The 72089-nt window shown below is 40.7% G+C and overlaps 1 protein-coding gene across 1 annotated transcript; it reads right to left on the reverse strand.

Moving 5' to 3' along the window:
- Positions 1-9367: 9367 nt before the first annotated feature.
- On the reverse strand, positions 9368-48778 carry LOC126456832 (general odorant-binding protein 83a-like). Its single transcript, XM_050092637.1, has 8 exons — positions 48643-48778; positions 33164-33239; positions 23121-23173; positions 17816-17851; positions 13353-13455; positions 10373-10437; positions 9937-9984; positions 9368-9604 (listed from the first exon to the last, which is right to left on the reverse strand). Exons 1-7 carry the CDS (start codon positions 48712-48714, stop codon positions 9967-9969), a joined length of 423 nt encoding a protein of 140 aa, XP_049948594.1. The 5' UTR covers positions 48715-48778; the 3' UTR covers positions 9368-9604; positions 9937-9966.
- Positions 48779-72089: the final 23311 nt, after the last annotated feature.

Genomic DNA, 72089 nt, shown 5'->3' on the forward strand with positions numbered 1-72089 from the left:
CCCTGACCATGTCACCCGCTCCGGTCATCCTATTACAAATCTTATAGGTCGAGCAACCACAGGTAAAGGACTTCTAGATACTGTGAAGGACACACAAACAATTTAGAATCAGGGAAAAGGGGCAGTCGATAACGAGTGTGGAAAACAGCCTTGACATTTTTTGCATTGAGAATAAAGGGACAGTATTAGATATTTTAGAACAGAGACACATTCTTAGGACTGTTGTGGAGTTCCCCTTACAGATATTGAACAGCCAGACGGAGCTAAGACATTGGGGTCTGTTATTGACTCTCAACTACTAATAGTCTCCCCACTACTGATAAGGTCCACGTGTGTTTCCATCCATCCTGGACAAATAATTGTTCCTGTCACATAGATACAGTTCTCCTATATTCTTTCTCTATTCCCAACCACCTCTCATTTCCCCTCCCCAACCCCTCCTCATCTATGGAGGTTCGGTTAGTTTTGAAAGATTAGTTTTAAGAGGGCTTTGGTCCATGAATTTGCCTTTGTCAGCTATGCTCTGCTTTCACTAAGATCCATCATCTGGTCTCTATATTCTCCAAATTAATTTTGACTGTTTTAAAAAAAATGATAGGGTTTGTTTTTTTACGTTAACTTCGTCTACCATTGCCTAGCACCATTTCAGATATTTTGTTTTCATATTTTTATACTTCTTATATTTTTATATATAATGTTTTAATTTTTTTGTTCGTTTAATATACTTTGCCCTCAAGGACTAGGACTTCAGTCAGGTTCTGCTATCTTGTGGATGGAACCAGGTAGTTCAGTTTCGTTAGCTGTAAGTAATTTTAAGTGTATCTTACTTATCATAAGTGTAGTTGTTCATATTTTCTGTCTCTTGTATTGGATTGATATTTAACACTGAGATCTATTTTGTTACTGTGATTTCCGAGATCCCGTCTGTGTGTTTTTTTTTTTTTAATTTTGTTTCTACCTCTAGATTTTGCGATTTTCATCCAGCGATGGGTTGGTGCGTGCTTGGCTGCACAGTATTCAGTGTGGGGGTAGCGCTGCAAAGTGCAGTTCTATTTGACGCCTGCCAATATATTTTAGTGTGGTGACGACGCCCAAGGTTTGTGTGTCTTTTAATTCTTTGTTTCCTCCGCGGATTTTGACCATGGTTGATTTCCCCTCTTTTATACTCGACTGCCACCGCGTTCGTAGGTTTCAACCTATCAAACGTGGATTGTCTTTTACTGTCTAGGCTCGTGTTTTGACACAACTTTGGAGATGTTTTACTGATCATGCACGGTTCGGATCCAACGCCCAACTGCCGTGTCATCCATGGTTTTACCGAGGAGTGACATTTTTTTATGCGCACTTGCACATTAGAAGTCGTCGCACATGTAGAATTAGTTTTGTGAGTAACTCTCTTTACTGTCTACTTTTCTCAGTAGGTTATGTTGACGATTAGAGCTTTTACTTGTGCAGTTTCATTCTATATGCATGTATGACCCGAAGATATATCTCTAGCGTATGAAACCGCTCGTCATACAGGCAAAAAGACAATAATCAGCTATCGAGGATTCGGATATTCATTCAGTTTAATGTAGACTATTCTACCATCTCTGATCGTAAATTGTCTGGTTGTCCCTCACGTTATATACTACCTAATATGTTCCAAAACGCTGTACGTAAAAAACGGAATTCTTCCGGAACTGATACTTCGAGTTCTAATGGTGACAGAAAGGTAGGGTGAAGTGTTTTGGTTAGCCCTTCGGCTACGGGCCATTTGTGTACCCAATAGAAGGATCGTCTTAGTGTCACTATCCTACACTACAGGGTCAAAGTATATTACAGATTTTCTTCTGCTTGGGCAAACAGAGCAAATCAGTTGGTTATTTTTTCATTTGGCATTGCCTACGGTGGGTCTTAAGGGCCTATGGAGGCACCATTCCTTCGTGAGCGGTTTCTTGGAAAACCCCAAAAGAGACTTTTTTACCATTGTTTCGTACCAAACCCGGCCCGCGGATTACGAAATATACCATTTTCAGTTATTCAATTCCTTACTCTAAGTAATTTTCCTTGCAGAAGTCACACACATTTCGTCCTTTACCGTAAGGTGCACACCAGTGTACGCCCACATTAGACATTATAAAGTCTTCCCCTGCCTCGTTCTGCGAAAATTTACCTGGGCAAAACAGACAATTAGTGGGTAAACTGTTGTCCAGAACGCTACTAAGGTTGGACGAACTCTCTCATACTAAAAACATCATCCTCAGAAACGTCTGTTTACAAAACATATTAATAATTTATGTGTTGTGATAAGAATGAAACTGAAAACCAGCAACCTGCAACAATTATGCCTCCTAGTGAATTTGTTAAAACAGCTTACTCGCAATGGCTGCCAGCTGTTATATGAGTGCATCCCAAAGCAGTCTACAGTTGCCGAACGTAGTTTCTTGACAGCTAACGAAAGTACAGTTCTTACAATGCGAGAAATCATAGCATTTCGTATTACTACCCCTATTCCACATTTCTATCTCTTCCTCTAGGTAAAATCCGATGTGATACGAGAACGTAGATCATAAAATGACGTAGCACGGAGAAATATGTTGTAAAGTGTCTCCGCTATAATCAGAAGTTAGATGAAGATGGTATCTGTTCTTTCAGACATTTAACCTAATCTTCCTTCCTTCCTCCTTCCACGGCCTGTACACATGAGAATTGTACATATAATATTAGCGATCCCATATGAACAGTGAACTGGTTCACACAAGAGCTAGTAGAAATTAGAGGAAACTTGCATATGCTGTACCAGATACATAAACAAGCCTCTGACCAAGGGGCAGAACAGAGTGTGAACATTCATAGGTAATATCTGAAATGCAAAAAATACTATAAAGCTAAACTTCTTCTGGCAAAAAAGCAAGCAGTGGAGAACTATATAGAAAGAGCTCCCAATAAATGCAAGGCAGCCTGGCAAATAATAAAACAAGAGAATACACCTAAACGCACAGAAGCAGCTCTGCTTGATCCTAAAGAAGTAAATGAGTACTTTTAAACTCAGTTAAAGAAATAAGTAACAGTATCAAAGCAACAAATTCATCTGCAATGAACCTTGTTGGAACACCATTGCCTGTTAACCTGGCATTTCAATGGAGGGCTGTCACACCTGCTGATGTTATAAAAGCTGTATCCAAATTTTCAGGTTCTACACGTATGGACTGTTATTGGTTATCAAATAACATAATTAAAAAGACAATACAATAAATCGCCAAACCATTAGCTTATATTTTTAATAAATTTGTAGAATTTGGAGTTTTTCTGGATGCACTCAAGGTATCAAAAGTTGTCTCAGTTTTTAAAAAAGGAGACAAACGTCTCCCCCAAAGCTACAGTCCAATCTCCATTGTTCCAATATTCTCAAAGGTATTTGAGGCGCTGATACATACACAAATAAGCAACTTCTTTGAAAAACACAATATCCTATGTAACAATCAGTTTGGCTTTCGAAAGGGGAAGAACACAACTGGGGCCATCTTGGAAATCATTGACCAAACCTTAACAGCTTTTGAAAATAATAACATGGTATCACTGGTTTTATGTGACCTAAGCAAAGCTTTCGATTGCATTCCTGTTGACATACTACTGGGGTGAGAGGGAGCACTTTTTTGTGATAAATTCTTATTTAAGTAACCGAAAACAATTCGTTTCAGTCAGAAATTTAAATTCTCCCATCATGGAAATCAGCACAGGTGTACCACAAGGGTCTATCCTTGGACCCCTCTTCTTCGTTGTCGCTATTAATGATTTACCTAAAAATATAGCTCACCCTGTTGTGTGTTATGCTGACGATACAACACTACTTACCACACGTCAGAACATTTCAGATCTGAATAACCTAACAAAAGAAACACTAGATAAGGCCCTGGACTGGTTTGCAGCCAATAAGCTCCTATGCAACCCTGACAAAACACAACAACTTCTAATGGGAACATCAAATGAAGTAGGCAGTAAGTTGGTAAAACTCTTAGGTATTCACATTGACTCAAAACTATATTGGGGGGAACATGTCAATCATGTATGTGAAAAAATATCTCAGGTGGCATACCTTCTCTTGAAACTAAGGGAGGTAGTGAGCTTGGAGTACCTCAAGGTGACATACTTTGGGCTATTCCAGTCATATGGTCTGATTCCCCTCACATCAAAAACATATTGAAATTACAAAAAAAAGTCATACGTATAATATGTAAAAGAGGTCATAGGGAGCACTGTCGTCCTCTTTTTTCCAGACTCAGAATACTTACAATTATAAATCTATACATCTATGTGTCTGTACTCTATATTAAAAATAATATTTCAGAATTTATTGCCAGAAGGGAAATACACGAACACAACACCAGGGCTAATGGTAATTTAGACATACCGCGCCACAGATTAGCGAGAACAGGAAATTCCCACAAAGTTAACCCACTCAAAATGTTCAATAAACTGCCAGTTCATGTTCAGTCTATGGATACAGATTCTTTTAAAATTAAGTGGTACAGCTGGCTGTCAGATCATACATTCTATGGCATTAAAGAATTCTTTGGGATGCCTGAGGAGAATATAAGTATTTAAAAGTTGTCTGTAGTTAAACATATTATTTTGTGCTGTGGTTAATTGTGTGTAATTACAAAGTTTATACTATAAACAATAAAATACCATATTATATTAGATTATAAGATAGCTTGTTGCATTAACTTTTAAAAGCTATCCTTTGTAATTTGGCACACTGCCATGCTTCAAATGTATTCTATATGTATTGACAGAAGTTTATTTTATTATTCTATATGTACTAGTACATCTTGTATGACGAAGCCAATATCATTGTAAAATGATCTACGGTGAATAAAATTCTTTATTCTTGATATTGTTTTGTGCATGGGTCAATGTTAATTAAACTGTTTTGATGCTGAACATCTTAAAAACAACATTAAATGACTGTATGTAATGTGAGTTAAGCTTTTCCTTCCTGTAATTACTACATTTCCCATCCTAATCATTTAATAGAGCATACCACTGCAAATGTAGTGCTACCGGTATTTGAATATTGTGTCCACTTCCCTTCTCAGTTTAGAATCAGATATCCATGTTTCCCAGTCACAGCTCCACTGAAGGATTTGCTTAGTCCTTACATCAGAAAGTGTCCACATCACATTCGGAACTCTGTGAATTTTGTGGGATGTCTTAACAATTTTAAGCTTAAGGATATGGACATAATGTGAATTTTGACATTCTTTCTCTTTTTACCAGAGTGCCTTTACAAGAATTCTTAAAATATGTTGGCCAGAAATTTGATATAGAGATGACCAGCCTTTTTCGACATGTGTTAACATTGGTATAATATTTTTCTGGTGGTGGCTACTACAAGCAGACAGAAGAATTTGCCATGTTGCCAGCAATGTTTATATGGAACATTTTGAGGAAGAAGGCCTGGAATCAGCCGAATGGAAACCTATCTGTTTCTTCTCATTCATTATAATTAATAATCAATTTTTTCAAGCAGAGGGAAGTCTTCTTGTAGCCTATATGAAGAAACATACAAATTTCCACATTTTTGCATTTTGTTCACCCTGCAGACGTACTTGTTCCATCACTCTGATGGTCAACAACTGCGGCGCAGGATTTGGGTGGAGTTCAGTTTGGCTGAGGATTGTGTAAGGGTGAACTTATAATTAACACTTCCTTTATAAAATAATATATTACAACACAAGAGCACTTACACACTTGGCACTCAATTTCAATTTCAGGAATTATTATTTCAGGAATCTAATGATAGGAGAGATAAGAACAATATGCCAACCTGACAGAAATATAATAAGCTTATTGCAGTGAGCAACAATAACATACAACAGAACATATGATAAAATATATCCTTAAATTTTATGAATAAAATAATCTTGCTTCAGCCCAGAATCACTGTACAAGGGGGCTCCGAAACAAAATGACAACTTGTTTCTGTCCAGGTCAACTTTACAGGTGGGCACCAGAGAACAGAACAAGCTAGCTTCTACCCACTTGTAACTTTACATGAGCATACTAAAATAAATCAGGGCAAAATCACTATAATTATCTAGAAACTACTACTGTCAACAGCTGGCCCTACAGATAAAACAACCACATGGTATTACAAGTACTATATTGACCACAATAAAATTAAGGTAAACAATGACACAATAAAAGAAAAAATTTAAGCAAAATACACATTAACGTTTTGCTAACACATTGTCATCTAACAACAGGCTCACAAAATTTACAACTGGGCGATCAAAATGTTACACTCTATACCACCAAGACCATGCCATATAAAACACTTGGCAATAGTTTTGGCAGAATCAAATTCCTCACAACCTCACCATGATTTCATACAAACTGAATCAAACAAACTTCACCTATCCCAGCACACAATGCCACACTGTAGTCTGGTTGGAATAAGTGAGACAACTACCACTTCTTGCCAAAAGAAAATGTGGCCCACAAAAACGTGTCATTTTGCACCCTTGCCATAACCAGTTTCTCCACTATTCCTCCTCTTTGACTATGAGCTGCTGTCTGCTCCTGGAAATCACCAGGTGGACGATGTCTGCATTACAGCTGGTCATAAACTACACTGACCACCGCAGTCCACTGCTGCTGTCACCAGGCTACTCATGGTTCCACGGCACTCTCTGCCCAGGGTCAGTTTTGCTTGGTCTTGACCACACACACCAATACAGAGGCAAGTCAGGGTGGTGCACCAACAAGGCCCCTATACTGCCCCACAACTTGTCACCCACTGCCCACAGAGGCTCCAGGCACTGTCCCAAGTCAACATCAATGTCTCACTGCCTACTCTCAGTACTGAAGACTGACTTCCTCCACACCATGCTGTCACAACTCAGTTCAGTGTGGTGCTGGCTCTGCCACTTGGAAACAGACACAACACCTGGAGCAATTTCAGCATCAGAACTGTGCTGACATGGCTAGGTTGACAAACAGGATTACAAATGTGCCATGAAATTTTAATTTCACATCGCACAACATAGCAATTTAAATTAAAACTTTGTTTGATGTTGTCCAAGTCTCCCTCTAGCTTGTTACTGACTTTTTGATATCATCCAATATTGCATCCAGTGGAACATGGGCAGCAATTCTGCTTGCAGCTTCTTCTTTCCTCGAGGTGTAAATGACCCAAATCACACTTATTACTCATGTGTGTGACCTAAAAGGAAGCATGATAGAATCCATCCATTAATTTGTTGACTTTGTCCTAGCTAGGCAAAATCCATTTACATTACAGTTTTGCTGTGTTTTCATTTGCTATTTACTGGTGGATTTTGATGTCTAAATGGCAGACCTGTGACACTTGTAAGTAAATTTTGGTTCTGTTGGTACAATTTGCAGCGCCTCTAATTCTAGTAAATCCTGATACTCTACTTGAAGATTATGAGTATGTTTGAAATGTTCAAGAATGACCACTTTCCTAAAAGCCCAAAAGTCACAAATACAGCAGCTAATAGCAACTTTATAGTAAATAGATGAGTCTCCTGCATGGAACAATCTATCATGTCACTGAAGAGCTGACACCTGGCTCAATTCTTTGTTGCATGAACTGCATAGGTGATCACCTTCTGCTGAGTTCTTCATTTTGTTCACCACAATTTTTTCTTTCCTCCAAAAGTGTGCTTTTTAGCTTGTCTCCATAAACTCCCATGCAGTTCATATTGTTGTTGATGTAGCACACATTCAAACATTACATTATGCTATTCCAACTTGAGTGCCTGCCTGCAGGCAGCCAGGTACCTGTGGGCAACAGTGGGCAGGGGTGCGAACAGGTGACACATGGTCAGTCAAGAAGCAAACAACCAGGTTGTAGAATGCTGATGCTGCTTTTCCACTGACAGGCAGTGGTCGTTAAGTGGATCATGCATGCACAGAACATATGCAATTCTGGCTGCCTTGTGGGTAGGCTGTACTAGGTGCACCTGCCCACAAGCAATATGACAATGCTCCTTAGTCCCAGGACCCCGTGTGGCAGTGTTGGAGCAGCCTATATTACTTGAGAGTAGTTTACAAATTACTATCACATAATTAGCATTCAATATAGACTCAGAGGAGATCATACAGCATGTCATAAACAACTAGAGCAATGGATCACTGGCAACATGTAGATTTGCCTTAAAGAGGGGGCTGAAAAATGTTTTTCTGCTACTGTATTTCACATATGGTTGACTGTATTCAGAAAAGTTTAAAGCCAAAGTTATTGTAATTGCAAATTGGGACACTTTTCATCATTATGAATGGAGAATTACCAGGCAAAGAACCTCATTTATCTGCCAACAAAATAAAATGTAAAGCTAGTTAAAATGAACATATTGAAAACATATGGAATATTCAAGATTCATGTCCAATAAGTACAATGATTTCCTGGCCAGATGCATGTGAACATGACAGCTGGTCAGGCAGGCCAGGACTGAAATATACCGCTAACGTTAATGAGTATGGACGTTAATGAGTATTACCCAACAAAACAAACTGAATATATGGTCAGGTTGACAGCATCATCATCTTTACATCCAAGATAGAGAAAAACGCAGATGGTAACATGACCTATTATTAGTCTCTATAATTTCTTAATCATGTTTAAAATATTCCCTGTTATGGCCTTTGCTTATCTTTTATGTTTACCTGTCCATCATTCAAGCACAGCTCTCAAAGAGCTGTCCAATGCAGTACTCATTTATGGTTATGGTCTGGGACTTTATTTCATTTTTTGCGTATATAGCCACTACCCCTTTCCTTTCATTATGCCTGCAGAAATATTATTAACTTTCAACCATGTAGATTCACCTGTTCAACTTCCAATTGGTGTTTTGTTCTGCACTTACTGGCAAGATAAGCTGATCTTTCCTATTCAACAAGCTTCTTATTTTTTGATGAAAAAGTCAAAATAATAAGACTGTTACCTTCGAGATGTCCAAGAGACAGTTTCTCTCCCTCTGATTGTTGCAAATGTGTGCATAGTTACTAAGCAGTTACGTTGTTCAAATGTGTATCATGCCATCTGTTATGTGTTCAGATGAATGGTGAAAAAAATCACAACAATGTGTGAATATCCCTTTTTCCTTAGTGACTCTTCAGTACCTGCATTAACACTGCTCAAATAGTATCACATTCTGCATATATCCTGATTCCACTGAACTAGACACTCTTAGTTATCAGTTACATTATCTTCTTCTCATATGATGTCTAATAAACTTTTGCTCATTTAGTGCCTATCTTATCATCAGAACAATCAAACAAGAGTAAATATAACTTTTATTCATGAATAATGGAATGCTAATACATTTCACATAATTGTGGATAAAATATCTCCGAGTTTAATGACATAAAAATATTGTGTGCTTTATTGTCTCAATATCTGTACATCACACATAAAAAATATTTTCATCTAATCAAAAACATCATAGATGTAGCATACATTTTTGTCTGTAAAGAGATTATATTCACGAACAGTATATTCAAGAATATTATCAAAATAGTTAATGGTAAAACCACAAATGTATTTCCTGGAGCAAGATATGCTTTTGGTGACAACATCTGGGAACAATGGCATCTGTAATAAATTCAGAGTATCATCAAATTACTTCAGTTTAAAATTAATGTCTCACTAGCTATTCACTAATAAAGAAAAAGTTACACATATGCCTACAAAATTTTGAAGATGTATGTGCAGGAGGCAAACAAATAAACTAAATGGAAGAAAAAGGTATTTCACATATCAAATTAACAAATTATTTAATAAAGATGAGAAACTGAGATGTCAATATTAATTTGAAATCCACAGGATGCTTTAATTGTGCTCAGTTGTGCCTCTTTGTTGTCACTATTAAAATGTCTCTAATAGTGCTACAACACATAAGGTGGTAATACCAACAGTTTTATTACCTCAATGTACTTCTGCTCAGCATCACTGTATTAGACAAGTATGTAGTCCTGAAATAATGAAAAAAGCCACATAAGAAATTTATTACTAGCTATGATACTAAACTTTTAATATTCATACTCAAATACTACAAATAAAAACTAGTAAGCCATATAGTACAAAGAAGATAATCAAATGAGCTACAAAAATGGCAGAAATGAGAACGACAGGAGCCATGTAACTAAAAACACACAATACTTGTTCCGTTTCTCTTGTAGTTTCAAAACACTTGTACTATGATGATACAGAACATAGCAATAAATTCTCGTATAGAAATACTGATATTCAAATTATTAGCTAGATAATGTAGTCAACAAAAGGAGAAGCAAAAACAAGCAGTAAAGTAGTAATTCTGTGGCTACACAAAATAGCAGTAAGTTGAGGAAGCAGCAGTCTTACCTTTGGTGCTTGTTTGAAGAGGCACTGATTTATTTTGAATGCTGTATCACAAGCATCACTGCCCTCTGTGAACAAATAGTAGTTTTGTATATTGATTAAATCAGTTTTAAAGTTCTCTGTGTTAAATATTTTAGTAAAATTATTTGTAATGTATTCATGTAAATGGACTGTGTCTATTAGTATAGCTATCAGTAAAAATACTGGAAAAGAAAATTTTGATTTGATTTGTGACATGTCTATGGTCAAAAGAGAACCAGTATCACTAAGATATTTAAACTCACTTCTGTGTAGCCTAATATGCACATTATTTACATAAATAATGAATAAAGTTAGATAAAATTTTTCTAGTCCAGCAGGCCATACATCATAATGAACAACTGTGACAAGTTACAATTAAATGCTGCTGTGGGACTCAAACTTCCTTTCAAAAGTACTGCACTCCTGGCAGCCGATAGCTGCAAGTTTACCAGTCTTTTTGTTGTCCCTGCTGAGACTCAGCGGTCATCTTTCCCATGAATAGCAACCTATCCTATTCTTTATATTGTTGGTATTACAACCTGGAGATTCCATTGTTTCATGGGAGTCAGATGTATAAGACGTTTGATTACAAACATTCAATTTCCCTGCTCTTCACTGGGTATGTCTATGCTCTTTTGACAACAGTTGAAAAGTATGTACAGCTGTGTAATGGAGATTCAATGCAGAAAGTGCAGTTTAGTAGAGTGCACTATGTCTCCAGTCATGAACAGTACAATGTGGCTTGTGCACAGTGTTCATTCTGCAAACAAATTTCAAAAGGACATTTCAACCTTTGACTGTGGACACATTGTCACTTTATGATGAGAAGGGTTGCCTGCACAGAAAGTTGTCCACCAAATTGGCATACACCACAGTGACATCATTAAACATTCACCTGTTGTTGTGACACACAAAACATTGAAGATATATCTCATAGTGGTTGCCTTCAGTTAACACCACCATCTGATGATCATCATCTACAAATTGTGGCTTGTAGGAACCAAAGCAAAATGCAACAGAACAGTGTACTGTCTTTTTGAAGGCTATTGGTTGGGCTGTGTCAACTCAGACAGTATGCAACCATCTCCAAACAGTCTGACATCTGCACATCCATCATGAACAAAAGTGTAAACTTCCCACCGCTATGATGTGTCAGAAAGGTGGTAAGGTAACACCTGGAATGGAACCTAGAACAATGACACTCACTTTTCTTTACCACCAAATACAGGATTTGTCTGAAGAGTATGGAGGTGGCTAGGTACCAATGGACTCAGCAGGGAGTTATTTTTTGGTTTGCTGTCATGTATAAATTTCAAATTCCTCCTATCACTATAAAGGGTAAGTTGACGGCTGTGCAGTAGTGAGACAGTATCTTCCAACCTATTGTCCAGACTCAGTCAACATTTCACCTACAGATTCATCTTGTAAGATGAAAATGCATAAAATTCTTCAATTTTGCAGCCATAGTGTCCACAGTTGCTTTACAGATGTTAAAGGTATTTTAATTCCGATTATGAAATGACTAAAATGTGTGTTTATTTTAGCACATATGTTTCATTTTATTCGTTTGAATGAAACATTTTTACTTTTTGGTTTGCTTCTAGTTTCTTTGTAAGGAACTGTTTCTAGGTCCTGGAGGAAAGCAAAATTATAAATATGTTTCATTCCAGACCACTGACAATATTTTAAATGAGTAAAACAACATGTGTATGTTGAAATAAAGAATCATTTTTAGTAGGTGTAAAGATGGAATTCAAATGACTTTGATAATGCACAATCACACCATGCTCCCCTCATAAATACCTTCCTCTGTGAGGCAGGAATCAACAGTACAGAATGGCCTGTGGTATCCATTGACATGAAACTGACTGAACATGCTAGAGACCAGTTGAAACTTATATAGTGTCGCTGCAGGAACAGTGAACATTGGATGACCTCAGGAGGCCATTGTTGAAGAGTGAGGCAGGCTTGTGCACAACATCTCGGCATGCCAAAGAGCATACAAGCATATTACAATGCTCGAGATGGAGCAAAATGGTATTATAAAGTTACCCGGCAACAGATTTCGATGCTGCAGGTGTGTAAACATACACATTTTCAAACAGACTGACTTCAATTTTTGTTACTGCTCAAGCTTTTTCAGGCTCCCTTAGAATCTAGCTTCATCTATGTTCACAGATGTGCAACTTATAATGTTCTCCAAAACCAGTTACCGAATGTTAAGCATGCATATTTCCTGGATTTGACTTCTGTATAAATACCTGTCCCACACATCAGCAACACTGTAAATGAGATATGTCAGTGCACAACAGCAGAAGAGCTCTGCAGTCATTTGATAACAATTTAATTAAATTCTATTATTTGAAGAGGAACAGGTACATGTAGTTGTAAATGTAGGTTTCCACGGTCATTGTCACAGTCAATAAAATTCTTGTGGGTTTGAGGTTGCATTGTCAATTGTAAAATTCTGATGTCTCAGCGACTGTTGCAAGACTCCTTCCTCAGGGTGTACTGCAGTACACCATGAGGAAGGCATCTTGCAACAGTTGCCATTGGAATTTTATAGTAGACAATGCAGTCTCAAACCTAGAAGAATTTTATTGACAGATACATGTAGGTTTACCCTTCACATTACATGATTTCATATCTGGAGAAGATATTCATTGTTATCCAGTGGATCTTGATGTTGAACAGATGAAATAAACTACATATGTGAGCTGAAATGTGTCTGACACGATACAGTCATTGCAGCAAGTTTTGTAAATTCTAATACTTCTGTAAAATTATCTTTATCTGTACATTTTTGGAAACATAATGAGGTCTTTGTAAGTATAGTATATAAAGATAAAGATGTCAAGCAGCAAGAGTGTAGAGTTTTGTTTCTGTCTACATTGCTGGCAGTATATTTTTCTGACATACTGCGAGGAGCAAATAATAAAAGTCACTTGATGTATGTACTCACTTTCATCCTTGCAGGCAGTAAGTGCCTTTGATGCAACATCTTTGAGATTATCAGGCAACATTGCAATTGCAGTATCAGCATCAAAGACTCCATCATCTGACATCTGCAACACAGAATTTGCTATTTTATAATTTGCATTTTAAAGATAATAAAATTATCTTATATTGTTTATTAGTACTTGATTGATGAGAACATAGTGGGAGAATGTGATAAACTATGAACATTTTCTCCCTCTTTTTCTGTAAGCACTTGCTTAGCATGCTTCATACAGTTATCCTTTCATGATAAATGTCTTATCATGAAGCATACTCAAATATACAAAAAGTCTCTGAGCAGCATGTCTTTTTGTTTTGTCCCTACATTAAATGAATATAAGATGCATGTACAAACACTATCCTCACACTTTTTTTGTGAAGAATAGTATGTGTTTCTGTTTTCTCCCCACATTAATTATTCACAAGCTGCTAATAGAAATACCACGCCATACTTTTTTGTAAATTCATGAAGCTTGTAGACAGGCAAGTTTATAGGAAAGTAGATGACCCTAGAGCAGAATGCAGATTGGATATAATCTGCCATGAAGATAACTCAAAGGATGAATATAACTGCCACAGAACCACAGACAAAATATTAAGAAACATAAAATTAATGCAACATGTGATAGTAAAGTAAGTAAAATGAAAATATTGTATTATGGCAAAAGCAAAGTTACAGTTTTTAGTGTGTTGTAGAGGACAGTTAAATCATTCACCCACTGTCTTCCTCAGATTCCATCAAGGAGGAGACCCTCTAGGAATGTGGAATGAATCAGTGTATTTGTTGTTGTTGTCTTCAGTCGTGAGACTGGTTTGATGCAGCTCTCCATGCTACTCTATCCTTTGCAAGCTTCTTCATCTCTCAGTACTTACTGCAACCTACATCCTTCTGAATCTTCTTAGTGTATTCATCTCTTGGTCTCCCTCTACGATTTTTACCCTCCACGCTGCCCTCCAGTGCTAAATTTGTGATCCCTTGATGCCTCAGAACATGTGCTACCAACCGGTCCCTTCTTCTTGTCAAGTTGTGCCACAAACTCCTCTTCTCCCCAATTCTATTCGATACCTCCTCATTAGTTATGTGATCTACCCATCTAATCTTCAGCATTCTTCTGTAGCACCACATTTCAAAAGGTTCTATTCTCTTCTTGTCCAAACTATTTATCGTCCATGTTTCACTTCCATACATGGCTACACTCCATACAAATACTTTCAGAAACGACTTCCTGACACTTAAATCTATACTCGATGTTAACAAATTTCTCTTCTTCAGAAACGCTTTCCTTGCCATTGCCAGTCTACATTTTATATCCTCTCTACTTTGACCATCATCAGTTATTTTGCTTCCCAAATAGCAAAACTCCTTTACTACTTTAAGCGTCTCATTTCCTAATCTAATTCCCTCAGCATCACCCGACTTAGTTTGACTACATTCCATTATCCTCGTTTTGCTTTTGTTGATGTTCATCTTATATCCTCCTTTCAAGACACTGTCCATTCCGTTCAACTGCTCTTCCAAGTCCTTTGCTGTCTCTGATAGAATAACAAGGTCATCAGGGAACCTCAAAGTTTTTATTTCTTCTCCCTGGACTTTAATACCCACTCCGAATTTTTCTTTTGTTTCCTTTACTGCTTGCTCAATATACAGACTGAATAACATCAGGGACAGGCTACAACCATGTCTCACTCCCTTCCAAACCGCTGCTTCCCTTTCATGCCCCTCGACTCTTATAACTGCCATCTGGTTTCTGTACAAATTGTAAATAGCGTTTTGCTCCCTGTATTTTACCCCTGCCACCTTCAGAATTTGAAAGAGAGTATTCCAGTCAGCATTGTCAAAAGCTTTCTCTAAATCTACAAATGCTAGAAATGTAGGTTTGCCTTTCCTTAATCTATTTTCTAAGATAAGTCATAGGGTCAGTATTTCCTCACGTGTTCCAACATTTCTGCGGAATCCAAACTGATCTTCACCGAGGTTGGCTTCTACCAGTTTTTCCATTCGTCTGTAAAGAATATGCGTTAGTATTTTGCAGCTGTGACTTATTAAACTGATAGTTCGGTAATTTTCACATCTGTCAACACCTGCTTTCTTTGGGATTGGAATTATTATATTCTTCTTGAAGTCTGAGGGTATTTCGCCTGTCTCATACATCTTGCTCACCAGATGGTAGAGTTTTGTCAGGACTGGCTCTCCCAAGGCCATCAGTAGTTCCAATGGAATGTTGTTTACTCCCGGGGCCTTGTTTTGACTCAGGTCTTTCAGTGCTCTGTCAAACTCTTCACGCAGTATCGTACCTCCCATTTCATCTTGTTCTACATCCTCTTCCATTTTCATAATATTGTCCTCAAGTACATCGCCCTTGTATAGACCCTCTATATACTCCTTCCATCTTTCTGCTTTCCCTTCTTTGCTTAGAACTGGGTTTCCATCTGAGCTCTTGATATTCATGCAAGTGGCTCTCTTTTCTCCAAATCTCTCTTTAATTTTCCTGTAGGCAGTATCTATCTTACCCCTTTTGCTGGATCAGTGTATATATTAATAAAAAACAAAGACATGGCAGAAACTTAATCTGTATACAGTACCATATTAACAATAAACTATGACTATATTGCTCAATGCTTTTCAGCTTATGCTAGTTAAATGTAACTGAGTAAGCCAGTAAGAAACTGCTATTTGGAAAAAGCCTGCTTCCTTCTCTATTTTGTTATATAGCTGATCTTTATCTGCTATTAGTAGATTAGTGTTTACTTGATTACAATAGAATTTTTCAAAGAAATACTTTTTACATCTATAAATACTGAGACTTGGTTATAGCACACTATTACTTGTCATATAACTTTAAAACAACATCAGCTACTAACAGAGGTTTTCAGTTACAGTATATCAGATTTATTTTCCACACATCTTACATATCAGTTAAGTAAATACACATCTATAAAATATTAAACATTAATACGAAACTAAGAACAAATATTGTTATAATGGATGTCCCAGTATGGAAACAAAACACAGAAATTAAATCAGCAACCACTTAATTAGTGTTATCGAAACAGAAAGAGAGTATTCTCTCTTTCTTTCTTTCTCTCTCTCTCTCTCTCTCTCTCTCTCTCTCTGTGTGTGTGTGTGTGTGTGTGTGTGTGTGTGTTTAATTATTGTATTGAAAGTTGAAGAAGGAGTGGAAATTTGGAGTTAGTTATGTTATTTGATCTCAAAGTTTGACTACGTATCACCAACAAGTCATCTGCTGTTGAGTGATTACTTGTTCAAAAATAGATGTCATGTATTCCTACAGAAGGTAGTACTGATCAGAACTATATGTCCAGACAAACTCTTCAGCCATTCATCACAGTGAATAACACACTCTTTCAAATGCACTTATCTCCATTCAAATTGTGTCATATGCAGTTTTCAAATTCTCCTGTAACAGCTGCACAGAGTCAGTGGCTTGGGCATACACCAATGCTTTTATATGTTTTTTTAGCCAGAAATTCAATGGATTATGGGCCAATAAATAGGGAGACCATGCTACCAGATCTCCTCCACCAATCCATCAACTGTGAAATTTTGTGGTGAGGTACTTTTGCATAATCCAGAGAAAATGAGGTGGTACTCCTTAGTGCATAAGCAACAGTTGTAGTCTTCCTGCAATGGTAACATTCACCAATAGTGCTGGTATTTCAATGCATAGAAACCAGTAATACACAGCACTTGTTCATCTGTTTGGTAAAGTGTATTGCCCTACTAGTCTGTCACCGACAATTCCTGCCCATACATTCAAACTGAACCAATCCTGATGACACACCTCACCTCCGTGATTGCTTGAGGATTTGCGTACTGTAATAATTTACTTTTTGCAATGAACTACAACAGTAGGATGGTCTGTACCACCAAATACTACACATTACTTGTCACAAGTGAAATGGCCCATATCTCATCAGGAATTGATTTCCAGACCTATATTTATAGGAACTTTTCTTCTAGATTTGGCCAATACTATCTCCTTTAGGTATATATTAAAAAGTTGGCCTAATACTTCCTACTTACCTAGGTACAAGCACATAATTAAAAAATTATTACTGATAAAGACAATTTAAGACTGAGAAGACGTTTCACATGATGCCACGATCTAACACTTCAAAAGATTTTAGACTGAAATATATGACATTTGGATTAGTTGCAGTTTGCCCGTTTATGCATTTTCAACCAAGATATCATATTGGAAGAGACAGAAAATGCTTTTACTAGACCTTTATGAAAGTCATCACGTCTTCTGGCAACTGCTGATATCATCATTACTATTAAGGAAATTGTTCCATGAGACTGATCATTAATCACTAAAGTAACCCACTGTTTTTAGCATAATATGTGTAAGTATTTTAAAAATGTTCATAATATAAAAAGAATTTCTGAATTTTATTTTTACTTACACACGTCATTTGGACGAATATGCACTTCATGTAGCACTGGAACAAAATGTACATTTTTAATAAATTTACTGTACAAAAAAATGGCCTTAGACATCTACTGTTCATAAAATTAAAAATTTCATTTTTCAGCTTTCCTCTTATAATGCACAGAGTTGTGACTTAACTGACATAGATTTCAAAACAAATAAAAATAAGCTGTGAAGATTTGTACATCTATACCCTACAAACCACTGTGATAAACATGGCACATTGTAGTTCCATTCTACCATGTTTAAGGATGTTCCCCCCCACACCCCACCCCACCCCACCGTCCACTTGTGTATGGAGTGCAGAAAGAACAACCCTCAGCGGTACCGTTATTTGCCATATAATGTAATCAACCTGGTTTTGTGCCTGTTCAATATCCTGAATGTTCATCTACTCAAATTTTCATTCTATGATTATTTGAGATTATAAACAGTTATTAAGTAAATGAATACAACAGAACTTAGTTTACATTTTTATTCTCTTCTTATTTATTGATACTGGGCAAACAATGATCAACCATCTTGTACTGCATTAATACAGATTTTACAAATGCACATTGGTAAGTTACATTCACTCTAAATAGTCTCATAGAATTCCACAAGAGGCAAATGAAACTGAATGAAACAGCTTTTACTGACTGAATTTACACCACAGATTGGCTAACAGCATAATGACCTCATGGATCAACATTGTTTACAACTGATTGAATACTCACTTCCAACTGACTATGGCTTTATATGCATGCCTATGTAAGGAAGCAAAAAGTATAAAAATGACAAAATATTGGCAGTCGAAGCTATTACTATTTAGATATTAACATGGAAGGCAGAAAAAGTAAAACATAAAAATAAAATAGTTGGTGAAGTAGCCTTTATTAGCTATAAGCTGTATAACTAGAAACTTGCAGAATTCTAGGTATTATTATATGACATCTTAATGAGCAGTGGCCCACCAAGAAATTTCTAGGAAGTTAATTAGTATAATTTGAATATTTTATAAACTAAGATGTTTTAGGAAAGTTATACATTTTTGGAAACAGAAAAACTGGGGCTGAAAAACTATAACACTAGATTTTGGAAAGGATTACACGTTAATATTTAAATATTCCAGAATATTACAGCTTTAAGTATAAATAACTTTTGAAATCTTGAGTTTTTGGAAAAAGTAAAATATTTTTTAGGAAATGGAATAAGTTATATCAATCTTAAAAAAAAAGTTATTATTGGGGTCATAACTTTAAAATTGTAAATATTCCCTTTAATGAATTGCTTCCATATTAATTAAATGCACCTATATTGTCAGCAATCAGAAAAGTTTTCTGTGAATAATAAAGTTTAATGAAACACAGAATGAAAAAGAATTTAGCAATTTAAGGTACTCATAGTATATGTATTATGTATACAATAGAAGACAGCAAGAATGTTTATTTAAGGAATAGAATTGTAAAAAATGGAGCTGTTCAACCTTGCTACATGTCAAATACACATTTGAACTGTTGACACTCAACAGATCCAACCCTTTTGCCTTTGCTTCCCCCTGACACAAAACACAGAAGTCTTCCCTACAGGTGAAGTGTGTCACACTAGCTCAGTTTCAATAGCCTTTGGAGATTGCATCTCAAAACTGTAAGTAAGGGAGTCAAATGTAGTACAGTGAGTTCTCACTGACCCCTGTCTCCCATGTACAGGGCCTCTAAACCCAATGCTAGCTCAGCACTCTTAGTTCAGTGATGGGCCTGTACCTCCTGGAGAGGAGACAGATTTCATGGGAGAAGACAGTATGTGAGGTACCTTTGGTATCTCTGCTACTTGAATCTCAAAAGTTCACCCAGCACACCCACTTGCAGCAATTTACTATGATTTAAGAGCTGTCCGGATGATTTCCAGCTGCTTACAAACAGGTACTAACTTTTCCCGCACCTAAGAGCAGAATTCACAGTGGTTCAAATGGCTCTGAGTACTATGGGACTTAACTTCTAAGGTCATCAGTCCCCAGTCCCCTAGAACTTAGAACTACCTAAATCTAACTAACCTAAGGACATCACACACATCCATGCCCGAGGCAGGATTCAAACCTGCAACCATAGCGGTCGCGCAGTTCCAGACTGTAGCACCTAGAACTGCTTGGCCATCCTTCACAGTGGTTCTTGCATGCTAAGTTCAATGTATAATTTTAAACAGTTAAGAACTAAGACCTAACTTAAAATGAGTCTTGCTACTTTAAAAAAATCAGAATTAACAGTTCTCTGTAGATCTGATGCTACACTGTCCAAGAAACTGATTTGTTTTATAACAAGAGAAAATTCAGGCATAAAATTTACTGACTCTCTGAAATGGTTCATAAGTTTGGGTATGGAAGTAACAAACTCCTAACAGGCATTATAAGAAATACATACAAAGCAGAATTCTATCGGATAAACAGACCATATACCCTAGCGTTGAAGGGATAAACTACCTGAGACATGACACGACAGGTTATAATATGTGCAGGCACAATAATACATCACAGCAGTTGACTTTATATGGGTTATATTTTCATTGTAGCCTTGAATTATTGAACACATTCTTAGAAAAAAAAACTAGCCCATGTACATAAAAAAGTGGAAATACTGCAGAGATCATCACAACACTACTGCAGAAATTTAGAAAAAAAAACAAATGTAGCTTGCAACTGACAATATACATACATCAAAAAAAAGTTTTGCATCACCTTGGTTCTGAGAATTCCAGAACCTGTACAGAAAATTGGAATAGAGATCAACATAAACATCATTTCCAGCCTTTTAATTGCTCATGAAAACCACACATGTTGTACCACCATACAGCAAGACCTTTGGGAGGTGGTGGCCAGATTTCTGTACACACCGGTACCTCTAATACCCACTAGCATGTCCTCTTGCATTGATGCATGCCTGCACTCATCATGACATACTATACACAAGTTCATCAAGGCACTGTTGGTCCAGATTGTCCCACTCCTCAATGGCAATTCGGCGTAGATCCCTCAGAGTGGTCGGTGGGTCATGTCATCCATAAACAGCCTTTTTCAATATATCCCAGGCATGTACGATAGGGTTCATGTCTGGAGAGCATGCTGGCGACTCTAGTTGAGAGATGGTGTTATCCTGAAGGAAGTCATTCACAAGATGTGCACAATGGGGGTGCAAATTGTCGTCCATGAAGACAAATGCCTCGCCAATATGATGCTGCTATGGCTGCACTATCGGTCGGAGGATGACATTCATGTATTGTACAGTCATTACTGCACCTTCTATGACCACCAGCAGTGGCCCCACATAACGCCACCCCAAAACAGCAGAGAACCTCCACCTTGCTGCACTCACTGGACCGTATGTCTAATGCATTCAGCCTGACTGGGTTGCCTCCAAACACTTCTCTGGCCATTGTCTGGTTGAAGGCAATGCCAATCCTGAGCGGTCCATTCAACATGTTGTTGGGCCCATCTGTACCTTGCTGCATGGTGTCATGGTTGCAAAGATGGACCTCACCATGGACGTCGGGAGTGGATATGCAAATCATGCAGCATATTGCGCACAGTTAGCGTCGTAACAAGATGTCCTGTGGTTGCACACAAATCATTATTCAACATGGTGGCATTGCTGTCAGGGTTCCTCCGAGCCATAATCCGTAGGTAGTGGTCATCCACTGCCGTAGCAGTACTTGGGCGGCCTGAGTGAGGCATGTCATTGACAGTTCCTGTCTCTCTGTGTCTCCTCCATGTCTGAACAACATTGCTTTGGTTCACTCCAAGTCGCTTGGACACTTCCCTTCTTGAGAGCCCTTCCTGGCACAAAGTAACAATGTGGACACAATCAAACTGAGGTATTGACCGTCTAGGCATGGTTGAACTATAGGCAACACGAGCCTTGTACCTCCTTCCTAGTGGAATGACTGGAACTGATTGGCTGTTGAACCCCCTCCATTTAATAGGTGCTGCTCAAACATGATTGTTTACATCTTTGGGCAGATTTAGTGAAATCTCTGAACAGTCAAAGAGACTGTCTCTGTGATACAATATCCACAGTCAATGTATATCTTCAGGAGTTCTGGGAACTGGGATGATGCAAAATATTTTTTTGATGTTTGTGTAATATGAATTTGATGGTAGTCATACATGTTTGAAAATATATAATTTATCATAACATGCATAAGGTTTGACAGAATCAGTGAAAGATAATGGGGAAATGATTCAAAAATATAAGAAACTAGAAACTGGAAGCAAATTAATCTGACACATTTTTAAAGTGTCCTGGCTTTTATACTGCAAAATGTTGACTCACCAATAAACTGGTACTAGTTTTCGATTGTTGATGTATACACATATGCAGAGATTGGTCATATTTCTATCTCTTACTGGGTTTGAATATTGTCTGGATAAATCATGCTGCAGTGTATTGATGGTGCAAATAGCGAAGGCTACTGTCATCATATCATGGAGCATGTAATGTTGCCCTGTGAGAGGGTACAACATACACGAAAGATGATCAAATTTCAGTAATAAATGGTTCAAATGGCTCTGAGAACTATGGGACTTAACATCTTAGTCATCAGTCCCCTAGGACTTAGAACTACTTAAACTTCACTAACCTAAGGACATCAAACACCCGACGCAGGATTCGAACCTGCGACCGTAGCGGTCACGCGGTTCCAGACTGAAGCGCCTAGAACCGCACGGCCACACTGGCTGGCAAATGTTAGTAATACTTCTCATCCATTCACACCAGCTCACAGACTAAGCTATGATTATTCTGAAGGAATAGTTGGTGCAAAAGATGCAGCATTTGATTAATTTAGTATTCCTATAAAGGAGTATATTAAGCCCACACAGACAAAAGAAGGAAAAGGTATTAGTTAGTGGAATAAATTGAAGTCTTCAACAGTGATGATTTCAGTCCTCTGTCTTATGTTAGATGAAGATATGAAACAAACATTGTGAACATGGCAGTTAAGTATAGTACACATTTAATCTTGCTCAATAACAAAACCATTTTCTCGAAAGTAGAGTTATTGTTGACATTTATACGCATCTTTACAGAGTCATAGCTGGACTAATGGAAAAAAAATCTGTCATGTGTACTTCACTAAAAATAGAAAGATTTATACTAAGCAATTTCTGTTTGGGCTCTATTCATTGACAGAGACCTGAAGATTTTTAAACAAGTAAGTGTGCTACATGCTTTACATCTGTACAAAGAGAAAACTATCTTGTTGACTTGTAGCAGAAAACAGTTATTTAAAATATGTGTATGATTACATACCTTCAAATTGCCATCCTCAATGAAATTCCCCTTCCTAGCTTCATCAATGTTAGCTGTGACAAACATTTTAATTAGTCCTTTCTTATAAATAAGTATGACATAACTGTTAAAACATTTATTAATAACTCTTTAATTTTCTATTTGCTTACTAGTGTGTTTCAAAATTCACAAAGGTTGAAAATACATTAATGTTTAGGTCATATACAATTCAAGCAAAATTTGGAATTGAGGAACATTCAGTGGGGATACCCAGTGATAGCACTGATGATTATGAAGTTAAATCGTTAGACTCACATTTAAGAAACACAGTTGAGATAAGAAATGACAATCACAGCCATTATATCAAAGGAAGTACTGGTAACACAGCAGGTAGCATTGTGGTGGTTGACTGGATTATTGTCTTGCATACAGCATAAAACATAGATACATAATTCCATACATGTTTTGACATGTTCAGTGAATATCTGACAAAATCCGTTTTTACATGTGGCAGCCCAGTGTAGCAAAATCATTTTTCAATTAGTAAATATTTGTTGCAGAAAATCAATAAAATTATGATTTATTTCTCACTTATTGTAACCATGAAAGATGGCTACACGAACAAAACAGTTATGTACGTACTCCACAATCTTAAAATTTAACGGAGTATGAACTACACAATGAAGGATCCATGCAAAATATTGATCAATCTTATTTACAGTCTGGTTTTCTGGCATATGGCAATGTAGAAAGTCCTTTTTCTGGAAATTAATAGTAAATACACATTGATGTTCAACCATGAGCAATTCAATCAAGATTGCTGCTCTATTAGACAGAGAGTGCCCTTGTGGTCACACTGAAAGAAATAGTTCAGCTTGGTATGCAACAGGAATGTTGTCAGATCTTGTAGTGGTTATATATTCCTGACATTGTCAGTTTATGTGTGATCTGTAATTTATGTTAACTGAGAAAACTTCACAAGCCAAGACCACTAAAAAAGCATGCTGTTATCATTGGATCTGCAAGAAGATGAACAAAAGTTATCTGGAAAATTTTTGTTGTAATACAATAAGCTCTGATGCTCTAAATATATTATTAACATCCATCTTTTTACATGATGTTTTTTTGTATATAAGATGTGATGAAGATATCAATCGTATGTTGCTCTTGGTTTAAATCATGTCATTGGATGTGAAGGAATGCTTATAATAACCCAATTAATTTTTGAAAATATAATGTAGCAATTCTGGATTATTGTTTTAGATTTATAAAATGTATTAAACAGTTTCTGAGAAACTTCTTCAATGTGATATTTTTGATAAATATTGTTATGATTTTGATGTATTATTTAGATTTATATTATTTACTATATAAATTCTAAGTACAACTCAACATCATTTTAATTTCATTTGATGAGACAGGTCATGATGAATGTTGTTCCATCATATGTCCATTGAGTACCTAGACAATGGGTGAAATACATGGTGCAGATGAACATTGTAATTCCATGGTTAAAATGATATAAAGTTGTTTTTTTAACGGTGATATTTTTATAATATTATGTTTATAGAATTGTTTCTTTAAGAATAAAAAATAGAAAAATATATTGTCCACCCATTATGATGAGAAATTCGAATCATAACTATGGACATTCAGATGTAAATTATAAACAGGACTCAGAGTATAACAGAACACTGATAACCTACCAGAAGAATTTCTTTTTAAATACTCATCTATATTTAGCATACTGTGAGTCTAGTTCTTGTTACCTAACATACATCACACATATTTTATCCTATAAAATTATCATAAGTACACATATAAATGATGTGGAAAATTTCTATTTTTCTCTAAGTTTGACTCTATAATAATGTAAATAAAAATGATCCTTAATAATGTATTACAAATTATATGGAATTATGTATCTATGTTTTATGTTGTATGCAAGACACTAATCCAGTCAACCACCACAATGCCACCTGGTGGATGTAAATGATGGTCGTTGTGTTTATATCACTTTTCTTTCAGTTGCCAGCTGGTGGTGAACAAGAACACTTATAAATGGCACCATATAGTTCTGTTTATGTTTGTACATAATACTTTTATATTTGATGTGCTGATGCATGCACCTTATGGTGGTTTGCAGAGTATCTATGCAGATGTAGATGTAGGTGTCAGGTGTGTGGGGAAAGTCATACAGGCACATAACTTATCACATGCCACCACCATGAGTACCACAATTTGGGGAAAACTGCCACCACCAAACTCAACCAGTGTAAGCAAAAACGCTCTGTAGGTGGTGATCTCTTTCAACTATTATAGATCAGAATAGCAAATATGTCAACTACCAGCAAATAATATAGAAACTTACTTTCAAACATGGGTGTCCATTTTCACCTCTAGGCAATAGTCTATGTACCTTCAGCAAGACAATGACTCATGTCCTTGTTCCTTAATTGTATCAGAACCATTTGAGGAACACAGATATGTGCCTGCTTATATCATGAGATGACCTGACATCAATCCCATTGAACACAGCTGGAATACCATCAAACAATGTGTATGCTCTTTGTATTCATCCCCAATCAATTTCTTAGCTCTCAGGGAGATGGTTGAATGTTCATGGATCTGAATGACTCCCCAGTGGCAATATGTGTGTCATGTATACTATGCCATGACATATTATCTTCATCATCAAGGTAAAAGGAAGTCTACATGCTACGAGATAGACGTGTAACTCAAACATTCCTGAGTAAATATAAATCTAAAACAATTTGTGGAGAATATGTTGATTAAAAATTTCAAAACACAGGTACCAGCCCTTTAGAATATTTAGACAGTATGAAAGACAGTCACATTTCTTGAGAACAAAGTGTTGCATGGTAACACTGTCATATAAAAGATTCTTGGACTTCTTGCTGTGTCAATTCAGGGTAAGACCTTGAGCTTTCAATGAATGCCTCTATTATTTTTATCAGGAGCAGCTGACAGTCAAAACTGCTGCTGTGGTGGCCTCATATAGCCCACAGATAGCTTCTGACTGATAATTATGTAATGCCATAGCAGATGGTGTCAACATGTGTTGGTGGTGTCACCTCTCCAGCCAAGCATATGTATTGCAGCAAATATCTATGCCTCTGCTCTGCATTGAGAGCTTGCTTCAATGCACTGCTAAGATTGCATCTGCTGTCACAGTTGAAGATCTGCTCACACATTCTTATTTCTGCAGACCCTTTAATTAGATTTCCGGTATGTGGAAACCTGGGACAAAACTTTTGATTTGTCAAATAGTATTTGTTTGTGAGGCCGTGCTCAGCAATTGCAGTTTCTCCAGTTCTCGATTTTTATATGCCATTGATGCTATGTACAGCAGTCAGAAATGGTATGGATGTACTGATCAATATAATTGCTTTCGCACTCACAAGAAATGTTGCAAACCCTAGGGATCCTGTTGAGTACTCTCTTTTCATTATCTTCCAGCCACAGTTGGTCTCATATCAAGATTAACTAGCTATAAGTTATACACCTATTTAGTTTTTTATGTAGGGGAGAGTGGGGCACTCTGAACCACGGGGCACAATGAATCAGGTAGCATAATTTCAGTATAAGGTGGTAAATTATTTTTTCCTCTGAGCATAAGTTGTCAGTACAGCTCTACCGACTGCCATTTCTTTTCTGCAGGATCTAGTTCCTGCCATTAGTGTTGTACTGGTGATGAGTTAGTTTTGCAACAGTGAAGTAATTTTTGGAGATGTAGATAGATTGAATTTTGTTCAATCCTTTGTCACCAAATTTTAAAGGAAGTAAGTCATTGTATCAATATCAGTACTATATTTAATGACATAGATCTTCAAATGTTAACAATGTTCATACATAACCTCACATGAGCTCTGTTTGAAATATGTACTGTTGGGGCACATTGAACCAAGCTCTCTTGGGGCACAATGGGCCACAGTTCATTGTGCCGCAGGAATCTTTTTATTGTCCAATACAAGCACTCAGTACTTTGATTCCTTAGCGTGGGTAAAAACATATGTGTAGGTATTTAAGGCTTTTAAATTACAGACGTTCAGCATTCCTGTTTTATATTATCAGGTTTGAAGGTGGTTCATTTACACCGCAGGAAGACAGACAGAGGTAAAACTGACCATGATGTTATGCGAGAAGCTGTACTGTATGTTCTTAATAAGGGCATGGCAGTTCGCCAAGCATCTAAATCTCATTCAATATCTTACCCTACTGTTCGACAATATGTTCAGAACATTAAATGTGGTTCCAGTGAAAGATTGACAAACTATGACAATCGTAAGGTATTTTCTGTGGAACAGGAGAAAGAATTAGTGGAGTATTCTTCTAAGATACACTTTGGTGTTGACACTCAAACATGCAGCCGTTTAGCAAGTGAGCTGGCTTTCAAAAATAGTCTGAAATGTCCTGAGAACTGGACGGAGGAATGGCTGGTGTAGACTGGTTCTATGGGTTCATGAAACGAAATCTCAATTTAAGTATCTGAACCCTAGAGGGCTGCAGCTTATCCAGAGCAATGTCCTTTAATCAGTAAACAAAACACCAGTTTACTATGGAGGGAAGATTTTGAAACTGAAGGATGACGCAGGAGACTATCAGGTATCATTTTTGAGAAAAAGTGAAAAAATGGGAGGTAAAGGATGAAGCTTTTGTTCCAGCTAACAACGTACTTTACATGCTCCCACGACCTGCTACTGATAGTGTGACAAAGAGACAAAAATCATATTTCAAATTTGGAATCAGCTTCGAGTCCATTGATTTTCGGTAATTCCAAAATAAGTTACATGATTGTGTGGCTAAGATTTAATTATATTGTTCACACATGGAATATACGCAAACATTATGTTTAAAGAACAATTTAACTTCTTTTGTATGCTAAATAGGTTCTTTCAATGAATGTGTTTAAATTGGTTCAATATACCCCACACGTGGGGCACAATAAACCATTTACCAAATTTTCTTCAAAGGCGTGCAGCTAAAAAACAATTAATGACAACACAATCATATAAGGCCATTTGATACTTGAATGATTAAACTGCAACATCTGTAAATCACAACTCTGTGGTAAAATTATTGGCTGAGTAACATGGGGAAATATTTTTTATGGTTCAATGTGCCCCACTCTCCCCTACCTATTTAGTTAGTGTAGAGCAGACTTAGATTACTCTACAGGTTCTGTCTACTGTGATATTTGTATGTAGATGTTTTTGTTTATCAAGCTGTCCTTTTTTTGTCTGTTATTCCCATGTTTATAATTATAGTAGCATTAGAGTATCCTGGAAGGGCATAGCATCTCCTTTATCTTCCTAATATATCAGAAAATAGATCTCATACCTCATCTTCCAAGGACTCTGCCAATTTTGCTGGATGTAGTGCTACAGAAAGGAAGGAATGCAATTGGTATGTTATCCCATGAATGTCCAACGTTTCCATATTTCCTTTTCTTGGAGCATGCTGATTTCATATTGTGTAAACCATAGCCATTCTTTCAGAAAACATACTTGAGATTATTAATTTTGGAATCCAAGTTGTTCATGTGAGAAACTGTTTTATCTCTGTGTACCAGTGTATTTAAAACTGCTCTCTTCTGGAGTGAATGGGGAAAACTCTGGGCACTAAGATATAAATCAATATGCATCAACTTGCACTACAGAGAGTGGTCAAGATGTTGATCTGTCTTTCATTATACAAAAACATCTAATAATGGCAGCCTTCTCTCTTTCTCTGTATGGCAGTGAACTGGATGTTCGGGTGCACTCTGTTAATAAGTTTCTGAAGTGTTCAAGAACTTCTACATCATGTGGCAAGACCATAAATGTGTTGTCAACATAACTATGAGGGTTGGAACTTAAATAGTGGCAACCTATATATTCACAACCAATGCAAAAGAGTTACTGGTACATGGTTGCACCTGTTACTGTCCTTCAAAGTAGACACCAGCATTGTGTAGAACCCATAGCCAGTAATGTGGAAGGCATAGTATATCTACATCTACATTAATACTCCGCAAGCCACCCAATGGTATGTGGCGGAGGGCACTTTACGTACCACTGTAATTACCTCCCTTTCCTGTTCCAGTCGCGTATGGTTCGCGGGAAGAACGACTGTCTGAAAGCCTCCGTGCGCGCTCTAATCTCTCTAATTGTACATTCGTGATCTCCTTGGGAGGTATAAGTAGGGGGAAGCAATATATTCGATACCTCATCCAGAAACACACCCTCTCGAAACCTGGACAGCAAGCTACACCGCGATGCAGAGCGCCTCTCTTGCAGAGTCTGCCACTTGGGTTTGTTAAACATCTCCGTAACGCTATCACAGTTACCAAATAACCCTGTGATGAAACGCGCCGCTCTTCTTTGGATCTTCTCTATCTCCTCCGTCAACCCGATCTGGTACGGATCCCACACTGATGAGCATTACTCAAGTATAGGTCGAACGAGTGTTTTGTAAGCCACCTCCTTTGTTGATGGACTACATTTTCTAAGGACTCTCCCAATGAATCTCAACCTGGTACCTGCCTTACCAACAATTAATTTTATATGATCATTCCACTTCAAATCGTTCCGCACGCATACTCCCAGATATTTTACAGAAGTAACTGCTACCAGTGTTTGTTCCGCTATCATACAATCATACAATAAAGGATCCTTCTTTCTATGTATTCGCAATACATTACATTTGTCTATGTTAAGGGTCAGTTGCCACTCCCTGCACCAAGTGCCTATCCGCTGCAGATCTTCCTGCATTTCGCTACAATTTTCTAATGCTGCAACTTCTCTGTATACTACAGCATCATCCGCGAAAAGCCGCATGGAACTTCCAACACTATCTACTAGGTCATTTACATATATTGTGAAAAACAATGGTCCCATAACACTCCCCTGTGGCACGCCAGAGGTTACTTTAACGTCTGTAGACGTCTCTCCATTGATAACAACATGCTGTGTTCTGTTTGCTAAAAACTCTTCAATCCAGCCACACAGCTGGTCTGATATTCCGTAGGCTCTTACTTTGTTTATCAGGCGACAGTGCAGAACTGTATCGAATGCCTTCCGGAAGTATACCGTTAGCAAGGCCTGTTCTATTGATGGTTTGAATGGAGTGGTCTTAAGTTATGGTGATTCTCGTGTATGGCTGTGATGATGTTATCCTAATGCATTATGTTCCTCCATGACAGACCGTCAGTGCACAGTATTACTGTTCATTTTTTGAGCATCACCTGTGACCAGCTTTGTGAAAGAAGTGGCGACACTTCCTGTGCAACCTACCCATCACTTTGCACGACAATGCACGGGCGCTTACAGCGCAAGCTGTGGATGCTCTGTTCAGTCGATGGGGCTGGAAAGTACTATACCATTCACCATACTCCCCAGACATAAGTCCTTGTGACTTTTATTTGATTCCAAAGATGAAGGAATCATTTCATGGCATTCGTTTCAGAACTATTCCAGAGATTCGACAGGCAGTAGACCACTCCATTCACACAATCAACAGAACAGGCTCTGCTAATGGTATACTATGCCTGGCAATGGGTTCTATACAATGCTGGTGACTACTTTGCAGGACTGTAACAGGTGCAAACATGTAACTCTTTTGTATCAGTTGTGAATAAATAATTGCTACTATTTAAGTTCCAATCCTCATATAAAATGAAGATGGATGAAAGGGGGTCAGATTTAATGCGAACTCCTCCAAATGTTCCATAAAAAAGTTGACCATCGTTGGAACCAGTGAAAAACCCATTACCATTCCATCCATCATTTCACAAAATTTACTGCTGTACAAGAAGTACATGGTGGTCATAAGATGTTGGAACAACTCTATATTTTCAGGAGGAAAATGCTGTGCCAACAGTTTTAATGTGTTCTCCACAGGAACACTTGCTATTAGTGAGACCACACCAAGATATTCTTTGGGCCAACTCTAACCTATTTAATTTTCTCAATGAACACCTGAGAGTTTTTGATGTGATGTACACAGTGGTCAACTATTGGAATCATCAACTTAGTTACATATTTGGCCAGCCTTTAGACAGGAGAACTAATAGTGCTAACATCAGCAGAGCAGACAGAGAGGGCTCCATGCATTGCAGAAAGATGAAGATCTTGTGGTACTTCTGGTTGACAAGGGAAATGCCACAGTTGTTCTTAATACCACTGAATATAACAACAAAGTGTCCTCACTGTTGGAAGATAGTACATACTGATGCCTAAAATGAAACCTAACTTTGTCATACAGGAGGAAAATAGTGGGGTTCCTGAAGAATTCTGGTCCACAACAAGACATCATCAAAAATCTTAGAGCATGAGCTCCTAGCCCTCCTAGCTGAATGGGTTACCTAAAGTCCACAAGGAAGGTATTCCAAGGAGGCCATTTGTTCGCACTATTGGTTCTCCTGCCTACAGGCTGATTAAATATTTAACTAAGTTGATAATTATGATGGCTGGTGACTGTGAGCACTACATTAAAAATTTCAGAAGTTCTTTGAGAAAATTAAACAGATTAGGGTTGGCCCAAATGATATGTAGCCATGTTGGATGCAGTCTCATTATTTACAATAGTTCCTGAAGTGGATGCATTAAAAATGTTGGCATAGCACTTTCCTCCTAAAATGATAAACTTGTTCTCACTTGAAGGTTTGGAAGATAGGAGACGAGATACTGCCAGTAGTAAAGCTGTGAGGATGGGGCGTGAGTCATGCTTGGGTAGGTCAGTTGGTAGAGCACTTGCCCACGAAAGGCAAAGGCCCCGAGTTCGAGTCTCGGCCTGGCACACAGTTTTAATCTGCCACGAAGTTTCTTGTTCTGACATGTTCTGATGACCATCTGCTTCCTGTCTGGTCGTAAATTTTATGAAATGACAGATGGAATGGCTATGGGTTCACCACAGCCTCTAGCAATGGCCAACTTTTTTATCATTATGTTGATGACACATTTATGGTGCGGCCGCTTGGTGTAGAAGTTCTTGACCACTACCATAAACATACGAACAGCATGCACCCAAACACCTAATTCACTGTCAAGACAGAGAAAAAGGGGAGGCTGCCATTTTTAGATGTTGTGGTACAACAAATGTCTGATGGATGTCTCAGTGTACCATAAGCTGATGCACACTGATTTATATCTTAGCACCTAGTCCAGGAAAGAGCAATTTTAAAGACACTGGTATACAGAGCAAAACAGTTTCTGACAAAGACCACTTGGATTCTGAAATTAATCATCTGAAGTATGTGTTCCAAAAGAACATGATATGAAGTAAGCATTCTCCAAGAAAAGGAAATGTGAAAATGTTGAACATTTACGTGATAAGCTACTGACTGAATTCCTTCCTTTCTGTGGCACAATATCCAGCAAAACTAACAGAGTCCTGGGAAGACAAGGCATAAGAACTGCTTTCTGACCTCCTAAGAAGATGCAGGAGATACTATGCCCTGTTCAGGACAGTCTCAGCTTCAGGATCCCTCAGATTTACAACATACCTTGTGAGCGCAGAAGCAATTACATTGGTCATATGGACGATTTCTGACCTCTGTGCAGAACATCGACAGCTTGTCAAAAATCAAAAACTAGAGATATCTGAACTTTCTGATCACAGCCTCAAAAACAATCATAAAATACTATTTGATGAAATGAGCAGAAATAATATGTGAGGAGAGATTCAACCATGACAGAAGATATAATCATAGCTGTGCTTGGAGGCAAGCTCTTGATGCAGAAAAGAACCAAAAGTTTTTGTCACAATGTTTCTGCTGTGACTGGAATGTGGCACCACCAGCACAGGCTTTGACACCATCTGCAATGACATTACATAATTACTGATCAGTCAGAAGCCATCTATGGGCTATAAAAAGTCACCGCAACAGCAGTTTTCACAGTTAGTTGCTCTTAACAAAGACAATGAATTTAATCTTTGAAATGTTGAGGTTTTACTCTGAATTTACATGATAATAAGTCCAAGAATCTTTTATACAGCCGCATTTATTTTCCATTAAAATAAACAAAACAATTTATAAGTATACTGCACAGGTAATAACGTACCATCTGATGCTCCACTCTCACCAAGACATGACTGGTGAAGCTGCTCCATCATTTCCTTCATCTCATCATCTTGACCCTACTCAAGAAAAAAAATTAATTTCAGGATGTATTTGGCTAATAATAGTTTATAATCACTTCAATAATGGATTATTTTCAAAATTGTCGAAACATTGTGGTTATACTGATACAGTTCATGAGATGATTTCCTTGCATCATATATGTAACACAGTAATGAAAGGAAAATCACATTGAGAGCTGAATTTATTTATCATCTGTTACATTACATATGAAATGTGCTAGAAATGTAGTGAGACTGATTTTTTCTGAAGTGTGGATTTCATTCCTTTTACATGTCAATGTTTTTAGCCTTCAGAAGCGTTGCATTGGCAGCTATGCTTTGATGGTAGCATTGTTTCCCATCTTTGCTGCAGTTCTTGGATCCTTTTGGCATAATACCATTCAGTAATTGTGCTCTTCTGGATACTATCCAAAGTACCAAATTGACTTATGTTTATGTGGTTTTTGAGGTGAGGGAACAAAGAGGAATCACAGGGACTGGGATCCAGGAAGGAACCACAGAAATGCTGTTTCTTTCCAAAAATTCATTGATGAAGATTGCTGTATAACAGAGCTGTGTCATAGTGGATCATCCAAGTATTTAAAATCTCTAGTTTCCTCATACCACTCATTCCCTGAGTCATTCAAGGACTGACTGAAAGTTTACCCTGCAGGCACAAATTCACTGTGGGTGATCTCATGACTGCTAAAACTATAAATGAGTGTTTATCTGGTACTGAGTTTAGTCATTCTTGCTTTGGTGGGAATGAAGTGTTTACTGAATGACACTTCTGACTTTGGCATTTTGTCTTGATACGACATTAAAAAATCCATGATTCATCATCTGTAATAATGCAACTGAAGAGTTCTGGCTTCTTCTAAAGGTTATCCAAAAGACCCAGGCACATATCCTACTTGTGCCTTGGATAGGGAATGCTTACCATAAGTCTTTTGTAATATTATGTAAGATGTCGTATTGGTTTTGCCAACCTTTGTACAAAAACTTGATGCCCTACTTGTGCCTTGGATAGGGAATGTTTACCGTAAGTCCTTTGTAACTTTATGTAAGTTGCAATATTGATTTTGACAGGATTTGCACAAAAATGTGATGCTTTAGCATTGCTCATACTTTTGTCAATCATGTTCATAATGCACCTGACAAAAACAGTTCAGTTGCTCTCACCTCCCATGCTGCAACTGCAACAAGTTAAAATTGATACTGAGATGAGTCAAAAGAATAATTCACTTAACTGGAAAGGGAAAGGCAACAGCAATGTCAGTACACGCACAGTGTAGACAGTGTCATTACTTTTTTAACATACCCCACACAACAAGAACAAGAGATATACAGGGTTATTACAAATGATTGAAGCGATTTCACAGCTCTACAATAACTTTATTATTTGAGATATTTTCACAATGCTTTGCACACACATACAAAAACTCAAAAAGTTTTTTTAGGCATTCACAAATGTTTGATATGTGCCCCTTTAGTGATTCGGCAGACATCAAGCCGATAATCAAGTTCCTCCCACACTCGGCGCAGCATGTCCCCATCAATGAGTTCGAAAGTGCCGTTGATGCGAGCTCGCAGTTCTGGCACGTTTCTTGGTAGAGGTGGTTTAAACACTGAATCTTTCACATAACCCCACAGAAAGAAATCACATGGGGTTAAGTCGGGAGAGGCCATGACATGAATTGCTGATCATGATCTCCACCACGACCGATCCATTGGTTTTCCAATCTCCTGTTTAAGAAATGCCGAACATCATGATCGAAGTCCGGTGGAGCACCATCCTGTTGAAAGATGAAGTCGGCGCTGTCGGTCTCCAGTTGTGGCATGAGCCAATTTTCCAGCATGTCCAGATACACGTGTCCTGTAACGTTTTTTTCGCAGAAGAAAAAGGGGCCGTAAACTTTAAACCGTGAGATTGCACAAAACACGTTAACTTTTGGTGAATTGTGAATTTGCTGCACGAATGCGTGAGGATTCTCTACCGCCCAGATTCGCACATTGTGTCTGTTCACTTCACCATTAAGAAAAAATGTTGCTTCATCACTGAAAACAAGTTTTGTCTCACTGCGCTCTCGAACGCTCTGGCGGCAGAAACCTGAAGTGCGGCTTCAGCCAAACAAAACTTTATGAGTTTTTCTACGTATCTGTAGTGTGTCGTGACCATATCTCAATGAATGGAGCTACAGTGAATTTATGAAATCGCTTCAATCATTTGTAATAGCCCTGTATATCACATTTTTAAGGTTCTGTTTTGACCAGAATATAAATAATGACAGGGAACAGTTGTAAAGGACCAATATTTAGGCCAGTTTGACAAAATTAACTATCTGATACCACTTTTTGATCTTTGTAGGGCATGACTCGTAGATTATGAGGAAGGTCATGATCAGGCAGCCACATGTAATAAATACATGTAATAAGTGAGCCAGAACACACTTCATAAGTAAGTTTTTAGTCCACATTTGATACAGACAGATACTGTTCTTTATTCAGCTTTTTTGTTCTCACATTGTTTTGTGTATAAATATGAAGCTTTTTGTGAATGTGATCTCCTGTTCTGTTGAAAAATGTGATTGTTTCAAGTACATTGAATTTTGTGCAAAAGTATAAATAAGAAGCTTTTTATGAATGTGATCTCTTGTTATGTTGCAAAAATGTGACTGTTTCAACTGAGCTTAATTTTGTGCAAATGTGAGACTAAAAGTTCACAGCAGCATGAAGAAAAAAATTTCAATTACAAAACAACAAATTGTCTCCATTCATATTTATTTCAAGCGTGGCTTCCCTGAACAATGAGGCCCTTTCTGCAGACATCAATGGTAAAATATGAATAGAAAATTTAACTGAGGATTAAATTTTTGACCCTTAATCATGAGAATAAAATACACTGTGAAAGTATTGGGTTTGCTACATGGCATTATGAACCATTAAGATTTTCTTCAACAATAATCTTCAATGGTGAATTATTTTGAGTGCTTATTTTTTAATCTGAGGAAGGTGGTGCTTAATTGGGAAGGAAGTGGTTTCTCAGTCTGTATAGATTCACTAGGATGGAGGGACCAGGATCAGAGAACTGATATCTTTCATCTATAGTACCCCAAAACATCTTAATGAACACATTTTAAAACACCCAAAACAAAGGAGAAAATATATCTGACTGCACACACAAACTGTCCACATGATAATGTAAAAGTCATCTTCCTTAACATTGCTTTTGAAAATCACAGTTATTTTAGAGGAATGGTCCCTTCCTCCCCCTGAACCTGTGAACTAATTCACACAGCTTATTATTGGAGACATAGAGTTCAACATGGAATCCAAATCAGAATGCTAATTCACATTTTGGAGAAATTCAGCATATTGCCAAAGATGGAGTTCATGTTGACTGACAATATAAAAAGAAAAGGAAAAAAACTGTTGAGTTGCTATCAAGTCTGTGGGTGAAGCACAGGTGAAAGTTTGAATTCATGAAACGCAGGGATATATGGCACTGTATGGCATTATCATTTATTTTGAAAGATGCATATGGGGCATGAAGATGGCATAGTGCAATGCCAAAACTGGTTGTCATCCAGATAAAATAAAATAACATCTTAGTTACACAGCTTTGGAGAATTTTTATTAATATTGCCAAATGTGCGAACTGTTGCTGTGCTTCAAAAATGAAAGTTTGTCTTGAGTGGACTAAAAGCACAATTAAGAAGTCATCGGTCTCTTTTCAGTTCCTCCTTCATACTGTGGTAAGTGTGCAAGGTCAGACATATTTATCTATATTGCACAAAGGGATGATCATCAATTTTCAGATGATGGAGGCAGGCAGTAATGCAGAAACAACAAAATTTGTAATCATTTAGCATACTTGAACAGCGAGAGTTCTTGTAAGTTGGTTAATGAAACAATTGCAACTAACATCATGCTACCTGCTGAACTCCATGGATAAATTGATGGTTGAAATACATAATGATTATGATGATGTTTGGAGGCTAACCAAAGCACTACATTGTAACATCTTGCCACATAAATAAATCAGGTATGGGCCAGTATTGTGTCCATCACAGTATTTCAGTCAGTCGTGCTGCATTTGGGCTCTGAGCCATGGATGGTGGTCTCTCCAATGCGAGGGGCTGTACACTGATGGAGCATCAAAACAGGTCTGTTGGTGATAGGCAACTGGTGGCTTTCTGCAGCGAGTCAAGTTTTCTTCATCATAGGATGAACAGAAGTTGCTGCGACTCGTGAGAGGTGATGATGACAACTTTGTGGTCAGGGCATTGTTTAAGAGCCATTATCTAGAATCATTCACCTACTCTGAAGACACTCATGACTGATTTTGTTATGATTTCATCTCCAGAGATTACAATTATGTGTGTGTATATGGTGATTGTCTTCCATGGTACTGATGTAATCTTTTGTCAAGATAAAGTGTAGTAATGTTGAAGTGTTGCCTGTTAAATTCACCTCCGGATCTCTGGTTGATGATTAATTTGTGATTTTTCTAGTATTTTGGCATCACAAGTGCCTAGCATTGTTCAAGAATTACTCTCCATTGCTGGTGGCAGATTGGAATGGTAGCCACTTATGCTGGCAGAACATCAGAAAAAACTGCTAAATGGCTATTGGCTGAAGGTCCCAAGATAGCCACAATCTATGGGACTGAAGTTTGGAAGATAGGAGAGACGTACTGGTGGAAATAAAGTTGTGAGTGCACTTCATGAACTGTGGTCAGGTAGATCATTTGGTAGTAAAGGCACCCATTGACAGTTTGCAGGGGTGGGGGCATAGACCTAGAGGTATGGAGTATTTTGAATACTGTGGAAGATGAATGGCAACTTGCAAGTAGCCATGAAAAAGTTCCATTTACGACCTAGTTAAAAACCTAGATAGTACAGACTTTTAAATAATTTTCTTGCAAGAAAAACACCTGACTAGACTATATATTTTCCTTTGCCTGAGGTTCAAGCTTTGAGACCTGGTCCAACATTCAGTTTTAATCACCCACGAAATTTCAACCTGAAAGTCATTTTGAACACCACAATGCTTTACTAGGATTGTCTTATTGGAGTGAGTACACTATTGCCTTTCTTTGAGCTTTAATCAGATTTTCATATCCAGCTATAAGGGGACTTGCAGTTTAATGTAGTCCACAGTTCAATTTGACCTTTTTTACACTAACAGACATTGACAGAGGTGAAAAAAGTGGTAAGTGGGAGATTAAAATTCTAGAATTAACTAGGGATCAAACCCAGGACCTATGGATTCATAGTCTGGCACATTACAGCTTTTTCTCCCCAAATGAGCAGCACTTGACAGTGTAGAAACTAGAAGATCAAAGTGCGATACAGTCTGAATAAGTGTTTCAAAGTATGTTACACTCTTTAGAGTTCACAATCACTAGCAAACTAGGCAGTTGAAAGATGGGGGCCAAAAAATTGTGCACTACAGTACATACAGTATAGGATTACTCATAAGTAAATTCAGGGTTGGAAAATAGACACATATCAGTGGATAGAGCATCTATCCGAGTTTTTAATTCACACTGTAGATGCTCAAATTATACCATAGTCTGACTGTAATTAGTGGATGATTTGTCTACATGTTCTGACACACCTATTACCCCAACTGGTGCACTCTTGTACTATGTCATCGTATGGATTGAACCTTGGGGAAATGTTCTATACCAGGCATGGGCAACTTTTGGTGACTTGTGGGCGTGATTCATGTACTACTTAAGTTTGCGGGCCAATTTCTTCATGTGATGCAGCAGCAACGCTCCTAGTGCATTAAGTCAAAACCATAGCATCTGCCCATTTCCTGACATGTCACACTAATAAATTATGCCTCAAAACACCCTTTCTTAAGAGTACATTCATTTTATGTTCATCTGGAAAACAGAAAAATTGATACCACTGAGAAGAAAGCGAACTGTGAAATACGGTGACATCGAGTAATCCAACATGCCGGATATTATGAACTAGCACAGAACTTTATGCGTGAGCTTGTTCACGAAGTTATAGTCCCTACTATTATTCACATATGCGCATTTCAGGATAGTTGATAATTTTTGAGCCATTGTCGTGTGTTATCAACATTTGTGATCTATGAATGTGTAATATAGATGTAGACACTAGGCAGTAAATAATGTTTTGGTGTCGTTAGCGTATGCCTCCATAGTTGTGCAGGCAATGCGGCTGACTGCCATGCAGAGGACCCGGATTCGATTCTGCCTGAGATATTTTCTTGGTGTCAGGATTGGAATGGGATGCTTTCAGTCTCGTGAGGCAAGCTGAGTAGTTACTTGAGCGATTAGTTGCGTCTCTAGGTCATGAAAAATAACAGTGCTTACGAGAGTGGTACGCTGATCCTACACCCCTCCACACTGCATCCAGTGACACCATTGACAGAGGATTTCACGACTATGAGTTCACACAACATCCTGTGGCGGATAGATGCACACTGCGCAGATGGCAGCGCATGCATGGGGATAACAGTAGTGGTGGGGGTTACAGGCAGGCGTTTTAGGGGAAATGCTGTTCTAAACTGATCTCATTTACATTTTTTGTAAATATTAAGTGGGGTCCTTCCATGCCCACACTTTAATGGTGACTATTCAAAAAGATCTACTGTCGTCTATGCTTTGGTTAATCAAAAATAATTCCGCCGAAAATGCAGCTATTTATTTTCGTCTGACTTTTTAACCATTTGTAACTTTCAGAGAAATGTCATGAGTGGCGAATTTTGAGTACAACCTACACATTTCGCTTGGTGCCATGTTAAAATTTGCTCCTTTTGCCAAAACACAGCTGAGCTGCCACAGTCTCACCTCACTTGGTGAAGTGGCATTGCACATGCACACAGTAAGCGAAGCTTCCATGGGTCTGTGTCATGAGCAACAAACTTCAAGGCTAGCCGAGAGTCGGCGGAAATTCCCGAAAGTGCATGCCAGCCGAAATAAAACGTAATCGCCTTGCTCACTCTCCCATGAATTTCTACCGCGGGCCAGATTGAAACCAATCACGGGCTGGATCCGTCCAAACAGAAAAATTGATACCACTGAGAAGAAAGCGAACTGTGAAATACGGTGACATCGAGTAATCCAACATGCCGGATATTATGAACTAGCACAGAACTTTATGCGTGAGCTTGTTCACGAAGTTATAGTCCCTACTATTATTCACATATGCGCATTTCAGGATAGTTGATAATTTTTGAGCCATTGTCGTGTGTTATCAACATTTGTGATCTATGAATGTGTAATACAGATGTAGACACTAGGCAGTAAATAATGTTTTGGTGTCGTTAGCGTATGCCTCCATAGTTGTGCAGGCAATGCGGCTGACTGCCATGCAGAGGACCCGGATTCGATTCTGCCTGAGATATTTTCTTGGTGTCAGGATTGGAATGGGATGCTTTCAGTCTCGTGAGGCAAGCTGAGTAGTTACTTGAGCGATTAGTTGCGTCTCTAGGTCATGAAAAATAACAGTGCTTACGAGAGTGGTACGCTGATCCTACACCCCTCCACACTGCATCCAGTGACACCATTGACAGAGGATTTCACGACTATGAGTTCACACAACATCCTGTGGCGGATAGATGCACACTGCGCAGATGGCAGCGCATGCATGGGGATAACAGTAGTGGTGGGGGTTACAGGCAGGCGTTTTAGGGGAAATGCTGTTCTAAACTGATCTCATTTACATTTTTTGTAAATATTAAGTGGGGTCCTTCCATGCCCACACTTTAATGGTGACTATTCAAAAAGATCTACTGTCGTCTATGCTTTGGTTAATCAAAAATAATTCCGCCGAAAATGCAGCTATTTATTTTCGTCTGACTTTTTAACCATTTGTAACTTTCAGAGAAATGTCATGAGTGGCGAATTTTGAGTACAACCTACACATTTCGCTTGGTGCCATGTTAAAATTTGCTCCTTTTGCCAAAACACAGCTGAGCTGCCACAGTCTCACCTCACTTGGTGAAGTGGCATTGCACATGCACACAGTAAGCGAAGCTTCCATGGGTCTGTGTCATGAGCAACAAACTTCAAGGCTAGCCGAGAGTCGGCGGAAATTCCCGAAAGTGCATGCCAGCCGAAATAAAACGTAATCGCCTTGCTCACTCTCCCATGAATTTCTACCGCGGGCCAGATTGAAACCAATCACGGGCTGGATCCGTCCAATGGGTCGCCTGTTGCCCACCGTGATCTATACCCGGATACCGGCATGTGTCATTTTTCTGTACCATATTTCTTGTAGTGTTGGGGCAGTCTTTTTCTGAAATCCCGGAGGTATTCAGGAGTAACCTTACATTGTGTAGCATTTTCGCCGAGTATGCTTGGAATATAAGCACACGATCACTGTCTGGCGTGGCAGATTCAGTGGGAGCAGGAGAGTTAGAGGAGTAACAAGCCCGATAGCACTGCCTCCCATCAGGAGATGTCTAAACATTGACAGCAAGTAATAACTGTCACCAACTCAATGATATTTCTTACATCGATGTTAAATGATTAATTTATTGAACGTCCTAAAAAGCAGCGTAAAATACATATAAAATCATATTTATCAAGCTAGAAATATAGTAAAAATTAACATCCCGTATCGCAATTTTTGTTTACAGATTATAAAAATGATATTTTTGAGAAAAGTGTCTCCATTAGTGTATCGCGTTGTTGATAGAGCGTATTTGAGAATAGTCTTTCAGAAACTTTCGATCTTGCTGTACAGCTCACATATTTAACTGCAATTTTTTAGGTTTGCAGAGATAGTATGCCCCGTCCTCACAGCTTTACTTCTGCCAGTATCTCGTCACTTACCTTCCAAACTTCACAGAAGCTCTCCTGCGAAACTTGTAGAAGTAGCACTCCTGGAAGCTTCTGTGAAGTTTGGAAGGTAGGAGACGAGATACTGGCAGAAGTAAAGCTGTGATGACGGGGCGTGAGTCGTGCTTGGGTAGCTCAGTTGGTGGCTGGCATGGTAGCTCAGCGTGTTCAGTCCGAGGGTTAGCGGCCCTCTATAATAATTTAAAAAAAAATTAGTTAATGTATCAACGATGAACTTCAACAAGTGTCATAGGACGTCCACCTCGAACAAATACAACGATCAATTATGAACAAATGAGATTAACACAAAAAAAGTTGGCAGAGCACTTGCCTGCAACAAGCAAAGGTCCCGAGTTCGAGTCTCGGCTCATCACACAGTTTTAATCTGCCAGGAAGTTAGTTATCTTTTCTTGCGCTATTTTATAATGTTCAGTGCATAAATTAAAATTGAGTCTCCCGATTTCCAAAAACGTATCGACGTGTTATCGTCCACACGAGAGCATGAAAAGTAAAGGGATTAGTCCACGCTTAGCTACAACAGCCTATTTTCCTGTCTGAGTTCGCCTAGCTTTTTGACAACATTCAAGGTCGACATCGATGTTCCACAGATTTCAGTAAGGATACTGAAACATCGACGTCTAAACTCCCAGCAACGGTAATTTCTTAATAACGATGATGATAGAATACCATACTTTTCAGTGCCTTCTGTAATGCTGTACCCAAAAGTATCTGGACAACTGTTGATGGACTGTCTCCACCCTTCACATATATGACGGGTTGAATTCTGCGGACAACCATTTGAACGAGATTTATGAATGTTTGTAGAACGGCAGACCATTCTTCCTCAGGGGCCGAAACTGTAGAAGGCAGTGATGGATGCTGTGGTCTGGGTCGAAGTCGACCTTGTAACTAATCCCAAAAATGTCTCATTTTGTTCAGGTCGAGACTCGGGGCAGGCCAGCCCATTTCAGGACTGTTAGTGTCCACAAACCATTGCCTCACGGATGCTGCTTAATGACAGGGTGAATTGTCATTCTAATACAAACAACTGTTCCGCTACTGTCTACAGGAAACTACGTTGTAAAATGTGTTCATACCGTTTCGCATTTAGCGTTTTCTTAAGGGCAACACGCGGACCACGTCCTAACCACTAAAAACATCCCCATAGTGCGCCACTACATTCTACATACTTCACTTTTGCCACTACACGTGATGACAGGTAATGTTCTCGAGACATTCGCAAACCCAAACCTTTCCATCGGACTTCTACAGGGTATAGCGTAATTCATCATTCCAAATCACTCATTTCCAGCAACCATCTGTCCATTGGTGACGCTCTTTAGAACACTTAAAGCTCAAAATGGTTCAAATGGCTCTGAGCACTATGGGACTTAACTTCTGAGGTCATCAGTCCCCTAGAACTTAGAACCACTTGAACTTAACTAACCTAAGGACATCACACACATCAGTGCCCGAGCCAGGATTCGAACCTGCTACCGAAGCGGTCGCGCGGTTCCAGACTGTAGGGCCTAGAACCGCTCGGCCAATCCGGCCGGCACACTTTAGGCATCGGTTATCAAGTAGGGATGGTGATTATCGTTGAAACAACTTGTTTTCTGTTATATTAGGTTTTCTTCGACTCCAGTTTGACCCGACTGTTAAAACCGCCCAAAATAACAGATTTCTGAAGTAATCGATTTTCGGTTTTTTGTTCCTGCTATTTTCTGTAAGAAGCGCACAAACGGAACAAAGACGGAACAACTTTGACTGCGTTAGTTTCGTGATGAGTAGAATCAAAAACATTAAATTAAATAGGCAAATAAAACAAAATTTAGTCGGCCCACCGTTTTTTTTCGAAAAGTGATTGAATACTAGAAAAAATCACCTGTATTCTCCTACTGATTCTAATTTTTTGAAACTCTGCTCAAAAATCACGTTTTAATCAGGTGTCGTACCACTGGGCATTATGAGGTCAGTACTAAAGGGTGAAAACAGGTTTCTCCGAGTTAATTTGTTCGATTTCAAGGGCAACAAGTGGATAAAATCCTGTTATGTAGAGACAGGCAGCAGATCAGCCGCTTTCTATTTTTATCGTAAACTATGAACTATTCTCATCATATGATGTCGCAAGTTTGTTGTGGCTCCTCCCATTTTTAATTTTTCAAGGGAAATGGAGGATTATACTTCATTGATACTGCACTTCGTAAAATAGTTCCAGACTAGAGATGATGTCACTCTGCAATACAACTGATGTCCGAACGACGACAGTCAGAAGCCAGCTAATAGTCCAGATGGAAAAATGCATGTACTCGCGTATCCGCTAATAGGCCACGCCACATGGTAACAAATACGTTATAGTCACAGCAACGCTGTACCAGTTCTTATGGCGTGTGTTCCGTTGCTAGTTTCTGTCGTCATTATTATCAAAACAGCATTGACCGCTTTTACCATTTTGTATTATAACGCAGTATTTCAAATGAATGGAAATTTTAGCAATAAAAGCTACTGTTTTTTTTAAAAAAAAAGGTTTATTTCGAAACCAAAAATTTCAGAACTGCTGCTATGTAACTGATATTTCGGAATTTTTTAAACGGTTGTTATTACAAAATAAAAAACACATGTTATAACAATGACCAAACAACTACCGAAAAATACCGAGTTTTCATAACTGAAATACCGGTGCCTGTTTCGGCCGGTCGCTTTTTCCCATCCCTTTCGCCAAGGGTGCCCATACGATAGTTTGTTGGAGGAGGGGGGGGGGGGGATGCTAGCCCTGGAGGTATGGATTATTTTTAATATTTTGGAAGACGAGTGGCGACTTCTGAGAAGTCACAAAAAAGTTCCACTTCCGATCTGCGTAATACCGACTTTTAAATCATTTTCTTGAAAGAAAAGCAGCTGACTATACTGCATTTCTTTCCATTTCCTGAGAGCTAAGTGGAGGGGGTGGGGAGGGGGGGGGGTGCGGCACACTCTTGCTCCCGGGTATGGGCGCCGTTGTTGTTTGCTGCTGACTGCAGAAATATGTGACTTACGATGAACTGTTCGCCCATTGTACCCTATTCTTTTTTAACTCCTTTTGCACAGGCACTGCGCTAGTTGGACTGCTGACAGCACTTTGGACCTCACGAGTGGTTCCTTTCTCTAATTAGACGCTATTTTTTTACAACGACCCTCCACAATGCCTGACGGTTCCTGTCCGCCAGTATTTGAGGCCTCTCTGGCCTTGGTTTAGCTGTTGTTGTTCCTTCGTGGTTCCGCTTCACAATCACATCACCAACAGTCGATAGGGTAGCTTTAAAAAGGTTAAATGTCCCTGATGAACAAGTTCCTCAGATGAACATCCAATGATTAGTACACGTTCGAAGCCACTGAGCTCTGCTGACCCATATTGCTTCTGTGCTGACAACAAAATAGTCGTTGCCTACCTTTGTACTGGCCAGCCCGCCACATGTAGTAGTCAACTCCGCACTACATGGGGGTGACCCGACGCTTTTGATGATGATGTTTGGTTTGTCGGGCACTCAACTGAGCAGTCATCAGTGTCCGTACAAAGTCCCAATCTTTACACAGTCCAATTTAGTCACTTTCACGAATGATGATAGAATGATGGGGACAACACAAACACACCTAGTCCCCGGGAAGAGAAAATTCCCAACCCGACAGGGAATCGAACCCAGAGGCAGAAACGCTAGCCACTTTTTTTCTGGTCTCATTATGTTCGTAATTGTTTGTTGCATTTGTTCGTCACATGACATCTGTTCAAGTTCATCATTGATCCGTTCACTCAGTCTTATATAATAGAGGGCAGCTAACCCTCTGACCGAACACGCTGAACTACCGTCCACAAGACCACGAGCTGTCGACGCCACCTTCGATCAGACAGTGTAACTGCTATGGCGCGCTACATGAACATCATACTCCGCAAGTCATCTAATGATGTGTGGCGGAGGGTACTTTCGGCACCACTGTCTGATCCCTCCAACCGCGTTCCATTCGCGAATACTGCGTGGGAAGAACGATTGCTGGTAAGTCTCTGTATTCGCTCTAATTTCTCGAATGTTCTCCTCGTGGTCAATACGCGAGATGTATGTGGGTGGAAGTAACATGTTGTTCGACTCCTCCTGAAAAAGTATTGTCTCGAAATTTCAGTAGTAGCTCTCTCCGTGATGTACAACGCCTCTCTGGTAATGTCTGTCAGTGGAGATTGTTTAGCATCTCCGTAACGCTCTCTCACCAGCGAAACAGGGTGTTTCAGAACTGATGCTCTATATTCAAGGATATGACAGGAATAATCATTCGAAACAAAAAGTCAAGTAAACATGGGGTCTAAAACACATACCTTAAGAGCTATGGGCAATTGTTGATCTTCGATACTGTGAAACAAATCCTTTCTACTGCAATCTCTTTGCTTTAAATATTTTCGGAAGTGGTAGTATGGACTAAAATAAGAAAAGAAGTCCAGTAAACATATTCCCTAAAACGCATAACTTAAGAGCTATGAGCACTTGTTCATCTTCGCTATGTTGAAACACATCTCTTCTAATGAACAAGTGCTCATAACGTATAAGGTATGCATTTTCGAGCACATGTTTACTGGACATTTTTTCTTTGTTTGGACCATACTACCACTTCCCAAAATATGGAAAGCAAAGAGCTTGCAGTAGAAGAGATTTGCTTCACAGTATCGAAGATCAAGAATTGCTCATTGCTCTTAAGGTATGCGTTTTAGACCCCATGTTTACTTGACTATTTTATTTCCAATGATCTTTCCTGTTACATCCCTGAACATTGACCACCACTTTTGAAACACCCTGTATTCTTTCCTAGCTAAGATCGGCAACGGGCGGAAACAATCCGAACGGACCGAAATCATCCGACTACTCACCGACTCCTCTGTTCCTAGAAGACTATCTACACTACTGGCCATTAAAATTGCTACACCACGAAGAGGACGTGCTACAAACGCGAAATTTAACCGACAGGAAGAAGAAGCTGTGATATGCAAATGATTAGCTTTTCAGAGCATTCACACAAGGTTGGCGCCGGTGGCGACACCTACAACGTGCTGACATGAGGAAAGTTTCCAACCGATTTCTCATACACAAACAGCAGTTGACCGGCGTTGCCTGGTGAAACGTTGTTGGTTGTGATGCCTCGTGTAAGGAGGAGAAATGCGTACCACCACGTTTCCGACGTTGATAAAGGTCGGATTGTAGCCTATCTCGATTGCGGTTTATCGTATCGCGACATTGCTGCTCGCGTTGGTCGAGATCCAATGACTGTTAGCAGAATATGGAATCTGTGGGTTCAGGACGGCAATACGGAACGCCGTGCTGGATACCAACGGCCCTGTATAACTAGCGATTGAGATGACAGGCGTCTTATCCGCATGGCTGTAACGGATCGTGCAGCCACGTCTCGATCCCTGAGTCAACAGACGGGGACGTGTGCAAGACAACAACCATCTGCACGAACAGTTCGACGGCGTTTGCAGCAGCATGGACTATCAGCTCCCAGACCACGGCTGCGGTTACCCTTGACGCTGCATCACAGACAAGAGCGCCTACGATGGTGTACTCAACGACGAACCTCGATGCACGAATGGCAAAACGTCATTCTTTCGGATGAATCCAGGTTAAGTTTACAGCATCCGTGTTTGGCGACATCGCGGTGAACGCACATTGGATGTGTGTATTCGTCATCGCCATACTGGCGTATCACCCGGCATGATGGTATGGGGTGCAATTGGTTACACGTCTCGGTCATCTCTTGTTCGCATTGACGGCACTTTGAACAGTGGACGTTACATTTCAGATGTGTTACGACTCGTGGCTCTACCCTTCATTCGATCTCTGCAAAACCGTACATTTCAGCAGGATAATCCACGACCGCATGTTGCAGGTCCTGTAGGCGCCTTTCTGGATACAAAAAATGTTCGACTGTTGCCATGGCCAGCACAGTCTCTAGATCTCTTACCAATTGAAAACGTCTGGTCAATGGTGGCTGAGCAACTGGCTCGTCACAATACGCCAGTCACTACTCTTGATGAACTGTGATATCGTGTTGAAGCTGCATGGACAGCTGTACCTGTACACGCCAACGAAGCTCTGTTTGACTCAATGCCCAGGCATATCAAGGTCGTTATTACGGCCAGAGGTGGTTGTTCTGGGTACTGATTTCTCAGGATCTATGCACCCAAATTGCGTGAATATGTAATCACGTGTCAGTTCTAGTATGATATATTTGTCCAATGAATACCCGTTTATCATCTGCATTTCTTCTTGGTGTAGCAATTTTAACGGCCAGTAGTGTAGTTACAAAATGAAATGATCGTATGGCGTTTATTGGCCGGGATATCTCCTTCGGGGTTCGGCCGCCGTACTGCAAGTCTTTATAGTTGACGCCACTTCGGCGATTTGTGTGTCAGTGATGATGAAGAACACACAACACACAACACCCAACCCCTGCCGGGAATCGAACCCGGGCCCCCTAGCGCTACCGCTGCGCTACGGAGGCGGACATCGAGTTACAATATTGTGCACACGGTAGGTACCATGGTACTCGCCGGCTACTGCGCTCGGTACTCACCCGGACCACCGCCGCCACCAGGAGCAGTATCACCACCGTAGCCGCTGCCAGCGACGCCGTGTGTGCTTTCATTGTGGTGTGATGGTGATGTGCTGTCAGCGCCACAACTGCGCGACACTTTTAAAAAGGCTCGGGGGCGGCAGTTCGCCGGCTAATGATCGTCATCGACGTCTGCGCGTCCTTGGCAGTCTCGCTTCCCGGATTTGCACTTGGCCAAGCCCGCATTAGCGGCTCTCAAAAACACAGGCTACCACTGGGTCTTTAGGACGCGCTGTCCTCGACGCCCTTCCACCTCCGCAGCTAAGCTCATGGAAACACGCAATTTTTTTCACACAGAGACTGACGACATTCTGTCCAAGAACAGAAGCGAACTTATGAGACATCAAATTGCTCCTCGGAAACAAATTTCCCTCACCAGACATTTTGCAACAGTGTTGCATTTATGAGTTTACGAAACATCACTGTGCTGTCATTGTAAACTGCTCAAAATGATTAAATGTTTCCGAGTTCTATGGGACTTACACTACTGACCATTAAAATTGCTACACCAAGAAGAAACGCAGAAGATAAACGGGTATTCATTGGACAAATATATTATACTAGAACTGACATGTGATTACATTTTCACGCAATCTGGGTGCATAGATCCTGAGAAATCAGTACCCAGAACAACCACCTCTGGCCGTAATAACGGCCTCGATACGCCTGGGCATTGAGTCAAACAGAGCTTGGATGGCGTATACAGGTACAGCTGCCCGTGCAGCTTCAACACGATACCACAGTTCATCAAGAGTAGTGACTGGCGTATTGTGACGAGCCAGTTGCATGGCCACCATTGACCAGACGTTTTTAATTGGTGGGAGATCTGGAGAATGTGCAGGCCAGGGAAACAGTCGAACATTTTCTGTATCCAGAAAGGCGCGTACAGGACCTGCAACATGCGATCGTGGATTATCCTGCTGAAATGTACGGTTTTGCAGAGATCGAATGAAGGGTAGAGCCACGAGTCGTAACACATCTGAAATGTAACGTCCTCTGTTCAAAGTGCCGTCGATGCGAACAAGAGGTGACCGAGACGTGTAACCAATTGCACCCCATACCATCATGCCGGGTGATACACCAGTATGGCGATGACGAATACACGCATCCAATGTGCGTTCACCGCGATGTCGCCAAACACGGATGCTGTAAACTTAACCTGGATTCATCCGCAAAAATGACGTTTTGCCATTCGTGCGCCCAGGTTCGTCGTTGAGTACACCATCGTAGGCGCTCCTGTCTGTGATGCAGCGTCAAGGGTAACCGCAGCCGTGGTCTCCAAGGTGATAGTCCATGCTGCCGCAAACGTCGTCGAACTGTTCGGGTAGATGGTTGTTGTCTTGCAAACGTCCCCATCGGTTGACTCAGGGATCGAGTCGTGGCTGCACGATCCGTTACAGCCATGCGGATAAGATGCCTGTCATCTCGACTGCTAGTGATACGGCGTTACGTATTACCCTCCTGAACCCACCGATTCCATATTCTGCTAACAATCATTGGATCTCGACCAACGCGAGCAACAATGTCGCCATACGATAAACCGCAATCGCGATAGGCTAAAATCCGACCTTTATCAACGTCGGAAACGTGATGGTACGCATTTCTCCCCCTTACACGAGGCATCACAACAACGTATCACGACGCAACGCCGGTCAACTGCTGTTTGTATATCAGAAATCGGTTGGCAACTTTCCTCATGTCAACACGTTGTAGATGTCGCCACCGGCGCCTACCTTGTGTGAATGCTCTGAAAACCTAATCATTAGCATATCACAGCATCTTCTTCCTGTCGGTTAAATTTCGCGTCTGTAGCACGTCATCTTCGTGGTGTAGCAATTTTAGTGGCCAGTAGTGTAACATCTGAGGTCATCAGTCCCCTAAAACGTAGAACTACTTAAGCCTAACTAACACCTAAGGACAGCACACACATCCATGCCCGAGACAGGATTCGAACATGTGACCGTAGCGGTCGTGCGCTTTCAGACTGAACTGCCTAGAACCGCTCGGCCACATCGGCCGGCTTGTAACCCGCTAAGACCCATTTTGTTCCTCTAGTTTAATACTGTCCTTTTGATTTTACCACGCTTTCTGAAAATTGAATAATTTCATCCTTTCAGATCGTCTGGCTTGAACTGTGTACATTAAATTTTACTGTCTTAGCTGCAATAAAAGTATTTTTTTCCCTATGGAAAACCAAGGTACACTTCTGTAAATGTTCAAAGTTATTATCATGCGGAAATGATGCCAAACTGTTGGGCATCAATATGAAAATATCAGCAAGTCAGTGGAGCAGTGTGCAGTAGGTCGTGACCACCACAATGCACGGTTGTAGTTGGCTCGCTACAGTGCACTGCATAATTGAATATTGTTATTGACGTTTTGCGAGGTAATTATTGAATGATCGTTTTACTATTTATTATAATAGAGAATATTAGGTGATTAGTTCAAAAATGGTTCAAATGACTCTGAGCACTATGGGACTTAACGTCTGAGGTCATCAATCCCCTACAATTTAGAACTACTTAAACCTAACTAACCTGGGGACATCACACACGTCCATGCCCGAGGCAGGATTCGAACCTGCAACCGTAGCAGCCGCGCGGTTCCAGGTAATTGGTTATTTAACTTCATAAAATAAAGCCAAGTATACAAAGTGTATTTTGAAAAGGCGTACATATTTTTTATAAATCTTCCATTTAAAATTATTAAATATTACCACATAAAGAAAATTTTTCCTACTTCCGGAAAAAAACCAGGTCTGAAAGGATTAAACTACCTGATCGAAAGTATTATTAGACATTAATTTTGAGTTTCCCCACCCTTCGCTTGTACAATCCTGATGCAATTTTTGTGTTTCATCGTCAATATCAAGGTCCAAGGGTTACAGTAAACCTGCATTGGTGCATCCGAATCTGCTACTGGTCCCCCAGCATAGGTTACAAGCACAGACCGTTTGAAGCGTTACTCCCCCATGGACAGGAGTCGGCATTGTGCCTTTTGTATTCAATCCCGGTGTAATTTCTGTGTTTCATCTTCAATGTGAAGGTCCAAGGGTTACAGTAAACTTGCAGTGGTGCATCGGACTCTACTACTGGACTCCCAGAAAAAGGTCAAAGCACAGTCTGTTTGAAGTGTTACTCCCCCATGGGCAGAAGTTGGCATTTTGCCATTTGTATTCAATTCCGATGCAATTTCTGTGTTTCATCATCAATGTGAAGGTCGAAGGGTTACAGTAAACCTGCTGTGGTGCATCGGAATCTACTATGGACTCCCAGGAAAGGTTCAAAGCACAGACTGTTTGAAGCATTACTTCGCCGGGACAGAAGTCAGCATTGTACCTTTCGTATTTAATCCCGATGTAATTTCTGCGTTTCATCGTCAATGTGAAGCTCCAAGGGTTACAGGTAACCTGCAGTGGTGCATCGGAATCCACTACTTGACTCCCAGGAAAGGTTCAAAGCACAAACTGTTTGAAGCGTTACTCCCCCTGGACAGAAGTGGGCATTGTGCCTTTTGTATTCAATCCCGATGCAATTTCTGTGTTTCATTTTCAATGTAAACGTCCAAGGGTTAAAGTAAGCCTGCCGTGGTGCATCGGAATTTAATACTGGACTCCCAGGAAAGGTGCAAAGCACAGACCGTTTGAAGCGTTACTCCCCCTGGACATAAGTCGGCATTGTGACTTTTGTATTCAATCCCGATACAATTTCTGTGTTTAATCGTCAATGTGAAGGTGCAAGGGTTACAGTAAGCCTACAGTGGTGCATCGGAATCTGCTACTGCTCTCCTAGGAAAGGATACAAGCACAGACTGTTTGAAGCGTTATTGCACCTGGACAGAGGTGGGCCTTGTGCCTTTCGTATTCAATCCCGATGGAATTTATGCGTTTCATGGTCAATGTGAAGGTCCAAGGGTTACAGTAAACCTGCCGTGGTGCATAGGAATCTACTACTCGACTCCCGGGAAAGGTTCCAACACAGACGGTTTGAAACGTTACTGCGCCTGGACAGAAGTCGGCATTGTGACTTTTGTATTCAATCCCGATGCAGTTTCTGTGTTTCATCGTCAATGTGAAGGTCCGAAGGTTACAGTAAAATTGCCGTGGTGCATCGGAATTTAATACAGGTCTCCCAGGAAAGGTTCAATTCACAGACTGTTTGCGGCGTTATTCCCCCTGGACAGAAGTCGGCATTGTGCCTTTTGTATCCAATCCCGATGCAATTTCTATGTTTCATCATCAATGTGAAGGTCCAAGGGTTACAGTAAACCTACAGTGGTGCATCGGAAATTGCTACTGGACTTCCAGGAACGGTTCAATGCACAGACTGTTTGAAGCGATACTTCGCCTGGACAGATGTCAGCATTATGCCTTTCATTTTCAATCCCGATGCAATTTCTGTGTTTCATCGTTAATGTGAATGTGCAAGGGTTACACTAAATCTGTCGTGTTGCATCGGAATTTAATACTGGACTCCCAGGAAAGGTGCAAAGCACAGACCATTTGTAGCGTTACTCCCCCTGGACAGAAGTCGGCATTGTGCCTTTCGTATTCAATCCCGATGGAATTTATGTGTTTCATGGTCAATGTGAAGATCCAAGGGTTACAGTAAACCTGCAGTGGTGCATTGTAATCTAATACTGGTGTAAAACGTGTATATTTCTATTGTCTATTGTCAAACCACAATTTGTGGAGGATGTTTATATTTTATAAATAGGATTAAGTAGGAATAATTAATATTTGTCATGTTGGAAAGAATTGTGGTAGCAGGGAATGTCTGTAGCAAAGTATTGTTGACAAGAGAGACCGCATATTGATATAATTTTAAAATGAGTGGTAGAGACCGCGTATGGATACATTTTAAGAAAAGAACGGGAAAGACCGCGCATTGATACATTTTGTAATAGTAGCAGGGATTGTCTGCACCAGAAAGCATTGTTGGCGGGAGAGACCTCACTTTAGCGTTCGTAGGAAGTCAGTAGTAAGCGAGATGTGAAGCGAGTCGGTAGCAGGTCTGAAGCGAGAGGTTGAGAGTAGTAGTGTGCCTGCCAGCCACCAGCTATGATTTACAAGAGATTATAAACGGATTTACAGAGACATCAACTAACTATTATCATAAGAGGAACTAATATTATTGAATTAATTTCTTGAGAAACTCAAGATTACTCAAGTAATGTTTGCGCATTGCTAGTTGTAAGATTATTGTAAAGAGTAAGTCCCATTTGAACGTTTGTAAAATCATTTCATTCGAGTATAATTAATTTTTGCCACCAATATTGCATTACTGATTATAATCCATCTCAAAAACCATCAACGTAAAATTTCGCAAAACTTTATTGTTGCCAAGAATAAGTTTAACTATGAATTACAGAGCTTCCGTCAAATTAATTAAAGAATAACGTCAACTTTGCTATTAAAGAATGATGTCAGCTATGGTAATAAAAACAGCCACTTATTATGACAGCCCACCAAGAGCTAATAGAGTATAGTAAAACAGAGTAAGTATATTCATGTCACAGTTCGAAGTAGCAGTCAGATGGCGATTAATAGGTAAGGAACAGTTTTTGGTTATTGCAGATAACGACTGAGGTGCATGACGACGATGCATTCTATGTTTCGTCGAAATAATCAGAAAATAACTTTTAATAAGCATCAGTTAAATTTGTATCCGGAAATTGAGAAAGAGAATTAATTTCAAAGCAAAGATTTGATTTGTTATTGTTAAGCAAGAGGTAGAAATCCTAAGGAAAGGTTTCGTACGATATTGTAGATGGGAAGGTTGAGTAACAAATGAGATATAGAGGAGACGGTTATTGCGTAACAAGAAAAGATATATAGAGGAGACGGGAAGGTTTCACTTAGCGACATCCAATTAGTAACACTCTTTAGTGAATCTACTGTGAAAATCGTCAATGTGAAAGACCAAGGGTTAGAGTAAATCTGACGTGGTGCATCGGAATTTAATACTGGACTCCCAGGAAGGGTTCAAAGCACAGACTGTTTGAGGCGTTACTCACCATGGACAGAAGTTGGCATTATGCTTTTTGTAGCCAATCCCGATGCAATTTATGTGTTTCATCGTCAATGTGAAGGACCAAAGGTTACAGTAAACCTGCAGTGGTGCATCGGAATCTACTACTACACTCCCAGGAATGGTTAAAAGCACAAACCGTTTGAAGCGTTACTCCCCCTGGACAGAAGTGGCATTGTCCCATTTGTATTCAATCCCGATGCAATTTCTGTGTTTCACTGTCAATGTGAAAGTCCAAGGGTTACAGTAAATTTGCATTGGTGCATCGGAATCTACCACTGGGCTCCCAGGAAAGGCTCAAAGCACAGACCTTTTGAAGCGTTACTCCCCCTAGACAAAAGTCGGCATCGTGCCTTTTGTGTTCAATCCCGATGCAATTTCTGTGTTTCATCACCAATGTGAAGGCCCAAGAGTTACAGTAAACCTGCAGTGGTGCATCGCAATCTGTTACTGGCGTCCCAGGAAAGGTTACAAGCACAAACCGCTTGAAGCGTTACTCCCCCTGGACAGAAGTGGCATTGTGCCATTTGTATTCAATCCGGATGCAATTTCTGTGTTTTATCGACAATGTGAAGGTCCAAGGGTTACAGTCGACCTGCAGCGGTGCATCGGAATCTACTACTGGACTCCCAGGAAAGGTTCCACACAGTCTGCTTGAAATGTTACTGTCTCTGCGCAGAAGTCCGCATTGTGACTTTTGTATACAATCCCGATGGAATTTCTGTGTGTCATCGTCAGTGTGAAGGTCCAAGGATTACAGTAAACCAGCCGTGGTGCATCGGAATTTAATACTGGTCTCCCAGGACAGGTTCAAAGCGCAGAGTGTATGAGGTGCTACTCCCACCGGACAGAAGTCGGCATTGCGCCTTTTGTATTCAATCTCGATGCAACTTCGGTGTTCCTTCGTCAATATGAACCTCCACGGGTTACAATTAACCTGCAGTAGTCCATCGGAACCTACTACTGGACTCCCAGGAAAGGTTGAAATCACAGACTGTTTGAACATTACTTCGTCTGGAAAGAAGTCGGCATTGTGCCTTTCATATTCATTCTGGATCGAATTTCTGTGCTTCATCGTCAATGTGAAGGGCCATGGGTTACAGTAAACCTGCAGTGGTCCATCGGAATTTAATACTGATCTCGCAATAAATATTCAAATAGCAGAGAGTTTGAGGCGTTTCTCCCCTTGGACAGAAGTCAGCATTGTGCCTTTTACATTTAATCCCGATGCAACTTCTGTGTTTCTTCCTCAATTTGAAGGTACCAAAGGTTACAGTAAACCTGCAGTGGTGCATCGGAATCTAATACTGGTCTCCCAGGAAACGTGTGAAGCACCGACTGTTCGAGACTTTACCCCCCCTGGACAGAAGTATTCATTGTGCCTTTTGTATCCAATCCCGATGCAATTTCTGTCCCTCATCATCAATGTGAAGGTCCAAGGGTTACAGTAAACCTGCAGTGGTGCATCGAAATCGACTACTGGACCCCCAGGAAAGGTTAAGGGCACAGACTGTTTGAAGCGTTACTCCCCCTGGACGTAAGTGGGAATTGTGCCTTTTGTAATCAATCCAAATGCAATTTCTGTGTTTCATCTTCAATGTGAAGGTCCAAGGGTTAAATTAAACCTGCCGTGGTGTATCGAAATTTAATAATGGACTCCCAGGAAAGGTTTAAAACACACACAGTTTGAGGCGTTACTCACCATGGACACAAGTCCGCTTTATGCCTTTTGTATCGAATCCCGATGCAATTTCTAAGTTTCATCGTCAATCCGAAGCTCCAAGGCTTACATTTAATCTGCAGTGGTGCATCGGAATCTAATACTGGTCTCCCAAAAAATGTTCAAAGCACAGAGTGTTTGAGGCGTTACTCCCCCTGGACAGAAGTATTGTGCCTTTTGAATCCAATCCTTATCCAATTTCTGTTTCATCGTCAATGTGAAGGTCCAAGAGTTACAGTAAAGCTGCAGCGTTGCATCGTAAATTACTATTGGACTCCCAGGAAAGGTTCAAAGCACAGTCTGTTTGAAGTGTTACTTCGCCTGGACAGAAGTCAATATTGGGACTTTTCAATTCCATCCCGATGCAATTTGTGTGTTTCATCGTCAATATGAAGGTCCGAAGGTACACAGTAAATCTGCCGTGGTGCATCGGAATCTACTATTGGACTCCCAGGAAATGTTCAGGCCACAGACTGTTTGAAGCGTTACTCCTCCTGGACGGAATGGCAATTGTGCCTTTTGTATCGAATCCCGATTCAAATTCTGTGTTTCATCGTCAATGTTAATGTCCAAGGGTTAAAGTAAACCTGCCGTGGTGCATCGGAATTTAAGAGTGGACTCCCAGGAAATGTTCAAAGCACGGAGAGTTCGATGCGTTACTCCCCCTATACAGAAGTCGGCACTATGTCTTCTGAACCAAATCCCGATGCAATTTCTGCGTTTCATCGTCAATGTGAAGGTACAAGGGCTAAAGTAAACCTTCAGTGGTGCTTCGGAATCTACTACTGGACTCCCAGGAAAGGCTCAAAACATATACTGTTTGAAGCATTTCTTCGCTTGTGCAGAAGTCAGCATTGTGCCTTTCGTATTCAATCCCGATACATTTTCTGTGTTTCATCGTCATGTGAAGCTCCAAGGGTTACAGTTATTCTGCAGTTGTGCATCGGAATATACTACTGGTGTCCCAAGAAAGTTACAAGCACAGACCGTTTGACGCATTACTACCCTGGACAGAAGTCGACATTGTGCCTTTTGTATTCAATCCTGACGCAATTTCTGTGTTTCATCGTCAATTGGAAGGTCCAAAGGTTACAGTAAACCAGCTGTGGTGCATTGGAATCTACTACTGGACTACCAGGAACGGTTCAGGGCACAGCGTGTTTGAAGCGTTACTCCCCCTTGACAGAAGTCGGCATTGTGGCTTTCGAATTCAATCACGATGCAGTTTCTTTGTTTCATCGTCCATGTGAAGCTCCAAGGGTTACAGTTAACCTGCAGTGGTGCATCGGAATCTGCTCTGGTGTCCCAGGAAAGGTTACAAGCACAGATCTCTAGAAGCGTTACTCCCACTGGACAGAATTCGGCATTGCGTCTTTTGTGTTCAATCCCGATGTAATTTCTTTGTTTCATCGTCAATGTGAAGATCCAAGGGTTACTGTACACCTTCAGTGGTGCATTGGTGCATCGGAATCTAATACTGGTCTCCCAGGAAAGATACCAACACAGACTGTTTGAAGCCCTGGACAGAAGTCGGCATTGTGACTTTTGTATTCAATTCCGATGCAGTTTCTGTGTTTCATCTTCAATGTGAAGTTCCAAGGATTACAGTAAACCTGCAGTGTTGCATCAGAATTTACTACTGGCCTCCCAAGAAAGGTTCAGAGCACAGACTGTTTGAAGTGTTGTTACTTCGTGTGGAAAGAAGTCAGCGTTATGCCTTTTGTATTCAATATGTGTTTCATCGCAAATGTAAAGGTGCAAGGGTTACAGTAATCCTGTCGTGGTGCATTGGAATTTAATACTGGTCTCCCAGGAAAGGTTCAAAGCACAGAGTGTTTTAGGCGTTACTCCGCCTGGATAGACGTCGGCATTGCGCATTTTGTATCCAATCCTGAAGCAATGTCTGTGTTTCTTCGTCAATGTGAAGATGCAAGGGTTACAGTAAACCTTCAGTCGTTCTTCGGAATCTACTACTGGACTCCCAGGAAAGGTACCAACACAGACTGTTTGAAGCCCTGGACAGAAGTCGGCATTGTGACTCGTGTATTCAATCCCGATGCTATTTATTGTTTCATCTTCAATGTGATGGTCCAAGGGTTACAGTAAACCGGCAGCTGTGCGTCGTAATCTACTACTGAACTCACAGGTATGGCTAAAGCACAGACTGTTTGATGCGTTACTTCGCTTGGACAGAAGTCAGCATTGTGCCTTTCGTTTTCGATCCCGATGCAATTTCGGTGTTTCATCGTCAATGTGAAGCTCCAAAGGTTACTGTTTTCCCTGGAAACTGCTACTGGTGTCACAGGAATGGTTAGAAGCACACACCGTTTGAGACGTTACTCTCCCTGGACAGAAGTTGGTATTATAAGTTTTGTATTCAATCCAAATGCAATTTCTGTGTTTCATCGTCAATGTGAAACTCCAAGGGTTACAGTTAACCAGCAGTGGTGCATCGGAATCCGCTACTGGTGTAACAGGAAAGGTTACAAGTACAGACCGTTTGACGCTTTACTCCCCCTGGACAGAATTCGGCATTGTGAATTTTTTATTTAACCTCAATGCAATTTCTGTGTTTCACCGCCCTTGTGAAGGCCCATGGGTTACAGTAAACCTGCCGTGGTGGATCGGAATCTACTACTGGACTCCCAGGATAGGTACAGAGCTTAGACTGATTTGAGCGTTACTCCCCCGCTACTGAAGGGGGCATTGTCCCATTTGTATTCAATCCCGATGCAATTACTGTGATCCATCGTCAGTGTGAAGCTCCAAAGGTCACAGCAAACTTGCCGTGGTGCATCAGAATCTACTACTGGCGTCCCAGCAATGGTTAAAAGCACAGACCTTTTGACACGTTACTCCCCCTGGACAGAAGTTTGCAATGTGCATTTTATATCCAATCCCGATGCAATCTCTGTGTTTCATCGTCAATGTGATGGTCCAAGGGTACAGTAACCCTACAGTGGTGCATCGGATAGGTTCAAAGCACAGACTGTTGAGAGCGTTACTCTTCCTGGACAGAAGTCGGCATTGTGAATTTTATATTCTATCCCAATGCAATTCTCGGTTTCATCATCAGTATGAAGGTCCAAGGGTTACATTAAACCTGCAGTAGTGCATCGAAATATACAACCAGACTCACATGTAAGGTTACAAGCACAGACCATATAAAGAGTTACTCCCTCGGGATAGAAGTTGTCATTGTGCCTCTTGTATTTAATCCCGATGCAATTTCTGTGTTTCATCGCCAATGTGAATATCCGAGTCTTACGACAAACCTGCAGTGGCGTCGGGTCTGCTACTGGACACCCTGGATAGTTCACAAGCGCAGACCGTTTGAAGCGTTAGTCCCCAACTGAGAAAAATCGGCATTGTGGACAGAAGTCAGCATTGTGCCATTCGTATTCATCCCGATGCAATTTCTGTGCGTCATCGTCAATGTGAAGATCCAAGGGTTCCAGTTAAACCTACTGTGGTGCATTGGAATTTACTACTGGACACTCAGGAAAAGTTCAGAGCACAGACTTTTTGAGGCGTTACTCCCCCTGGACTGATGTCGGTATTGTGCCTTTTGTATTCAATCCCGACGCGATTTCTGTGTTTCACCGTCAATTTGAAGGTCCAAGGGTGACAGTAAACCTGCAGTGGTGCTTCGGAATGTGCTACTGGACTCCCATGAAAGGTTTCAAACACAGACCGTTTGTAGAGTTACTCCCCCATTCAATCCCGATGCAGTTTCTGTGTTTCATCGTCAATGTGAAGGTCCACGGGTTACAGTAAACCTGCAATGGTGCATCGGAATCTACAACTGGACTCCCAGGATATGTTACAAGCACCGTTTGAAGCGTTACTCTCCCTGGACGGAAGTAGGCATCCTGCCTTTTGTATGCAGTCCCGATGCAGTTTCTGTGTTTCGTCGTCAATTTGACGGCATTGTTACAGTAAACCTCCTTTGGTTCACCGCAATCAAATACTGGTCTCCCCGGAAAGGTTTCAACACAGACTGTTTGAAGCGTTTAACCCCCTGGACATAAGTAGGCATTGTGCCTTTTGTATCCAATCCCAATGCAATTTCTGTGTATCATCGTCAATGTGAAGGTACAAGGGTGACAGTAAACCTACAGTGATACTTCGGAATCTCCTACTGGACTCCCATGAAAGGTTACAAACACAGACCGTTTGAAGCGTTACTCGCCCATGGAAAAAATTCGGCATTGTGGTTTTTGAATTCAATCCTGATGCAATATCTGTGTTTCATCGTCAATGCGAAGGTCCAAGGGTTACAGTAAACCTGCCGTGGTGCAACGGAATCTTCTACTGGACTTTCAGGAAAAATTCAAAGCACATACCGATTGAAGCGTTACGCCCCTGGACAGAAGTCGGCATTGTGCATTTTGTATTCAATCCCAATGCGATATCTGTGATTCATCGTCAATGTGAAAGTCGAAGGATTGCAGTAAACCTGCCGTGGTGCATCGCAATCTACAACTCTACTCCCAGGATAGGTTAAAAGCGCAGCCCCCCCTGGATTGATGTGGCATTGTGGCTTTTGTATTCAATGCCGATGTAATTTCTGTGTTTCATCGACAATGTGAAGTTCCAAGGGTTAAAGTAAATCTGCAGTGGTGCATTGAAATATACTACTGGTCTCCAAGGAAAGGTTCCATGCACAGACCGTTTGAAGTTTTACTCCCACTGGACAGAAGTCGGAATTGTCCATTTTGTATCGAATCCCGATGGAATTTCTGTGTTACATCGTTAATGTGAGGGCCCACGGTTTGGGGTCAACCTGCATTGGTGCATCGCAATCTAATACTCGTCTTCCAGGAATGGTTCCGTCACAGACTGTTAAAAGCGTTTCTCTCCCTGGACGGAAGTGTGCATTGTGCCTCTTCTATTCAATCATGATGTAATTTCTGTGTTTCATCGTCAATATGAAAGTCGAAGGGTTACAGTAAACCTGACGTGGTGCATCGGAATCATCCACTGGACTTTCAGGAAAGATTCAAAGCACAGAACGATTGAAGCGTTACGCCCCTGGACAGAAGTCGGTATTGTGCATTTTGTATTGCATCCCGATGGAATTTCTGTGTTACTTCGTCAATGTGAGGGCCCACGGGTTTGGGTAAACCTGCATTGGTGCATAGCAATCTAATACTCGCCTTCCAGGAATGGTTCCTAGACAGACTGTTAAAAGCGTTTCTCTCCCTGGACGGAAGTGTGCATTGTGCCTCTAGTATTCAATCCTGATGTAATTTCAGTATTTCATCGTCAATATGAAAGTCAAGGGGTGACAGTAAATCTGCCGTAGTGCATCGGAATCTTCTACTGGACTTTCAGGAAAGATTCAAAGCACAGACCGAATGAAGTGCTACGCCCCTGGACAGAAGTCGGCATTGTGCATTTTGTATTGAATCCCGATGGAATATCTGTGTTACATCGTCAATGTGAGGGCCCACGGGTTGGGGTAGACCTGCATTGGTGCATCGCCATCTAATACTCGTCTTCCAGGAATGTTTCGAACACAGACTGTTAAAAGCTTTTCTCTCCCTGGACGGAAGTGTGCATTTAGTCTCTAGTATTCAATCCTGATGTAATTTCTGTGTTCCAAAGTCAATATGAATGTCGAAGGGTTAAAGTAAACCTGCCATGGTGCATCGGAATCTTCTACTGGACTTTCGGGAAAGATTCAAAGCACAGACCATATGAAGTGTTACGCCCCTGGACAGAAGTTGGCATTCTGGCTTTTCTATTCAATCCCGATATGCAATTTCTGTGTTTCACCGTCAAAGGGGGGGGGGGAACACGGGTTGGGGTAAACCTGGATTGGTGCATCGCAATCTAATACTCGTCTCCCAGGAATGGTTCCAACACAGATTATGAAAAGCGTTTCTCTCCCTGGACGGAAGTGTGCATTGTGCCTCATGTATTCAATCCTGATGTAATTTCTGTGTTTCATCGTCAATATTACAGTCGAAGGGTGACAGTAAACCTGCTGTGCAGCATCGGAATCTTCTACCGGACTTTCAGAAAAGAATCAAAGCACAGACCGAATGAAGCGTTACGCCCCTGGACAGAAGTCGACATTGTGCATTTTGTATTGAATCCCGATGGAATTTCTGTAACACATCGTCAATGTCAGGGCCCACGGGTTGGGGCAAACCTGGATTGGTGCATCGCAATCTAATACCCGTCTTCCAGGAACGGTTCCAACACAGACTGTTAAAACCGTTTCTCTCCCTGGACGGAATTGTGCATTGTGCCTCTTGTATTCAATCCTGATGTAATTAATGTGTTTCATCGTCAATATGAAGTCGAAGGGTTACAGTAAACCTGCTGTGCTGCATCGCAATCTTCTACCGGACTTTCAAGAAAGATGTAAAACACAGGGCGAATGAAGCGTTATGCCCCTGGACAGAAGTTGGCATTGCGTTTTTTGTATTGAATCCCGGTGGAATTGCTGTCTTACATTGCCAATGTGACGGCCCACGGGTTAGGGTAAACCTGCATTGGTGCATAGCAATCTAATACTCGTCTTCCAGAAGTGGTTCCAACACAGACTGTTCAAAGCGTTTCTCTCCCTGGACGGAAGTGTGCATTGTGCCTCTAGTATTCAATCCTGGTGTATTTTCTGTGTTTCATCGTCAATATGAAAGTCGAAGGGTTACAGTAAACCTACCGTGGTGCATTGGAATCTTCTACTGGACTTTCAGGAAAGATTCAAAGCACAGACCGAATGAAGCGTTACGCCCCGGGACAGAATTCGGCGTTGTGCATTTTGTATTGAATCCCGATGGAAATTCGGTGTTACATCGTCAATGTGAGGGCCCACAGATAGGGGTAGACCTGCATTGGTGCATCGCCATCTCATACTCGTCTTCCAGGAATGGTTCGAACACAGAATGTTAAAAGCCTATCCCTCCCTGGACGGAAGTGTGCATTGTGCCTCTGGTATTCAATCCTGATGTAATTTCTCTTTTCCATAGTCAATATGAATGACGAAGGGTTAGAGTATACCTGCCCTGGTTCATCGGATTCTTCTACTGGACTTTCAGGAAAGATTCAAAGCACAGACCTTATGAAGTGTTACGCCCATGAACAAAAGTCGGCATTCTGGCGTTTCTATTCAATTCCAATTGTATTTCTGTGTATCATCGTCAAAGGGGGGGCGGGGGCAAGGGTTGGGGTAAACCTGGATAGGTGCATCGCAATCTAAAACTCGTTTTCCAGGAACGGTTCCAACACAGACTGTTAAAAGCGTTTCTCTCCATGGACGGAAGTGTGCATTGTGCCACTAATATTCAATCCTGATGTAATTTTTGTGTTTCATCGTCAATGTGAAAGTCGAAGGGTTGCAGTAAACCTGCCGTGGTGCATCGGAATTTTCTACTGGACTATCATGAACGATTGAAAGCACAGACCGATTGAAGTGTGACGCCCCTGGACAGAAGTCCTCATTGTGCATTTTGTATTGAATCCCGATCAAATTTCTATGTTACATCGTCAATGTGAGGGCCCACGGGTTTGGGTAAACCTGCATTGGTGCATCGCAATCTAATACTCGGCTTCCTGGAATGGTTTGAACACAGACTGATAAAAGCGTTTCTCTCCCTGGACGGAAGTGTGCATTGTGCCTCTTGTATTCAATCATGATGTAATTTCTGTGTTTCATCGTCAATGTGAAAGTCGAAGGGTTTCAGTAAACCTGCCGTGGCGCATCGGAATCTTCTACTGGACCTTCAGGAAAAATTCAACGCACAGACCGAATGAAGCGTTATGCCCCGGAACGGAATTCGGCATTGTGCATTTGGTATTGAATCCCGAAGGAATTTCTGTGTACATCGTCAAGGTGAGGGACCACGGGTTGGTGTAAACCTGCATTGATGCATCGCAATCTAATACTTGTCTTCCAGGAATGGTTCCAACACAGACTGTTAAATGCGTATCTGTCCCTGGACGGAATTGTGCATTGTGCATCTTGTATTCAATCATGATGTAATTTCTGTGTTTCATCGTCAATATGAAAGTCGAAGGATTACAGTAAACCTGCCGTGGTGCACCACAATCTTCTACTGGACTTTCAGGAAAGATTCAAAGCACAGACCGAATGAAGGGTTACGCCCCTGGACAGAGGTCGGCATTGTGCATTTTGTATTGAGTCCCGATGGAATTTCTGTGTTACATCGTCAATGCGAATGCCAACGGGTTGGGGTAAATCTGCAGTGGTGCATCGTATCTAATACTCGTCATCCTGGAATGGCTCCAACACAGACTATTCAAAGCATTTCTCTCCCTGGACGAAAGTGTGCACAGTGCCTCTTGTATTCATTCCTGATGTAATTTCTGTGTTTCATCGTCAATATGAAAGTCGCAGGTTTACAGTAAACCTGACATCGTGCATCGGAATCTACTACTGGACTTTCAAGAAAGTTTCAAAGCCCAGACCGAAGGAAGCGTTACGCCCCTGCACAGATGTCGGCATTGTGCATTTTGTATTGAATCCCAATGGAATTTCTGTGTTACGCCGTCCATATGAGGGCCCACGGGTCGGGTAAACCTGGATTGTTGCATCGCAATCTAATACTCGTCTTCCAGGAATGGTTCCAACACAGACTGTTAAAAGCGTTTCTCTCCCTAGATGGAATTGTGCATTGTGACTCTCGTATTCAATCCTAATGCAATATCTTTGTTTCATTGTCAATATGAAAATCGAAGGATTACAGTAAACCTGCCGTGGTGCACCGGAATCTTCTACTGGACTTTCATGAAAGATTCAAAGCACAGACCGAATGAAGGGTTACGCCCCTTGACAGAAGTCGGCATTGTGCATTCTGTATTGAATCACGATCGAATTTCTGTGTTACATCGTCAATAGGAGGGACCACCGGTTGGGGTAAACCTGGATTGGAGCATCGCAATCTAGTACTCGTCTTCCAGGAATGGTTCCAACACAGGCTGTTAAAAGCGTTTCTCTCCCTAGACGGAATTGTGCTTTGTGCCTCTCGTATTCAATCCTGATGCAATATCTTTGTTTCATCGTCAATATGAAAGTCGAAGGGTTACAGTAAACCTGCCGTGGTGCACCGGAATCTTCTACGGGACTTTCATGAAAGATTCAAAGCACAGACCGAATGAAGGGTTACGCCCCTGGACAGAAGTCAGCATTGTGCATTTTGTATTGAATCCCGATGTATTCAATCATGATGTAATTTCTGTGTTTCATCGTCAGTGTGAAAGACGAAGGGTTACAGTAAGCCTGCCGTGGCGCAACAGGATCTTCTACTGGGCTTTCAGGAAAGATTCAAAGCACAGACGGAATGAAAAGTTACGCCCCTGGACAGAAATCGGCATTGTGCATTTTGTATTGAATCCCGATGGAATTTCTGTGTTACATCGTCAGTATGAGGGACCATGGGTTGGGGTAAACCTGGATTGGTGCATCGCAATCTAATACTCGTCTTCCAGGAATGGTTCCAACACAGAGTGATAAAAGCGTTTTTCTCCCTGGACCGAATTGTGCATTGTGCCTCTGGTATTCAATCATGATGTAATTTCTTTGTTTCATCGTCATTGTGAAAGTCAAAGGGTTACAGTAAGCCTGCCGTGGCGCAACAGGATCTTCTACCGGGCTTTCAGGAACGATTCAAAGCACAGACGGAATGAATCGTTACGCCCCTGGACAGAAGTTGGCATTGTGCATATTGTATTGAAACCCAATGGAATTTCTGTGTTACGTCTTCAGTTTGATGGCCCACGGGTTGGGGTAAACCTGGATTGGTGCATCGCAATCTAATACTCGTCTTCCAGGTATGGTTCCAACACAGAATGTTAAAATCGTTTCTCTCCCTGGAAGGAATTGTGCATTGTGCCTCTTGTAGTCAATCCTGATGAAATTTCTTTGTTTCATCGTCAACATAAAAGTCGAAGGGTTACAGTAAACCCGCTGTGCTGCACCGGAATCTCCTACCGGACTTTCAGGAAAGCTTCAAAGCACACTTTGCATGAAGGGTTACGCCCCTGGACAGAAGTTGGCATTGTGCATCTTGTATTGAATCCCGATGGAATTTCTGTGTTACATCATCAATGTGAGGGACCACGGGTTGGGGTAAACCTTGATTGGTGCATCGCAATCTAATACTCGTTTTCCAGGAATGGTTCCAACACAGACTATTAGAAGCGTTTCTCTCCCTGGACGGACTTGTGCATTGTGCCTCTTGTATTCAATCCTGATGTAACTCTTCTTTTCATCGTCAATATGAAGGTCGAAGGGTTACAGTAAACTTGCCGTGGTGCACCAGTATCTACTACCGGACTTTCAGGAAAGATTCAAAACACAGACCGAATGAAGGGTTACGCCCTTAGACAGAAGTCGGCATTGTGCATTTTGTATTGATTCCCGATGAAATTTCTGTGTTACATCGTCAATATGAGGCACCACGGGTTGGGGTGGACCTGGATTGGTGCATCGCAATCTAATACTCGTCTTTCAGGAATGGTTCCAACACAGACTGTTAAAAGCGTTTCTCCCCCTGGATGGAATTGTGTATTTTGCCCCTTGTATTCAATCCTGATGTAGTTTCTGCGTTTCATCGTCGATGTGAAAGTCGAAGGGTTACAGTAAACCTGACGTGGTGCGCCTGAATTTTCCACTGGACTTTCAGGAAAGATTTAAAGCACAGTCCAAATGAAGCGTTACGCCCCTGGACAGAAGTCTTCATTGTACATATTGTATTGAATCCCGATGGAATTTCTGTGTTACATCTTCAATATGAGGGACCACGGGTTGGGGTAAACCTGCATTGGTGCATCGCAATCTAATACTCGTCTTCCAGGAATGGTTCCAACACAGACTGTTAAAAGCGTTCCTCTCCCTGGACAGAATTGTGGATTGTCCCTCATGTATTCAATCCTGATGTAATCTCTGTGTTTCATCGTCAATATTAAAGTCGAACTGTTACAGTATTCCTGCCGTGGTGAACCGGACTCTTCTACTGGACTTTTAGGAAAGATTCAAGGCGCAGACAGAATCAAGCGTTACGCCCCTAAACAGAAGTCGGCATGTTGCATTTTGTATTGAATGCCGATGGAATTTCTGTGTTACATCGTCAATGTGAGGGCCCAGTGGTTTTAGTAAAGCTCGATTGGTGCATCGCAATCAAATACTCGTCTTCCAGGAAAGGTTCCAACAGACACTGTTGAAAGCGTTTCTCTCCCTGGACGTACTTGTGCATTGTGCCTCTTGTATTCAATCCTGATGTAATTTCTGTGTTTCATCATCTATATGAAAGTCGAAGGGTTACAGTAAACCTGCTGTGGTGCACTGGAATCTCATACCGCACTTTCAGGAAAGATTCAAAGCACAGACCGAATGAAGGGTTACGCCCCTAAACAGAAGTTGGCATTGTGCATTTTGTATTGAATCCCGATGGAATATCTGTGTTACATCGTCAATATGCACGGCTTGGGGAAAACCTGGATTGGTGCATCGCTATCTGATGCTCGTCTTCCAGGAATGGTTCCAACACAGACTGTTAAACGCGTTTCTTTCCCTGGACGGAAGTGTGCAATGTGCATCTTGTATTCAATCCTCATGTAATTTCTTTGTTTCATCGTCAATATGAAAGTCGAAGGGTTACAGTAAACCTGCCGTGGTGCACCGGAATCTTCTACTGGACTTTCAGGAAAAATTCAAAGCACAGACCGAATGAAGGGTTACGCCCCTGGACGGAAGTTGGCATTGTGCATTTTGTATTGAATCCCGATGGAATTTCTGTGTTACATCATCAATATGAGGGCCCACGGGTTGTGGTAAACCTGGATTGGTGCATCGCAATCTAATACTCGTCTTACAGGAATGGTTCCAACACAGACTGTTAAAAGCGTTTCTCTCCCTGGACGTAATTGTGCATTGTGCCTCTTGTATTCAATCCTCTTGTAATTTCTGTGATTCATTGTCAATATGAAAGTCGAAGGGTTACGTTATACCTGCCGTGGTTCATCGGAATCTTCTACTGGACTCTCAGGAAAGATTGGAAGCACAGACGGATGTAGCGTTACGCACCTGGACAGAAGTCGGCTTTGTGCATTTTGTATTCAATCCCGATGGAATTTCTGTGTTACATCGTCAATGTGAGGGCCCACGGGTTGGGGCAAACCTGCATTGGTGCATCGCAACCTCATACTCGTCATCCAGGAATGGTTCCAACACAGACTGATAAAAGCGATTCTCTCCCTGGACGGAAGTGTGCATTGTGCCCCTTGTATTCAATCCTGATGTAATTTCTGGTTTCATCGTCAATATGAAAGTCGAAGTGATGCAGTAAACATGCCGTGGTGCATCGGAATCTTCTACTGGACTTTCAGGAAAGATTCAAAGCACAGACCGAATGAAGCGTTACGACCCTGCACAGAAGTCAGCATTGTGCATATTGTATTGAATTCCGATGGAATTTTTGTGTTACATCGTCAACGTGAGGGCCTACGAGTTTGGGTAAAGCTGCATTGGTACATCCCAATCTAATACTCGTCTTCCAGGAATGGTTCCAACACGGACTGTTAAAAGCGTTTCTCTCCCTCGACGGAATTGTGCATTGTGCCTCCTGTATTCAATCCTGATGTAATTTCTGTGTTTTTTCGACAATATGAAAGTCGAAGGGTTACAGTAAACCAGCCGTGGTGCATCGGTATATTCCACTGGACTTTCAGGAAAGATTCAAAGGACAGTTCGAATTAAGCGTTACGCCCCCGGACCGAAGTCGGTATTGTGCATTTTGTATTCAATCCAGCTGGAATTTCTGTGTTACATCGAAGATGTGAGGGCCAACGGGTTGGGGTTAACCTGCATTGGTGCATCGCAATCTAATACTCGTCTTCCTGGAATGGTTCCAACACAGACTGTTAAAGCGTTTCTGTCCCTGGACAGAATTGTGCACTGTGCCTCCAGTAGTTAATCCTGATGTAATTTCTGTGTTTCATCGTCAATATGAAAGTCGAAGGGTTACATTATACCTGCCGTGGTGCATCGGAATCTTCTACTGGACTTTCAGGAAAGATTCAAAGCACAGACGGAATGAAGCGTTACGCACCTGGACACAAGTCGGCATTGTGCAATTTGTACTGAATTCCGATGGAATTTCTGTGTTACATCGTCAATGTGAGGGCTCACGGGTTGGCATAATCCTGCATTAGTGCATCATCTTCCAGTAATGGTTCCAACACAGACTGTTAAATGCGTTCTTCTCCCTGGACGGAAGTGAGCATTGTGCCTCTTGAATTAAATCCTCATGTAATATCTGTGTTTCATCGTCAATTTGAAAGTCGAAGGGTTACAGTAAACCTGCCGTGGTGCATGGGCATCCTCTACTGGACTTTCAGGAGAGATTCAAAGCACAGACCGAATGAATCGTTACGCCCCGGGACTGAAGTCGTCATTATGCATTTTGTATTGAATCCCTATGGAATTTCTGTGTTACATCGTCAATGTGAGGGCACATGGGTTGGGGTAAACCTGCATTGGTGCATCGCAATCTAATACTCGTCTTCCAGGACTGGTTTCAACACAGACGGTTAGAAGCGTTTCTCTCTCTGGACGGAAGTGTGCATTGTGCCTGTAGCATTCAATCCTGATGTAATTTCTGTGTATCATCGCCAATATGAGAGTAGAAGGGTTATAGTGAACCTGCCATGGTGCATAGGAATCTTCTACAGGACTTTCAGGAAAGATTCAAACACAGACCGAATAAAGCGTTACGCCCCAGGACACAAGTCGGCAATGTGCATTTTGTACTGAATCCCGATGGAATTTCTGTGTTACATCGTCAATGTGAGGGCTCACAGGTTGGCATAAACCTGCATTAGTGCATCATCTTCCAGGAATGGTTCCAACACAGACTGTTAAATGCGTTTCTCTCCCTGGTATTCATTCCTGATGTAATTTCTTTGATTCATCGTCAATATAAAAGTCGAAGGGTCACAGTAAACCTGCCATGGTGCATCGGAATCTTCTACTGGACTTTCAGGAAAGATTCAAATCACAGACGGAATGAAGCGTTACGCCCCTCAACAGATGTTGGCATCGTGCATTTTTTATTGAATCCCGATGGAATTTCTGTGTTACATCGTCAATGTGAGGGCCCACGGGTTGGGGTAAACCTGCATTGGTGCATCGCAATCTAATACTCGTCTTCCAGGTATGGTTCGAACACAGATTGTAAAAAGCGTTCCTCCCCTTGAACGGAAGTGTGCATTGTGCATCTTGGATTCAATCCTGGTATAATTTCTGTGTTTCATCGTCAACATGAAAGTCGAAGGGTTACAGTAAACCTGCCGTGGTGTATCGGATACGTCTATTGGACTTTCAGGAAAGATATATAGGACAGACAGAACGAAGCGTTACGCCCGTGGACAGTTATCGGCATTGTCATTTTGTATTGAATCCCAATGGAATTTCTGTGTTACAGCGTCAATGTGAGAGCCCACGGGTTGAGGTACACCTGCATTGGTGCATCGCAATCTAATACTCGTCTTCCAGGAATGGTTCCAACACACACTGTTAAAAGCGTTTCTCTCCCTGGTCGGACGTGTGCATTGTGCCTCTTGTATTTAATCCTGATGTAATATCTTTGTTTCATCATCGATATGAATGTCGATGGGTTACAGTAAAACTGCAGTGTTGCATCGGAATCTTCTACTGGACTTTCAGGAAAGATTCAAAGCACAGACCGAATGAAGCGTTACGCCCCTGGACAGAAGCCGGCTTTGTGTATCTTGTATTGAATCCCAATCGAATTTCAGAGTTACATCGTTCATGTGAGGGCCCACGGGTTTGGGTAAACCTGGATTGGTGCATCGCAATCCAATACTCGTCTTCCAGTAATGGTTCCAACTCAGACTGTTTAAAACGTTTCTCTCCTTGGACGGAAATGAGCATTGTGCCTCTCGTATTGAATCCTAACGTAATTTCTGTGTTTCATCGTCAATACGAAAGTCGAAGGGTTGGAGTAAACCTGCCGTGGTGCATTGGAATCTTCTACTGGACTTTCAGGAAAGATTCAAAGCACAGACCAAATGAAGCGTTACGGCCCTGGACTGAAGTCGGCATTGTGCATTTTGTAATGAATCCCGATGGAATTTCTGTGTTACATCGACAATCTGAGGGACCACGGCTTCGGATACAGCTGAATTTGTGCATCGCAATCTAATACTCGTCTTCCAGGAATGGTTCCAACTCAGACTGTTTAAAACGTTTCTCTCCCTGTTCGGTAGTTTGCATTGTGGCTCTTGTATTAAATCCTGATGTAATTTCTGTGTTTCATCGGCAATAAGAATGTCGACGGGTTGCAGTAAACCCGCCGTGGTGCATCGGAATCTTCTACTGGACTTTCAGGAAAGATTCAAAGCACAGACTGAATGAAGCGTTACGCCCCTGGACAGAAGTCGGCATTGTGCATTTTGTATTGAATCCCGATGGAATTTCTGTGTTACATCGTCAATGTGAGGGCCCACGGGTTGGGGTACACCTGTATTGGTGCATTGCAATCTAATACTCGTCTTTCAGGAATGGTTCCAACACAAACTGTTAAAATCGTTTCTCTCCCTAGACGGATGTGTGCATTGTGCCTCTTGTATTCAATCCTGATGTAATTTCTGTGTTTCATCGCCAA

The sequence above is a fragment of the Schistocerca serialis genome, chromosome 2 (genome assembly GCF_023864345.2).
Source record: "Schistocerca serialis cubense isolate TAMUIC-IGC-003099 chromosome 2, iqSchSeri2.2, whole genome shotgun sequence".
Taxonomy (NCBI): Eukaryota; Metazoa; Arthropoda; class Insecta; order Orthoptera; family Acrididae; genus Schistocerca; species Schistocerca serialis.

What these genes read in the sequence shown, in the direction of transcription:
- LOC126456832 (XM_050092637.1), bottom strand. Translation starts at nt 48,714, where the DNA reads ATGAAAGCACACACGGCGTCGCTGGCAGCGGCTACGGTGGTGATACTG. An exon ending in TATTCGTCCAAATGACGTGT is followed by an intron (nt 13,456 to 17,815) that starts GTAAGTAAAAAT and finishes TCTGTGTTGCAG; the next exon opens with ATGTCAGATGATGGAGTCTT. An exon ending in TACTGCCTGCAAGGATGAAA is followed by an intron (nt 10,438 to 13,352) that starts GTGAGTACATAC and finishes ATTTGTTCACAG; the next exon opens with AGGGCAGTGATGCTTGTGAT.